The 72089-nt window shown below is 35.8% G+C and overlaps 2 protein-coding genes, 1 non-coding gene and 1 pseudogene across 4 annotated transcripts in view; 3 read left to right on the top strand and 1 right to left on the bottom strand.

The window, feature by feature from the left end:
* The first annotated feature begins 15098 nt into the window (after positions 1-15098).
* Positions 15099-24159, top strand: LOC143551907 (ABC transporter G family member 29-like). The gene is made up of 17 exons (XM_077042250.1): positions 15099-15469; positions 18656-18865; positions 18963-19207; positions 19289-19419; positions 19518-19910; positions 20006-20604; positions 20685-20955; positions 21041-21194; positions 21280-21360; positions 21452-21588; positions 21666-21998; positions 22115-22489; positions 22578-22711; positions 22793-23020; positions 23115-23286; positions 23374-23628; positions 23720-24159. Exons 1-17 carry the CDS (start codon positions 15099-15101, stop codon positions 23990-23992), a joined length of 4362 nt encoding a protein of 1453 aa, XP_076898365.1. The 3' UTR covers positions 23993-24159.
* A 3952-nt stretch (positions 24160-28111) lies between these two features.
* LOC143551902 (ABC transporter G family member 35-like) lies at positions 28112-43900 on the top strand (annotated as a pseudogene). The gene is made up of 16 exons (XR_013138567.1): positions 28112-28410; positions 34177-34386; positions 34483-34727; positions 34820-34950; positions 35027-35419; positions 35781-36379; positions 36448-36718; positions 36803-36956; positions 39780-39860; positions 39958-40094; positions 40174-40977; positions 41056-41189; positions 42671-42898; positions 42971-43142; positions 43232-43479; positions 43550-43900. The product of XR_013138567.1 is annotated as an ABC transporter G family member 35-like (transcript).
* Positions 43901-44438: 538 nt separating this feature from the next.
* TRNAK-CUU (transfer RNA lysine (anticodon CUU)) lies at positions 44439-44511 on the top strand. The gene has a single exon. It is a non-coding gene; the product is annotated as a tRNA-Lys (tRNA).
* A 27149-nt stretch (positions 44512-71660) lies between these two features.
* Positions 71661-72089, bottom strand: part of LOC143551900 (uncharacterized) — a 552-nt gene continuing 123 nt past the window's right edge. Inside the window, exon 1 of the mRNA XM_077042241.1 lies at positions 71661-72089. This exon is cut by the window's right edge and continues 123 nt beyond it. Coding sequence (XP_076898356.1) covers positions 71661-72089 — 429 coding nt within the window.

Here is a 72089-nt window from a genome sequence, read left to right as displayed (position 1 = left end):
GGTTTCTTGGTCGGTTACTGGCCTTTGGACCGGAGTAACGTTAACCATTTCTTCAGAAATTGTGAAAAAACTAAAATAGTTCTAGCTTTTATGCACGGATGGCGCCAATGAAGAAACACTAAGTGAACCCTGGATAGATTATAGATAATCTGGGGTTTAAGTAATGTTTCCCACGGATGAGGTCTAGCTGAGAAGGCTGTTCTTCAGGAGACCTGCAAAACAAACACCGTAAGCTCGTCACTGAGAAGGGGGGGTTCCTCCTTGTGACCACCCTCCGGCGTGAGAATCAGACTAGATTGCTCTGAATATAAGTGTATATTAAGAGATTGCTAGATAACTGGATAGCAGATGATCTTACCATTCCAAGATGTTGGAGTATTTATAGCCGAAGGTAGGTTTCCAAGCAGGTACAGCCGGCTGAATAGTATTCCTGTTCTACCAACAGTGGATTATGCACAGGCCATACTGGTTGGTGGATAAGTTACGGCCAACAGTAACAAAGTCGGCTGCACTATTCCACCAACTGTAGATTATGCACGTCCCACCTACTGTGGATTATACGCAGGCCATGCTGGTTGGTGAATAGGTTACGGCCAACAGTAACACTATTCTACCAACTGTAGGCTACGTACGCCCGTCAGTAAGAGTTGGTGAGTAGGCAGCGGCTAATAGTGACAAACAGTACTAGAGGGTGCTCCTCCTCATACTGTTGTCGGTGAGCTGTCACCCTGTGATTGGCTCATGGGTTGTTCTGGTCAGATCGTCTGTCCTATCCATACCTTGGTAGGTATAGTTCAAAAGATCTTTCAGAATCATACGGACTGGCTCATTTTGGCGGGATTGTTCCCGCCTTGCTCATTCCTTCATGTGACTACTGAAGTAGCTATTGCCTTGTGCGTGTAGCCCTGCTGTCTGCGGGTAGCCTTCCCTGATGGCTTGTATCCGCAACTGCGGGAACAGGCGGGGTACTTCACCATTGGGAGGCTTTCCATGCGTGTACAGCTTGCGTACTGCGCGTAAGATTCTATGAGCATGGTGGGTCCTGCGGGAGCAGAAGGCCTTTGCGCAGACGTCCCTATTCAAGGTGAGTCTTGCGGGACCAACTGGTCTCTGCTGGGACCTACCTCTTCACATTCCGTCTAAAAAACTTATACATCCTAACGTAGTTAAAAAAAAATAAAAAGCTAATAAGAAACATAATAAGAAATCAAAATAAAAAGTAAAGTTTTGTTCTTTATAAGTGTGGTATAAGAGTGACTGTTCTTTATAATATTTTAAATTCTTAGTTTTCGGCTATTTTTATTTTATATGACTACAAATGTAATAAGAAATCAAAATAAAAAGTGAAGTTTTGTTTACATGTTTGATTTTATTGACTTAGTTGCCTACTAGGGAAGTTTCTTTTAGCGGACTATATTTAAGTTTGTACTAGAATCTTTAATCGGTCGAATTGAACAACACAATTCAGGTAGTGTTTAATATACATGAATGAAACAGAAAATGGAATGAGTCACTACTAAAAAATGAAAAAAGAGGTGTTTGGTAGGTCAATGAAATGGAATTAACAATTACACCAGCAATCTCATTCCATTAAATCCATTCATTCACACCATTCTTTTTTTAATTTCGTTCCTTTCCACCTTACTCTCTAAATAACACCACATGACAACCGCCGCCACCATTGCCGTCACCACCACCACCATTGCAATTTTTTTTTTTTTTGAGATATGAGCATTTTTATCATTTTTATTTCATTCATACCATTTTTTTTTACAACAAACAACATAAAATAATAATTCATTATATTTCTATAGGTTAACCAAACATGACAAAGCAACGATAATTAGTCATTTCATTCCATTATCCATTCAATTTCCTCTTCTATTCCGTTCCCCAACATTCCATTTCATTTTCTTTCGTTTTCTACCGAAAAGATCTTGATATAAAGCTGAAAAGTTATGAATACATTTGGTAAGTAAAATAATGATTTAAATGAAGTATGGTGAAAACTTCTTTATTTGAAAAAAAAAAAAAACGAAGTATGGTAAAATAATGAGTTAAGTAAAAAACCATTCATTTCCTTTCTCATGTCATTTAAGTTGAAGCTTATTTAATAAATCAATTGAATAAGTTTATGTTATTTTATTTTATTATATTTAATAGTGTTGGATGCTTTTGTGTAATTATCAATTATGTAACTTTAATCAATTTATTCTTTGATTATGAATGCAAAGCTTAAACACACAATGCAAGATTCCATAATTCTTAAAACATGGTATCTTGCAAAAGAAATTGAAAAACCCCTCATCCTTTCGCAATCTATTTTCTTCTTTTCCCTCCAGCCGTCAGTGCCTACAGCGGCCACGGGCCACCATCTCATTTGCAAATGTTATCTTACCACCCATCCCAAACGATTGCCCATCCTCGAATTAGGGTGCCCGCCAAAACATTGCCGCTAACAGGCAATATGGCAACTCAAGCGTCATCGATGATGGACTTTTCACTAGCGTGTGAAAGCGTGTCCGGCTATTGTTCGTCATGGTCGTTCCACCGTTCCCATCGTATTCTCAGCCCGATCCCAACTGCAATACTCGTTAAATTTCAAACCCGACCCGTTTTAAACTTTCGTATCTTTGTATTAACATAATAATATTATTCTATCTTTACGATTTTAGTCCTAAACTCCATTTTATGTATTTTATAAGTTAATTGCATTTTATTTAAGTCTAGGGGCTGTTTGTGTTATTTAAAATAATAATAACAATAACACACACACACACACACACACATATATATATATGATGGGTATCATTACAGAACTTTTATATTATTTAAAAACTTGAAGAAACTCTTAATAACTAATGTTTTTTTATAAAAAAAAATTTGTATGTTAATGTTATTTGATTGTAGTTTTATAACTTTTTATATCTATATTTACGATTACAATTATAAAAATTAGTTTTTACACATATCTAATTTTTTTTACATATATGTAAGTTTGTTATTACATAAATTTTACACATATGCAAACTTGTGATTTATATATGTAATAAAAAAATTATATATAAAATATGGTAAAACCTCAAACAATGTTAATATATGAAAAAAAAATCAAAAAAATTGTTTGGTTGTTATGAGTTTCTAGAAGTTCTTAACTTTTTTGGAGTTCTGAAATTTTTTTCACCATGCCACGCCACGCGACGGAGTCACCTTCGTGCTCTACGTGGTGTAACACCCCAGCTGAAGCGGAAACGTTTGAGTGTGACGTACAAATTGTCCAAAACACATGTGGCACTATTAAGTGACAATATTAACATTAATTGATTTAAACATCATATACACATGGTTTGTAAATAAAGAATACACGAAAATATAAATACAACTAAACATTTTATCCATTTATTTAAATAACCTAAGTTTAGTGTCTTCTTCAAGTATCATCCTCTAATGCTTGTATCTGTAGCATATGTATAAAATAATGTTAACTATATAAATAGTTGGTTAGTTCCCACAGTTTGATACAAATACATAAAAACCGTACAATATATGAATAAGTTATAAACGAGCAAGTAATGTCCTTTCCAATTGGTATCAACCAACGTACTCGGATAATCAAGCAACTAAGTTCCTTTCCAGTTGGTAACAACCAATGTACTTGGATAACGAGGCCCTTTTCCACTCATAACAAAATGGTCCTTAGTGCAAAGAGGAGCGTACGATCATACTTATTGAGGCTGCTACATGCAAGTAAATTCGAACAAGTAACACACAAGTCCATATAGTGAATGTAGTTGTAAGCGAAATCATAATACTTTGAATTTGTAATAAAATACATATGCTACCCCAAAAGTAATAAAAGCGTTAAAAATTGGGTGTGAGAAACTCACATTGAAATCGAAGATAACTTGAAATATAAACCGAAAGCACAATAGTGAAACCGAAGCAACCGAACATCTCGAGCTGTAAATAAAATAAATATGAAAATTTAAAGACTAGCTAACGGGATAATAGAGGTTAATTATTTGTTGGGAATATGTATTATTTTATGATTATAACTATGTTATTGAATTAACGTTAACGAATTGAGATTAAGGAATTACAAACTAACAAAAGATTTACGGTTGACGAAATATAAGCTAACGAATTTAAAGCTTAACGACTAAAAGTGAACGAATTTATATTAACGGTTTAACGATTTATTAATATTTAATATTATCTTAATTACAAGATTAATACTAAGTTTGAATATAATGTATACGGAATTTTGGTGTTAACGGTATATTTTATTTTGAAAACGAAAGTGTTAACGAATTATAAAGTTTAATGAAATCGAATTATAAGGTTGACGAGAAGAAAACATAATATAATATTATTTAAATGTTATTTCAACTTATAGTTTATTATTGTTAAGTGAATTTTATTATATTTACGAAGCACCGGATTTAACGATATGATTTTATTTCGTAAACAATTACGTTAGTGTGGTATAAATATTAACGGTAAGGTATATAATATGGTTTTTTATTAACGGTTCTTCGTGAAGACTTAACGAATATGAATGTTCGGTTTTAGGTGAAGAAAAAGATAGAATATAATTTATACTTAGCTTTATTTAATTTAAAATAATTTTATTCGAATTTTAATAATTATATAAATTTAGTTTGGTTAATATAATATAAGAAATAGGTTAAAAAAATAACAAGAAAAAATACATAAGCGAGCCAAGTTTGTTTCTGATGAACTAACACTGATGTTAAATAAATTTTAATATAACATTAAGTTCTAAACGACCCGAACAAGTAGAAACTACAAACACGACATACTTGGAAGAAGAACTTAGATAATAAAAGAAGAAGTCTGGAACTTCACGGTTTGACTTCATAAATCAAAGTAGGTGAAATTCACTAAAATGAGAGAATAACAACAATCTTTTATAAATTGAGTTGTGAGAAAATAAGAAGGAATGAAGCTCTATTTATAAGTTAATTGAGCTAGAGGTGTTACAATTGGATTAAATTGGTTAAAATACTTCATGTATCATGAATGTCATTCAAAGTTTATAATTGGTCATAAAAATTAAATTGTAATTTACAAATTATATTCAAACAAATTTATTACTATCATAAAGAATATTTGACCAAAATTTTAATGTAGTAGGAATGCATTTTCCTTCATATTTTAAAACTACGTAAAAAAATGTGTCATAATTAAATAAAAGAAAATGTACTTTGGTTATGCATAAGTAACGTTATTTATGCGACATTTGAATAAAGAAAAATAATGAGTGTTATAAATTTTGTTTATATATATATATATTATATATATATATATATATTAGTAACAGTTAATATATTTAAATAACTTTATGAAAAACTATTACATACGAAATATGTTACATATGATGTATTTATAACTAAATAGATCACATCGACTAATAAAACGGATCAGTTTTCAAAATATATTTACTCTTTAGTTCTTGAACTTTGAGGTGTGATCTAAATGAAATATAATTTATATAACTTGGATATTTTTATATTTTACCCGCATAATTTGCAAATTGTTTTAACTTTAAAACGTTAAACTTTCGTTAATTGCACAAAATGAATTGAAAACGACAAACGATAACCGTAAATCCTCGAAATTCAATACAAATAGAAAAGGAACATACGATAAATGTAAATCATCAGGAATATAATGTTAACGATAAACGATGACAAGAATACATTAAAACAACAAACCGGGTCGGTTTAACAAATGCAAATGCAAATCCAAATACAAACAAAATGATGAATACGTGCAACGAAACTTGTGATACACACACACACATAATATTAATAAAAAACGAAAATTTAAAATGGGTCGGGTTTTCGGGTTTGAAAAGTAACAAATTTCACACGTGGAGTGGCGGCTAAGTTTTCTGGTCCCTGTCTTGTGTCCCCTGTGCGACGCATGGGGAAGAACCATCTTCTCCGCGTGGTGCGGGAGAGGGTTCTGCTACATGTTTTCATATTTGATCTTCCATTAACTCTGTTAGGTATTATACTTTTACTAATACTCTAGCCAAATCAAGCAAAGTAAAACTTATTACTACTCTAAGAGAATAAAAGTAAAATACCACATGCCATCCAATGAAGACTTGTATAGAGAGTTTGTGAAAATATAATACTACAAGTTTGTAAAGGATATAATACTTTAGGAAAATTCCTAAAATAAGCATTTATAAAAACAAATTTTCAGTTTTAGGTATCATTTTCAAGAAATTCTAGAAATAGGTATTATAAACTAGTCGTGACGAGTAGTTTGTATAAACCACTTAGAACTCGCCACTTGTCCTTAAACTAACCGTGACGAGCACATTCTTAATCATTTACTCGTCACGACTAAATAAGTTTCATGCCTCGTAATCAACGCCCACGAGTAATTCATAAGTCCTTTAGTCGCGACGACTAGTTTACCCGGTTACATTCCTTACACGAGTAATTTATTAGTAGTTAACTCGTCACTACTAGTTTAACCTTATAATCTACTCTTCGCGACTAGTTTAACCTTATAATTTACTCATCGCGACTAAAGGACTTATTAATTACTCGTGGGTGTTGATTACGAAACATGAAACTTATTTAGTCGTGACGAGTAAATATTCGTGAACGTGCTCGTTACGGTTAGTTTAAGGGCACGTGGCAAGTTCTAATTGGTTCTACAAACTACTTGTCACGACTAGTTTATAATACATATTTCTGGAATTTTTTGCAAATGATACCTAAAACTAGAAATCTGGTTTCATAAATACTTATTTGGGAATTTTCTCTAATACTTTTACCTTTATTAAGAACGACGAATTTTTTTAATTAGTTTTGTTCATAAAACTTTAATCCAATACCTTTAAACTTAAATGATGAGCTACCAACCACATTTGTCGAAGGTATGATTCTAATATTACAATAATAATAAAAATAATAATAATAAAATTGGTCAAATGGGATTTGGTGGTAAAAAATATAAAAAAAACATAATTCGTATGTCTTTGATACTCTCCAACGTCCAGCCTAAACATTACTATTAACAAATAATAAACATGCTTGATTGGTGATACCTAACTCCCCCATCTAACAGTCTAACAATATTTTTGACAGTTTTTCTATCTTTAAATTTATAATTATAGTAAAAAACATTATATATTTTTTTTCATATATAATTAAATACTATTTTTTTTGAATTTTTATTATTTCGTTCTCCTTCGCTCACAACCATTTTCAAATATATTTAAAAAATAAATGAGGATGAACAACGTTCCTCCAAATTTACTCAAAATTTATTTCTTTAAATTTCCTCTCTCCTTCACTCACAACCACTTAGGCGGTCCACTATAGACGCCCTTGGGGCGTGGAAGGCGCGACACACCACCGAGGGGCACGAAGAAGGGGGCGGCGAGAGGGGGGAGGGGGCTTTGGAACGACCGGCGCCTTCGGGGTTTTCACTCTCTCTATACATATATATGCGTGTGTATATATATATATGTATATATAGGATTTGGTTATTTTCAGAAGTATTTTTAGGGCGAGAAGTGCGAGAAGTGATCAGAACTAATCATAATTTTTCTTCTTATATATTTAATTATTAATTATAAGGGCATGTTAGTCAAGTGAACAATTTTCTTTTTGTGGTAACTATTAATTACTATAAAAAAGAATATTGAAACTTAAATTTTATTTGAATAGCAACCTGTATTTACTTTATTTTGTTTATTAGATGACGCATATATCTTACATGAATTTTTAATAACTATTATAAAATTATCAAAATTATCGTGTATATTCCAATTATATGAAACTCATACGTACGCCACACACTTTATGAATGTATGTATTTACATAATTACATAGGCATGTATATACGTAGGCATGTAGGTACCTACACACGTAGGGGGCGTACGTACATAGGCATGCAGGTATATTCGCACATAGGGACGTAGGTGGTATGCACCTACCTATGTATGTGTGCATATGCGTACTAGGGGCGTACACACGTAGGGACGTTGGTACATACGTACCTATGTATGTATATGTGTACGTACGTACCTATACTTCATATGGATACAAGAGGTTTATACCAGTTTCTTCACTGTACACATGCAAATAACAAGGTATTCATTATCCATAAGATTAGATGAAGCATTTGTAAGCCTTTAAAATGATAGTACACAAAAAATATTAAATTATTTTCAAAAGAGAGATTTAGTTGTGCCTTTAGTGGGAAGATTTAATTGACTAGTTAAGTATTATGAGTTACCCATTTGTTTTTAACGATGATACATAAAAATTACTAACATACCCTTTTTGATACTAAAGTTCATTAAAATGATGAAAATAAATTACAAGAGTGCCATTTTGAGTAATGACCATTGATCAAACAAAATCAATGGATGAGATTCACTTCTCGCACTTCTCGCTGTAATATCACTTCTCGCAAGATCCATCCCCTGTATATATATATATATAGGTTTAGGTTCATTTCAAAAGTATTCTTAGTGCGAGAAGTAATTACAACCAATCATATATTTTCTTTTTAAATTATATATAAGGGTATAATAGTAATATATATTCTCATATTATTTTTGGAAACTATTAATTCAGTACAGTTTCTGAAGAAACACTAAGTGACCCCGGGCAGATTATGGATAATCTGGGGGTTAAGTAATGTTTCCCACGAGGGTTAGGTCCGGCAAAGAAGGATGTTCTTCAGATGACCTGCAAAACAGACACCGTGAGCTCGTCACTGAGAAGGGGGGGGGGGGGTTCCTCCTTGTGACCACCCTCCGGCGTGAGAATCAGACTAGATTGCTCTGAATATAAGTGTATATTGAGAGAAATAGCTAATGAAGGTAAGATACAAGATGATCCTACCGTTCCAAGGTGTTGGAGTATTTATAGCCGAAGGTAGGTTTCCAAGCAGGTGCAGCCAGCTGTATAATATTCCTGTTCTACCAACTATGGGCTACGCACGTGCCATGCTGGTTGGTGGGTAGGCAGCGGCTGATAGTGACAAGGCCGGCTGTGTACTGTTCCGTTTCCACCAACTGCAGGCTTTGTGCGTGCCACGACAAGGGTTGGTGAGTAGGCAGCGGCTAATAGTGACAAACAGTACTAGAGCATGCTTCTCCTCGTACTGTTGTCGGTGAGCTGTCACCCTGTGATTGGTTCATGGGCTGCTTTGGTCAGATCTTGTCTATTTTGTCCATACCTTGGCAGGTATAGTACAAAAGATCTTCCAGAAGCATACGGACTGGCTCATTTGGGCGGGAGTATTCCCGCCTTGCTCATTCCTTCAAGTGACACTGAATTATTGAGTTAGTGCCTTGTGCGTGTAGCCTTGCTATTAGTGCGGGTAGCCTTCCCTGATGGCTTGTATCCGCAGCTGCGGGGACAGGCGGGGTACTTCACCATTGGGAGGCTTTCCCTGCGGGAACAGCTGTCGTACTGCGCGTAAGGTCTTCATCTCTGAGCATGGTGGGTCCTGCGGAACCAGTTGGTCCTTGCGCAGACGTCCCTCTTCAAGGTGAGTCTTGCGGGTCCAACTGGGCTCTGCTGGGACATACCTCTTCAGTTTCAAATATGATTTTATTTTGTGAATATGTTTGTTTATCACAAAATCAGTCGTACAAGAACAATCTTTCCGATCCCAAATTTCTAGCATCGCCATCTTTAAATTGATTTCTATTGCAGGTTACTTATGAATCGAACATGTGTAATTTGATTACAATATTCACCAATCAACTATTCAGCCTAATTTTTTGGCTGCCCTAAATCGAGTTCGATTTTGATGAATTTAATATGCAAATCGTTTTACAACATGAGGATACATCGATTCAGTAGCAGCAAAATCAGGTTTCATTCAATTCCTTTATATCATCTTCAATCTTAAATATTCTTCTGATACATTTATAGGTTTAGCGATTATTTTTTGGGTATATTATTGCACCACCTAATGTGATTTCTAAATGGGATTATCAATTTCAAGACATTTAATGTGTATTAGATTACATTTTCTGGTTGATTTGTTCTAAATTCACAATTCCACTCGTATATTAGTATGCCATTCACTTAAAATAAAATTATTGAAATATCAAATTCATTAATTGTAAAACGCTCAACTGAAAATATTGCTTTAATTGGATTAACATAATTATAAAACTCTTGATTTTACTTCATTCATCAGCCTCACATCTTAGTTTTTCCCTTTATCTTCTACTAAACAGGTAAAACATTATCATTTTATATGTATTCCTGTTAAATTAATGATTACGTGATATACTTTGTTCATATTGTTATGTAAACAAGATCAATGGAAAATGACTCAACTACACATCATTTTATGTAGGTATATCTGTTGTTTGAGATACATGTTTTTTTGTTAATATTGTGTAGTCTTTTTTGCTAATGAGTATAAATTTTTGTTGCTGTTGATAATCATCTTGTTATGTATGTATGTATGTACTTTGACTGCTATTTATCATGAATATTTATTTACTTTATGTTATCTACAAAAATTGTATCAATCAATCAACTCCTTTGTATGAGTTCTTACTACTATGTAAGAAGTTTACTTCTTCAAACCATCCTACTTAACATATTCCATATAGTTTTTTTTTCAAGTGTTATCTCTTAATAAACATGATGTTGTTCCTAATTGTATATACTTTCAAATAATAGTTATTTTATATCAATTTATTATATGTCAAGCTACCTGTAAAATGTTTAGGTACTTCTACTACAGATGTAGGTTTATTAAGAGATGATGGTATTTGCATACTTTTCTAATTAGTCGTGTTTTCCTCTTATATTATGCATCATTTATAATTGTTATTTGATTAATCAATCTATATTTGTTCATATGCACCGTCATTCCTGTGCGTGTGAATACCTTGTTTGCATAGAACAAAAGGATGAAGTAAAGTTGGGTTTGATTTTGGTTTGTTTTCAATACCACAAACTAATAAACTAATAAGGCATAACTGTTAGATGAAATTACATGTATATGTTTATTAATAATGTAATTTTATAGAAAGAAGGGGGATATAGTCTATCTGTAGGTAGTAGTATACTTATATCGTTAATGAAAATATAGCTATTTGTGTAAGATGTTTAATAGAAAGAAGGATACAGATTACATATTGTATATATAGTTTACGTGTTGTGCAGGATACATATTAAAAGTGTATGTCTTTCTGTTATGATATGTGATTATCTGTAGGTAGTAGTATACTTATATCGTTAATGAAAATATAGCTATTTGTGTAAGATGTTTAATAGAAAGAAGGGGGATATAGTCTATCTGCTGGATTTTCTTTCGAACTTGTTGCTTTGAGTATGTTTTTATGTTGTCATGGCAAACTATGTGGGTTGGGCAGACAGGTGACATATCAAACGGGTCGGGTTAAGTTGATGTCAAAACATTTTTTTTTCTTCAAATTTTAGGTGGTTTTATACATTAGTCATGCACTATGACATGTATAAAGTATTTTCTAGTCAGCGAATTACTTTGATTGATTTGCTTGATCCGTTAGAAGATAGATCATAACTTAATTCGACCGGGGGCATTAGTTATTTAGTCGTGATTGCCGCCTCATGTTTTATTTATACATTTTCTGGAAATTCCAATTTTTTTTCATAGGTTTTGTGCAGTGTAGGAAACTCTTATGTGGTGCGTTTGTTGTTTAGGAAAAAGTGTGCAATTAAGAAAATTTGTTAATAGAATTGAGTTAATATCCTAATCATTCGAATCAAGATTTGGATCAAGTATTCTCAGAGAACTAAAGAAACAATTTGTGCTATAATAATTCAAATCAATATGGCCTATTTTAATATTTACTTACTGGTTTATTTATTTTTGTAGTGAATCAACATGTGATTGGCGAGGAAGTTGTAGGTCGTTGGTGTGTTTCTCATCATGCTGGCAATGGCAGTCAAGAAATAGTGTTTTTTGTTAACTTTATTATAATTCGATGTGGTCGTTGTAGTTTGTATTAGGGATGTACGTACGTATGTATGTGGGTATATAGTCATGTAGGTATATATTAATATTTTTTTGAAACATATCATCTTCTTTTTTATACTGGTCTTCATAACACACTTTTTTGATATTTGGTACCTCATTATTATATATCATATAAACAATGTTTTGAGCAAATCTACACATACTAAATAAAACAAAACATACGATATATACATATATATGAATTCTGTCTTACATGAGTTAACAATCTAATCTTTCTTCTTATCCACAAGGAATCAGTCCTCACTAGATTAAGTATAACATAATACATGCCCAAAAAAATCGATGTACATGTAGGCATTTTCAAAAATAATACCAGATAGATAAAAGAGTCTTAAACACTTAACCTAGATCTAGGTATACTCGAAACACAAGGGTTCAACCCAATAGAAAAACGTTTAAAAACACCAAAGCATAATGCCATTTAAGTTGATTTTTAGCCTTCAGAGTCATTTTGAACTTAGAGCATCCATAATGATTGATCTTTTGATGTTTATTTCTGATAGCAAGCTGTTGGTTGTGTATTAGTCCTAAAATTGATATGTATTGTTTCATGTTTTTACAAATCCTCTCCTTGACCACAATCACAAATTATCTTCCCCATGAAGGTCTCCTAGACCACAATCCCAATTTATCATTCCAGGCTGCATAATCATATTCCTTTCCACATTTTATCTATAATCATTTTGGTGTATTAACAAACTCAATGCATCAACCTTTCGGATGACCAAACATTCTTTGTAATTCATAAAATAGCCTCTCTGTACAAAATGCAAAATTTATTTTCAAATTAGTTATATAACAAACAAAATAAACTGCTTACACATATGTAAATTTGGGGGTATTACCGGTTTTGAAACTAATGATGCACAAGTAACAACCTACATTATCGCCTACATATAAGTAAAATCCTCTACAGTAAACAAAACACATGTACATACACAACAATTCACCATACACCAAAACCAACAAAAAACTTCAAATAAGTCTACATAGGCCATCCTAAAAATTTTTACAGCCTAACATCATACAACAACCTTATATCTAACACCAAAACCAGTATAAGCTTACACAAATCATAAGCCCAGGAAACAATCCTTCACAAAATACAATCTGTATGTTACTTAAATAAACATACACAACAAACAAAGCATATATACGAGAAGCTCAGTGAACCTACATTGTAACTAACCTGCATACACAACAACCACAGTCACCCCTACACAAAATACAATCTACACATCACCTAAATAAGCATACCCAATAAAACAAACCACATACACAAGAAGTTGACTAAACCTACACAGTAAACAACCTTCGTACATAACTACAGTCACCCCTACATAACTAACAAATTACCTACACAACAGGCCCATTAACTCTACACATAAAACAAAAAACATATTAACTACTTCAGCATACACAGTTCGCGGTCAACATAATATAGTTATTTCCTACATACTCTACATAATCCCTACACATTTCAAAAATATAATTTACACACCTAATTTATGCCATACACAAGTAAACATAGCTATCTAAATGAACAGATAAGTTATATAGACAATTACATTATGCAAAATCATACTAAAAACATAACATCCTGCATAAACACCTTAGTTACATACACATTGTTAAGTACTACTCAAAACCTTGTCTGACTCATACTCGAAAGGGTTAGATACACATATTATAATTTTATTATACACAATTAATAAGCATCCCTACACAAAATAACAAATATATATAGAATTTCATGGTAGATACACACACACCAAAATAAGTCACTCACCATGGTATTAGTACCTACACAATCCACATAATCTGTATTGTATCCACAAACATACATACAAACCTAATATGTGTTATACACAATAAAAAATAATAGTCTACATCCTCAATTCCTCATCAGGTTATAAACCCTAAAATTAATGAAAACCACAATCAACTTACTTATACACAAAAAAAACATAATTTTTTACCCAGCTTATAGAGGTATTGAATCGATTATGCAATTTTCTACCAGAAAACCTTAATTACTTTAAACGAGCTTCAATTAGTAACTTCATAACATACATCTAATCATATAAAAAACCAACAAACCACCAACACAAAAACAATAAAACCTAAAATTGATGAACGTATAACCTTGTGTAGGGTTCGACTAGCATCCGAGAATCCCCCAATTCCACTTCAAAACCAATTCCATTCAATTGACAGAACACCGATTGCTTCTTATACTCAAGGAATTGGAATCAATCGAGTTTAATTCTGACGATTGAATGTATTAGTTGGATAATTGAAGAAGATTCGTGCCTATATGTAGGAGTTACAGAGTGAAACCAGGGAGCATCATCCGTTCCTTTTTGATAGCTACACAAGATTTACTATTATGCCTTCTCAAGAAATAAAAATCTGGTTACAACTTATTGATATTTACCAAAATGACATGTTGTAACATAACCATTGATCTTTGTAATCAATGGTTGTAATTTACTTCTCGTTATAAGATTACTTCTCGCAAGATCCATCCCCAATATATATATATATATATATTAGGACGCTCAAGGGGCTTTAAACCACAGCGGGGAGTTATGAAAAAGGACTTTAAAGCCCAATTTTCTTATGTGGTGTTATAAAGAAGGGCTTTAAAGCCCCTCCATAATAAACAACTTTATAATCCTCTAAAAATTAGATAACTCTCTTAGAAAAGCTTCTCGGAATGCTTAACACACTCCTCCAAATATTCGATATCCTTCCCCCCTTACGTAAAGCATCACCAACTCAATAAATACACACATAAAAACAAAAATTCTTTTTCATCGCCGAAACCCATATAACCAATTTCGTCCTCACCCACACTCACACTTTGATCGATAAATAACACACAATAATATTTTTTTATTTAACCCGTCCCACTTGATCAAATGAATGGCCTTATCTTGCTTCCGTTGAATTGTAGTAACATATTATAAATAAATGCCGACCACTATTTCTTATTTAAGTAAGTGATAACCCATGACAGATACATTCCTAGTTTCAAAAACATGGAGGAAGAAATAACCAAAGTGAGTATCACTCAAAGTCTGGGAAGAAGCATAAGCAAAGGTCTTCACAGACTATCTCCGGGAGCAGGTGGCAGCCATGTTGGACGGAATATTCCTCACTCGATTGAAGACGAAGAGGCCTTACGATGGGCTGCTTTGGAGAAACTACCCACCTATAACCGCTTACGAACCACCATCTTCAAGTCTTATGATCTTCCAGCAGATCAACAGCAAATATCTAACGAACAGATGTTGTTAGATGTGCGAGACCTCGATTCGCAAGCTCAACAAAGCTTTATCGATAAGTTTTTTAAAGTCGCCGAAGAAGACAACGAGATTTTCTTGAGGAAGTTTAGAGATCGGGTTGACAAGTAAGCTTTCGAGTAAATCATTAGGTCCTGTTCGTTTCAAGGATTTGGATGGAATTCTAAGGAATGAATTGACATGTTCGTTTCATTAAATGAAAGAATGGAAATAGAAACTAAATCCCATTAAATCTCACATTTCATGGGATTTCAACATCCCATCTATTTGAAAGGGTTGTTATGAAAAATAAAAACCTTTTCAAAAAAAATTCAAAAAAATTAATAAAAAAATTATAACTCAAAATATAAATCAAAAACGAAAAATGTAAAAAAACTAAAACGTTTCCTTCGTTGTCCTTGTTCTTCAAAAAAAAAAAAAAACCGAGAGTGAAGAAGATTCCAATTCCAATACATATTAACCAACTAAACACATGAAAGGGATTCTCAAACATTCCATTCCATTCCAATTCCAATTCCAAATCTTTTAAAAAAAGTCCGTGAAACGAACGGGTCCTTAATGAATTTAAATGTTGATATGTGTTTATATGCTACTAGGAACTACTCCACCAGTCACTACTACAATCCTCATAACAAATTATCAGTTAGTTTCTTGATCCTCATACCAAATCATGTTGTGTCTACAAATCCTAAAATTAAGTGGATTTCGTTAAATTAGAGATATATGTGGTAAGAAGCTTCTGTTGAGGGCCGATGCAATTATCTTGAGATCAAAGTTCCCAGTGAAGAAAAGATGTAGGGAAAAGGCTAAACATGTATTTGCAAAAAAAAACAAAAATAGCACTATCTAATTAGGTTGCAATAATTTGATTTGACATAATAGAGGCAGTATTGACTTTGTCAACTCCTAATTACAAATAAACTTATTACTATATAGTCATCACCACTGATATATTATCCACGCACAACACTAAAAAAATATGGCTTTTTTCAGACGGTGAAAAAGCTTGTTTTAGGCGGTTTACGGATCTCCTAAACAGATATCGCTGCCAAAACACCAAGGCTATTCTAGATGGTCTTGGGAACCAGAATATAGACCAAGAATAAACACCAAGAGAACAAACCAAATTTAGCCTAGAAATGCCTAAAAACGACCAAGACAGTTTATACTTTATAGAGGCTGTTTATAACTTTTCTCATATCACACGGGTCATATTAGGTTTTACGGTCATATGATGCATAGAAAATTAAGGACAATAAGGGACCATATATAATAAATAAGGTTTAATACAATCAGTTTCATAAATTAGTTTGAGCATTCCAAGCTCATTTTCTATCCATATGAGAGCATTCTTTTTGGATCCACTGTATATCTCTATAACTATACTAAAAACCATTATATTTTTATTTTCTTTTTAATTAAATAATACTTTTCTTATATCTTTATCATTACATTTTTTCTCTCATTCATTAATTGACACTTTAAAAAAATATACAGAGTGAACAATATTTCTTAAAATTTACTCACGAACAGTAACTTTTTCTCTCTCATCAATTCACAACCATTTCATAAAGTAAAATATAGAGAGCACACTCACATATTTATGGAGGAGTTGTTATGAATGCTCAATTACATTAATAATCACTATATTTTCTTTCTCATTTTCAAGTAGATAATACCTTTTTTACAGCTTTATTATTATTATTATATTTTTTCTCTCCTCTATCCACAACCACTTTTAAAAAATATTAAAAAATTACATGATGTAAACAATATAAACCCAAATTTAACTTTTCAGCATAAAATTTTCTCTCTCCTCCACTAATAATCACACCATATAATTTATAAAACTTACTTACATATTTATAGTGAACATGCTGAGAATGCTCTTAATATGGTTTACAAAAGTTGTATAGCCCGTATAACCTTATACAACGTGTATATTTACAAAATTACTGTGTTGACAGTAGTGTGTCGTGGCGGTGGAATCATGTTGAGCCCAGTGGGGTAGAGGTATACAAAACCCTTTTTTCCCCACGAACTGGTTTGGTCAACGAATGGTCAAAACTAGTTTGATCCAATCCGGTTCGGTTTAGAAACCGGTTTAGGAGTAGAACTTGTTCAAACCTATCAAATTGGTTCGGCTTATAAACCGGTTAACTGGTGAAAACCCGGTTTTAGGTAAAAAGACCGGTTTTTCCTAAATCAGGTCGGGTTTAAAACCGCTTTGGTTATGAAATGTTCGAAGCGCTATACGAATCGATAGTCCGGTTAGGTTTACGGTTCACCGGCTCCAAGAGGTTTTTATGCACATGGGGAGGGGGGGTGTTGGGGTTTAGGGCCCACTCAACTTTAACACAACAGTATAATAGTTTTCAAAAAGTAGGCCCAATAAAAATAGACCCTTTCAAATTTTGTCTTCTCAATCTTTCAATTTTAGTTTTCAAAAAGTAGGCCCAATAAAAATTGGCCCCTTCAAATTTTGTCTTCTCAATCCTGTAGCATCTCAATTATTTTTCGTTTTCTATTGTTTGGTACTTTACTACTTTTTAGCTGGTATCAAATTGATTTTTTATTTGGCATCAAACTAAATTGCAAGTTCTTGAACTATTCACTTAATCATATGTTCTTTTCTGTTTGCAATTTTATTTTGTTAGTAACTATTCAGTCAATTTAGATTGCTAAATTTGCATCTTCTAGTGAAACCATTTGACACCCTCAAACTTATGTGTATTTAAAAAATCTGTTATTGAGATTTGGTTGTCTGCCTAAAGTAGTGTGTCATAATTGTGGGAGTTTCATATCGCTACACTCAATTATAATTTTTGTATCTGACCCGTTATAACTGACATGTACTTCTAACATAATTCATTTGTATTCAAGTGACAAAAGTTTCTGAATCTGTCACTTATGTATTATGTCAAAAGTTATAGAGTTAGTATAATCTTATATGACCCTTTTAAAAGTGGGAGTGGTATATCTATATGAACACCCTTTTAAAAGTGAGGGTGGTGTATTTAAACCTCAAAAACAAGATGCTTCATTCTTTATATAAAAAGATAAAATAAAACTCATTAATTTGAGATAGAGAAATTAGCTATTTTTTTAAACTTTAAAAAGATGACAAAAACTAATAGTAATAGAGTTCCATAACAATAAACGAGGTTCAAAAAATTTAATTTAAAAACAGTAAATATTTTGTTTACATTTTCCTTTTAAACAGTTGACAAAGAGAGCTAACTTTGAGATTGTTTAAGTCAACACCTAATTATTGATAAACAAAATAATTTCAGGGTTGGAATCTCCCTACCAACAGTAGAAGTTCGGTTTCAAAACTTGTCCGTAGAAGCTGATTGTCACGTCGGAGATAGAGCACTTCCGACGCTGATAAATTCTGCTAGAAATATTGTGGAATCCCTTCTAGCTTGTATCGGTATCAGTTTCAGTAAAAAAGCAAAACTTCGCATTCTTAAAGATACATCGGGGATTATTAAACCCGGAAGGTATGCATCATTCTTCGAGATCATATTATTTGCTGTTAACTTTTTCTTTAAGATTTAAACAAAGTTTTATTTTAACATTCAATTTGTAATGTTACAGGATGACACTTCTTTTGGGGCCACCATCTTCGGGTAAGACGACACTTCTATTGGCATTGGCGGGAAGGCTGGATCCCAGTTTAAGAGTTGAAGGAGAAATAACTTACAACGGTCATAAGCTTAATGAATTTGAACCACGAAGGACAGCAGCTTACATCAGCCAGATGGATATTCATGCCGGAGAAATGACCGTCAAGGAGACTCTAGATTTCTCAGCAAGATGCCAAGGAGTTGGAACTCGTTTTGGTAATTAAATGAACTTTCCAAGATCCAATTATTTCTTAAAACAAAAACATATGGGTTATAACTATAAACTTTGGAACACAGAATTACTATCTGAGCTTGCGAGAAGAGAAAAGCAACTAGGGATCATCCCAGAAGCTGAAGTTGACCTTTTCATGAAGGCAACTGCAATTGAAGGAGATCAGAGAAGCTTAATAACTTACTATACTCTAAGAGTAAGCGAGCCTCTTTTCAAGTTTATAGTACATATCTTAGCAAAATCCAAATATGAATATGTTTGCTATTTATCAATTATCATGAAACCTAAAATCAGATTTTGGGGCTTGATATATGCCGGGACACTTTTGTTGGAGATCAAATGAGACGAGGTATCTCTGGAGGCCAAAAGAAGCGTGTGACCACCGGAGAAATGCTTGTCGGACCAGCAAAAACGCTATTTATGGATGAAATATCAACAGGTCTAGATAGCTCAACTACATTTCAGATAGTAAAATGCATGCAACAAATAGCACATCTGACAGACTCAACAATCTTCATGTCCCTACTACAACCTGCCCCCGAGACCTTTGATCTTTTTGATGATATCATCCTACTATCTGAGGGCCAGATTGTGTATCTGGGCCCACGAGAACACGTTGTTGAGTTCTTCGAGAGTTGTGGGTTCAAGTGTCCGGAGAGAAAGGGTACTGCTGACTTCTTACAAGAGGTAATTCAGCACTAAAATTTTCTTTGTTTGATTATGTACTAATGTACTATGAAGTGTATATTAACTTATATCATAATTTTGAATGTTGATGATAGGTGACATCTAAAAAGGACCAAGAGCAATATTGGGCAGATAGAAATACACCATATCAATACATCTCAGTGAGTGAGTTTAGCCAACGGTTCAAAAGTTTTCACGTAGGGGAGAAGCTACAATGCGAGTTATTAATCCCATATGACAAAAGTCAAAGCCACAGGGCTGCTTTAGTGTTTAAGAAGTACTTGGTACCCAAAATAGAGCTCCTCAAGGCATCATGGGACAAAGAAGTGCTTCTGATGAAAAGAAATGCTCCAATATATGTTTTCAGAACTATACAAATCATGTTTATATCATTTATTTGCACAACTCTTTATATAAGGACCTCAATGCACCAAAGGAATGAAATAGATGGATCCCTTTATATAGGTGCACTTTTAGGCAGCATGCTTATCAACATGTTTAATGGGTTTGCTGATTTGGCATTGACTGTCATGAGACTTCCTGTTGTTTACAAACAACGAGACCTCATGTTCCACCCCCCATGGGCTTTCACACTACCAGCTTTTCTACTTCGAATTCCCATATCTATAATTGAAAGTATTATATGGACTGTTCTCCTATATTGGGGTGTTGATCTTGCCCCTGATCCTGGCAGGTAACTAATTATTATTTTTTTCTAATGTATTATAGTAAATATTCAACACTATATGCTAATGGAATATGTTTCATGTTAAGGTTCTTCAAGCATCTCCTCTTGGTTTTTCTGATTCAGAATGTGGCAGCGGGACTGTTCAGGCTGATTGCGGGAGTTTGTAAGACGATGAATATGGCCAACACGGGTGGATCTGTTGTACTTCTGCTTATATTTTTGTTGGCTGGTTTCATTTTACCAAGATCCCAAATTCCGAACTGGTGGGAATGGGCTTATTGGCTATCACCCCTGTCTTATATCTTCAAAGCCATCACCATCAATGAGTTCCTTGACCCCAGATGGACCAGCCAAAGAGTATGTCCCTATTTTTTTCTTATAACTAAAATCTTAGTAATTACTACAACATATACTATATATTTGATATTTCGCTTTTTCATAGAGTACCGACAATACAACGAACTTAGGTTTTGCTATCTTAAAGAATATGGATATCCCAACTTCAGAAAGCTCATATTGGATTGGTGCTGGTGCTCTTCTTGGATTCATATTTCTTTTCAACATCCTTTTCACTGTGTCTCTTATGTATTTACAAGGTAAGTTAGTTGACTGTTTTAAAATTCTTGAGACTAGTATATCTTTTAATAACTAAACTTGGTGATTATCATAATTACTAACTAGCCCCTGGAAAACTACAAGCAATAATCTCCAAGGAAAAAGCTGCAGCCATGGATGGTCGTGATGTTGAAGGAGCCAATTCAAGTAATCGTGTTCCTGAAACTTACTAATATTATACTTTAAGTTTACATGAAAATAACTAATTATAAGTTTTAACTAAAATCAAACTTTGTAGAGGGAAACAAGGAAAAGCACCAGATCCATTCTTCCATTTCCAATGCTAAAAGTGCAAATAAGAAAGGGATGGTTCTTCCATTTACACCGCTTTCCATGGCATTTGATAACGTGAATTATTATGTTGACATGCCTAGCGTAAGCTCATTTCTCTAAAATGCTATTCGTTTAATATATGTATCATAGATTTAGTCTTCTGATTATTGTTGAAACAGGAAATGAAAGAAGAAGGTGTGACAGAAAATAGATTGCAGTTGCTGACTGACGTGACTGGTGCTTTTAGACCTGGAGTCCTAACTGCTTTGATGGGAGTTAGTGGTGCTGGAAAAACTACTTTAATGGACGTCTTAGCAGGAAGAAAAACAGGTGGTTATATTGAAGGAGATATTAGAATATCAGGATTCCCAAAGAAACAAGAGACATTTGCTAGAATATCTGGATATTGTGAACAAAATGATATCCACTCTCCCACAGTAACTATTCATGAATCTTTGATCTACTCAGCTTTCCTTCGCCTCTCCAAAGAAGTTACCAAGGAAGACAAAATGGTAAAATACCATTGGTATTATTAATGAACCAAAAGCATATATTATAATAATAATAATAATAATAATAATAATAATAATAATAATAATAATAATAATACTTTCTTTTATGCTTTCAGATATTTGTGAGTGAAGTGATGGAGCTAGTTGAACTAGACAATATCAAGGATGCAATAGTGGGACTTCCAGGAGTCAGTGGTTTATCAACAGAACAAAGAAAAAGGTTAACAATTGCAGTAGAACTTGTTGCTAATCCTTCAATTATTTTCATGGATGAACCAACTTCAGGGCTTGATGCAAGAGCAGCTGCCATTGTGATGAGAGCCGTAAGAAACACTGTTGATACAGGGCGAACTGTTGTTTGCACCATTCATCAACCTAGCATTGATATATTTGAATCCTTTGATGATTTATTACTTTTAAAAAGAGGAGGGCAAGTGATCTATTCAGGTCCTATTGGCACACATTCTCAACAAATCATCGAGTATTTTGAGGTATGTGCTTTTTTTTTTTTTTACTTCCATGATAACTAAATTAAAAATAATGAAGTCAATAGTAGTTTTGTGTTCTTCATTTAACCAGGCGGTTAAAGGGGTTCCAAAGATACCCGAAAAATACAATCCAGCGGCATGGATGTTAGAAGTGAGCTCGGGTGCTGCAGAGATGCGGCTTGGAATCGATTTTGCCGAATATTTCATGACATCATCTGTTTATCAGTAAATATTTCACATAGTTATATAAATTAAAGTGACATCTGTTTATATAAAGTTAATCATTAACTAATATGGTAATCATAGGAGGAACAAGTCTTTGGTAAAGGAATTAAGTGCACCTCCTCCAGGAGCAGTAGATCTTCACTTTGAAACACAATATGCTCAATCTTCATGGGGACAATTCAAGTCATGTTTATGGAAAATGTGGTGGAGTTATTGGCGAAATCCGGATTATAACCTTGTCCGTTTCTGCTTCACCTTGCTTTGTGCAGTTATGGTTGGGACAGTATTTTGGAAAATTGGCAACAAAAAGTAAAATCTTGCAAGAATATTTATCAATAACTTATAAAATTATAAATGAATTTATAAACAAGATTCATTATTGATGTTAATTAAATCCTTTCAGGTCCAGCAGTAATGATCTGAGCACTGTTATAGGCGCCATGTACGCTGCTATTTTCTTTGTTGGTATTAACAACAGCCAGACCGTGCAACCAGTTGTTGCTACAGAAAGAACGATCTTTTATCGAGAAAGAGCAGCAGGGATGTACTCTTCGTTACCTTATGCCATGGCGCAGGTAGGTTTTATTTCTAAACAAATACTTATATGTTTACATATTTGTTTCAAATTTTATGAAACTTTTTTTGTTGAATTTGTGATTCAGGTGATTGTGGAGATACCATATGTATTACTTCAAACGATATATTACACAGTAATTGTGTATTCTATGGTGTCGTTCGAATGGACAGCTGATAAATTCTTCTGGTTTTTCTTCCTTGACTTCTTTTCATTTCTCTACTTTACATACTTTGGAATGATGACTGTTTCTATCACACCGAATGACCAAATAGCTGCTATATTTGCTGCCGGGTTTTACCTACTTTTCAATGTCTTCTCAGGATTTTATATCCCACAACCCGTAAGAACGAAATTTCAATTTCTTAAGTTTTTTCTTTCCTGGTTTTAGAAAGAATCTAGAGTTGACTAACGTTGACTTATTGAATATTTAGAAAATACCCGGATACTGGATTTGGTACTACTGGATCTGTCCAATGGCTTGGACTGTTTACGGGTGCATTGTTTCACAATATCATGACGCAAATTACGAAATTGTTGTGCCTGGGCAGTCACCTAACCCAACCATGTCAGGTTTTATCAAAGACTACTATGGTTTTGAATTGGATTACATGGGTCCTGTTGCTGCGGTTCTTGTCAGTTTTTGCATCTTCTTTGCACTGCTTTATGCCTTCTTTCTTAGGACACTGAACTTCCAAACGAGATAGAAAGCATGTAACTCGAGTTTGTAATGTTTATATATTGTAATTTAATTCTACTATTGGGTTGTTGGTTGTTAGGTCATTTGTTTTATACCTAAGAAAAAGATGCCTCTGTGCTTGAAATTCTTCATAAATCCAAGATAGTAAGCACTAATTCAAGGTGCCTTTGTGCTTGAATTCCTTCATCCTTTTTAAACTTCAGGTTGTTGAAGTAACCCAGAGAGAAAACATCTTATGTTTCTCCTAGATGGTGTTGCTTAACAAATTCTAATTTGTTAGTTTTTGATAACTTCTCCTAAGTTGTTTTATACCCTTGTGTTTGAAAGTCTTCTTCCATATGGTCCTTGATCTTAAGAGCACACTTCATTCATGTCAGTTGTGACCAAGAGGTAGGTCAGTTGGCTTCTACTTGTGATTACATTCCATTGCACGAAGCTCTTTCTTCCTTGATTTTCTTCATTCCTCACAAGGAGTTGATCCTTGATCCGATAAACTACTTTTATATGGTTGTTTTGTTTTGTAGGTCATGTCTCCACTTGACTGACACCTGTAACCTTCTCCAATGGGATGTTCCCCACCTTCTCTAAGTTCTTCATCTTCTTGATAGAAAATTTTGTTTACAAAACGTGGCGAGTTTTGGGAATTGTTTTTATCAGAAATGTTGTTGTTATCGGGTTATTATAGGGAGTTAAGAGTTTGGTGTAGGATGATTCCTAACTCGGAACCTGTCAGACTTCGAAAGCGAACATCCCTTTTTTTCATGTCATATTCCCAAGAGAAGGTCCTCCAACTTCTCCATAAAAAAGATCATTTCTTTCAGTCAAGTTCCACCATCATCGTTCATCAAAGATCACGTCTCATTGTTAACATAAATTAGATAGTTCAGTAGTCTTGCATATTTATATTGTATTTATTTTCATGTAGCTTGTATTTAATACTTGTATCTATATATTCCAATCCCTTCTTGTTTTTGGGTATTGAGTTCAATAACCTTAATATGGTGTCATTGTGATTTGTGGGGTCTATCCCTTACTATCTTAAACGATAACTATCAATGGTGTGTTATATTTGTTAATGACTTCTCATGGTTTACATGGTTCTACCCTCTAAAAATCAAATCCGGATTCTATAATGTGTTATCAGTGTTTATGAACGTTGTACACACTCAATTTTCAAGAAGATTAATATCTTTCAAAGTGATGGTGGCACTAAATTTTAGAATCACAACATTAAACAGGTATTTGATGACAACTGTTTTAGACCATAATATAATATATGTATATTTTATACCATATCACTTACCTAAACACACTGTACGGAATATTAATATAATCTATAATATATATAAACGAAAACCCAAAAATCATATGTGTCGCGATGTGGTCGCTTCCCTTTTTTATGGAAGCCACCAGATTTATTGATTTTTAAATAGAGGCATCTCATTGATTTAACCCAAATTCATGGGTATGGGTCTTTCCAAAACCAGATAGCTTTTAAACGGGTTATAACATCTCATTAAATTAAAAATTAATCTTACCAATTATTTGATATGAAAATCCTACAAAATAGGAATATACTAAAATTTAATATCCAATTTAAAAAGAAAAAGATATTATTTATAATTAATAAACAATTTTATAGTAAAAAACATAAGCGGGTCATGGGTCGCCAAATCCAGATAGCTTTTAAACGGGTTATAACATATCATTTATTTATGAAACCCTTTCATCATCAAACCCTAAGTATATTATTAACTTTCTTACAATAAAGAAAATTAAAATTCAAAAAATAAATATTAAAAAACGAAAAATGTAAAACAACCATTCACCCAATCCATCAGATTACTTTATTTGTAAATGAAGACTTCTCACGCGTTTGACCCGAATTTACGAGTAAAGGTCTCACCAAACCCTGATAGCTTTTAAACGGATTATAACATCTCATTATATTAAAAAAATAATCTTATCAAATATTTGATATGAAGATCTTATAAAATAGGAATGTACTAAAAAGTAATATCTTATTTTATTTAAAAAAAGATATTATTTATAATTAAGAAACAATTTTATAATAAAGAAAATAAACGGGTAATGGGCATCACCAAACGCAGATAGCTTTTAAACCTGATTATAACATATCATTTATTTGTGAAACCATTTCATCATCAAACCTCAAGTATATTAATTACTAGATTTTATCCCCCGTATTACGAGAGTTATTTTACATTATTCGTTTTTAATATTTATATACGTATATTTGAATTTGAATTTTATTTATTGTAAGAAAGTTAATAATTAATATACTTGAGTTTTGATGATAAAATAGTTTCATAAATAATTATATGTTATAATCCGGTTTAAAAGCTATCTGGGTTTGGTGATACCCATTACCCGTTTATTTTCTTTATTATAAAATTGTTCTTAATTATAAATAATATCTTTTTTTTAAATAAAATAGGATATAATTTTTAGTACATTCCTATTTTATAAGATTTTCATATCAAATATTTTATGAGATTAATTTTTAATATAATGAGATGTTATAACCCGTTTAAGAGCTATCTAGGTTTGGTGAGACCTTTACCTGTGAATTTAGGTCAAATGCGTGAGAAACCTTCATTTACAAATAAAACAATCTGATGGCTTGAGAGAATGGTTGTTTTACATTTTTCGTTTTTTAATATTTATTTTTTGGATTTTAATTTCTTTATTGTAAGAAAGTTAATAATATACTTAGGGTTTGATGATAAAAGGGTTTCATAAATAAATGATATGCTATAACCCGTTTAAAAGCTATCTGGATTTGGTGACCTATGACCCGCTTATTTTTTTTTACTATAAAATTGTTTATTAATTATAATAGTATCTTTTTTTTAAATTGGATATTAAATTTTAGTATATCCCTATTTTATAGGATTTTCATATCAAATAATTGGTAAGATTAATTTTTAACTTAATAAGATGTTATAACCCGCTTAGGAGCTATCTGGTTTTTGTAAGACCCATACCCATGAATTTGGGTTAAATCAATGAGAGACCTCCATTTAAAAATCAAGCAATCTGGTGGCTTCCATAAAAGGAGGGAGCGACTACATCGCGACACGTAGGATTTTAGGGTTTTCGTTTATATATATTATAGATTAACTTTCTTACAATAAATAAAATTAAAATCCAAATATACATATATAAATATTAAAAACGAATAATGTAAAACAACCCCCGTAATACGGAGGATAAAATCTAGTATATTTATATTTTAGACCACATCACTTGCCTAAGCACACACTGTCACCACTATCTCCAATCCTCCCACATCAGGTCACCTTGAACCTACAGCCCCCATACCGGCACATGTTTCCTCCACCCATCCCATGATTACCAGAGCCAAAGCTGGCATATTCAAACCTGAGTATCCAGCCGACTCCTCTCAAACCCACACTCATGGCCTATTCGTTGATCTCTTTTCATCCAAAGAACCTAGAGGTTTCAAGTCCGCATATAAACACCCCAAGTGTCTTACAACCATGAACGAAGAAATGTTGGCTTTTCGGAAAAACAACACTTGGTCTCTTATGTCTAGACCCACCGCTCATAACATTCTTGGTTCAAAATACCCCGAGTGGCTTCCGGCCATGAACGAAGAAATGTCGGCTTTTTGGAAAAACAACTCTTGGTCTCTTGTGTCTAGACCCACAGCTCGTAACATTCTTGGTTCAAAATGGATCTTTCGTACCGAATACCGATCCAATGGTTCGGTTGACCTGAATGAGCTTGTTGTCATGGAACAACCACCTGGTTTCGTTGATCCCCTCTATCCTATTCATGTTTGTCGGCTTAATAAGGCTCTTTATAATGGCCTTAAACAGGCGCCACGGGCTTGGTTTTACCGGCTCAGCTCGTTCCTTGTACTAAATGGCTTTATTTGCAGCAATAGACTTAAAAATATTTATTAATATTTTGAAATGGTCCATGGCTTCAAAGAAATAGAGAAATAAACGCTAACATTTCTTATTTAAGAAAGAAAGAACCATAATGGGGATTGACACGTACACCAAAGCTTCGAAAATGGAGGAACAAACGGAAGATGAGTATCAGTAAGAGTCTGATGTATCAGCAGAGCCTTACGATGTTTGCTACCCGCAGTAACGCTAGTGATGACGGGCGTAATAGTCATCATTCCGTGGAAGACGAAGAGGCCTTGCGATGGGCTGCTTTGGAGAAACTACCTACCTATAATCGATTACGAACCACCATCTTCAAATCTTATATTCAAGCCGATCAACAGCAAACGCCTACTGAACAGATGTTGTTAGATGTGAGGGATCTCAATCCACAGGCTCAACAAAGCTTTATCGATAAAATTTTTAAGGTTGTCGAAGAAGATAACGAAATCTTTTTGAGGAAGTTCAGAGATCGGGTTGACAAGTAAGTTTTCACGTAAACGATACTCGATTTCCTGATTCTCTTTAGTCTTTTCTGTAATGTGTTTCCAACATTTGTCTATATTCTACAAGTCATTTACAATAACTAAAAAAAATATACTTTGTAATTCCATCAATCATGCATTGTCGCCTTATTTACACCCTCAACTGCTCTGAATTACACTAGAACTCCGCCGTTACTTCTTAGTACCCTAAACCATTTTAGTTTTTTTTATACATTATGTTTGAAAATATAAAAAACAGAAAAGTAAATATATATATTCTTTGTTCTTGACCATATCCAGCCCAAAAGAGAAATAGCCACAAACTCTGGTTCTCGCTCAAGTCTAGTTGAGTTTTAGATCATATAGAACACTTAAGCTTAGTTAAACATAGTATTTTACTGTTTTCTTTTACATTGTTTTCAGTTTCTAGATCATATAGGACAAGACTCAATAGTGCCCGAACTTGACTTGCATACCCGAAATATTAAAAATTTGTGAGTCGGGATGGGTATTTAGGTATGGGGCATTTACATATTTTCCCTTCCTAAACATTGAAATTACATATTTCTCCAAACCATACTTAAAGAGCATTGTACATTATGCATTAAAAACTTGTATTTTGGGAAAATATGTAATTTCAAAGGTTTAGGAAGGGAAAATATGTAAAAATCCCTTTAAGTATTAGATTAGTTATAAATTTTCTGTGTATATGAGGTATGGCATTGGTTAACGGATTACCTGAAATATACATATATACCCGCTTACCCAGCCATAGGCTAGCGTAAATATGAGATTTTGTGATCCTTTCTATAATTGTGCTAAAAAAGGTGTTGACAACAAATCTTGAACTTGTGACCTACCACCAAGGTATACAAATGTTTACCACTAGAGCAATAGTTACATATGTTTCTAAACCGCTGATTAAATACATATCTATATATAATGTTTTTTTTATAAATAATTTGAAAGCCTTAATTAAGTGTGGGCCTAAAACGCTATCTTCATTTCGCTGACCCACGGGCCGACCCTTATAACAAACTAATAGGTATACATGATACACGTGATAATTAATCACCTGACACATACATGAAAGGTACTGAACCAGATATGAATACAACTTTATGATCAGTTATGCGACTGTGATTGATATTCCTGACACTCGTTTCAATGAATTTGTCTCATTCTCGTCCTAATTATATTCATTCTAATTATATTATCATCCTATTTAAGTATTTATATTCATTTGACTCATGGGTCGCATTGGCTTCATGAGCATGTACTATGTCTTTGAACGTGAATATTTACGATTTCTATTTTATTTATTACTTCAGTTTTTTACTTAATATTTATTAGTTTTTACGTAATCAGCCAATGAAATGGATAGTAATTTCTTCGACTTAAAGGTACATTACTAAGTGTTACAAATAAACCTTTTTCAAAAGATAAGAACTCAGAATGTTATCCTTACGAGTCATTATAAATAGTAAAAATGTAAGTAGAATAGTTCTTAAACTCGTTATAAATAGTTAAAAAAAAAGTTTAATTGATATAAGTTAATGAATATTGATGTTATTGATGTTTTTAAATCCTTGTAAGTACAATATTAGGTAATATTTAGATATTAAAAAAGGAAAATTCTCAAAACATAAAATGACAAAAGACGTCCTTTACGTTTGACCTGATTTTCATTTGACATCCTTTAATGAAAGAAATAGCAAAAGACATACATCATGTTTTAAATTCCTTTCACGTTACGTCCTTTGACACTAACCAAGTTAATTTTTTTCGTTAAATATAGTCATGTGCAAGACACACGAAGGTAAATTTGACTTTCTACTCATAAAAGACTATTTGTGTAGATTTCTTAAAGTTTGGGGAAAAAATAAAAATTAACAAATATTTAAAATATATATTTATCTCTCATATTCTCTCTCTCTCACACACACACTCTCTCTCTCTCTCCTCCCTCTCTCTCTCTCTCTCTGACACTATGATTCATCAACACCATCCACGGTGGCTGTGGGAGAGGTGGCCGATGGAGAAGCGGATTTGGGGGTAGGTGAACAGTGACCGCACCGGTGGCTGTGGGAGAGGCGGTGCTGGCACCAGCGACGGCTACGGAGACAGTGGTGGTCTTGGTGGGTTTTTTCAACCTTCTTGTGTGGACTTTGTTACCTTCTCACAATTTACTCTTCCCTTTGTTTAATTTACAAGCATCTAACAACCCGGAGGCATACAATCTCGCCAGAAAAAAGCCCCAAATTTCAAACCCTAGTTCCGTTTTAAGGTTTGAATTTTGGCTGGTGCTAATGGCGGAGGCGGGGAAGTTGTGGTGGTTGTGAAGAGCATGTTAATGGTGTTAATGGTGACAATAACTAATTGTAGCAAGTTGTGGTGGCGGAGGGTGTTCGATTGGTTTTTTGGTGGTGGTGGCAGGAACAATCGGCAGCAAGTTGTGGTGGTTGTTTGGTTGGTGGATGGATTGTAGAGAGAGAGATGGTGGTGGTTCAGCAAGGATGAAAAGAAAGAGCCGGTGTGGTTTTGGGGTTGCGTGGAAGAAGAGAAAGAGCCGCAAGGATGAAGCAGTTTTCGAGCAACCTCCCGGAGGTTCAGTTTACCCATCAATTCAAATTGGAATTGGAATTGTATTATTATTAAAATCCGGCAACGGCGTTGTGAGTAGGCCTCATTATCGTGTTCCACCTTCTTCCAATTCTCGTTTTTCTTATATATATATATATATTGTGTGGTATCTGTTATGGTGGCTTCGGGATGGCGATGGGGCGTTGGAGACGATGGCGATGGCCGCCGTGAAATTGAATCCGGTGGTGGTGGCGGCTAGGGAGGGTGAAACGTATGAGAGAGAGAGAGAGAAAGAGAGAGTTTTGTCCTTTATGTATTTTATTATTTGTCACTTTTAATTATAAAATAAATTAAATATAAAATTACAAAAATACCCTCATGTGCAAGGCACATGACTATATTTAACGAAAAAAATTAAATTGGTTAGTGTTAAAGGACGTAACGTGAAAGAAATTTGGAACATGATGTATGCCTTCTACTATTTCTTTCATTAAAGGACGTCTAATGAAAATCAGGTCAAACGTAAAGGACGTCTTTTGCCATTTTGTCTTCTCAAAATAGGCTTTTATGAAAAAGGATTTCAAGTTTTAAACACCTTTTCTATATACAATTCCAAAAATAGGTATTCTAAACTAGTCGGAGCGAGTAGGTTCCTAAACGAAACGAGTAGTTTACAGAATCAATAAAAACACGCCACGTGGCAATAAACTACTCGTGTCGATGTATTTCGCATGCCAAACTACTCGTCGCGATTAAAACACTTATGCAGTAGTCGTGGCCGTTGTAAACAAGGCATGATGGAACGTGCTCGTGGCGACTAAACGAGCATGGAGCTTGCTCGTTTCGGATAGTTTTTGCCACGTGGCGTGTTTTTACTGGTTCTCTAAACTGCTCGTTTCGTTTAAGAACCTATTCGCCCCGACTAGTTTATAATATTTATTTTTGGAATTATATAAAAAGATGTTTAAAACTTGAAATCCTTTTTTATAAATACCTATTTTGAAATTTTTCCACATAAAAAATTGTTGTTAAAAAAAAGTTAAAAGAATTGATAAGTTGATTAGTGTGACCCATGTGTATAATTTCACTTAGGCTGAGGGGTGTGGGGGGCGCGAGAGGGGGCGTGAGTGGGGGCGCGAGCCAATAATATTGTGACGTGTGGCAGAGAGAGAAACTTGATAAGATGGGTGTTGGTAGTGGTGATAGCGCCCCGGGCCATGGTGTGGAGGGGCGCGAGAGGGGGCGCGAGCGGTTTATTTTTTTATTTTTTTATAAATGTATTAAAAAAACGTATTATTAAAAAAACAAGAAATTATTTAAAAAAACACACATTAATTAAAAAAACACATTAATATATAAAAAAAAATTAAAGTACTAAAGAAAAACATTATTCTTATTCTTCGGCTTCGTCTTCTTCGATCAACCTCTTCCGGATACGTTCCTTTTGTTTTTCCATCAGCATTTGGTCGACCGGATTTAGGTGGCTGAAGTCTCTTGCAAGGAAGTCCAAATCTCTCATTCTTTTTTTTTCCTTTTTGTCAATAGAGACCACCTCCATGGTTTTGTTGAATTTATTGAGGGATTCAACAAGATCGTTGATGTTTACGGCTTCCCCCTCAGCCGGTTTTTTCCCCCTGGCGTCCCTTCCCAATGGCCGCCTCCTCGGCGGTGAAGACGTTTCCTCCCACGCAACGTTTAGGTCGAATCTAACCCGGCAATCCGACCCGGCGGAAGTGCTGTACGCTCCAGACGAACTAGTTTTAGTCCGTTTCGGCCCTACTTCCGCATCAAGGTCCGGCGCCACCAGCTCAACCCACTTGGAACACCTTCTCAACCTCTCCCACACCTTTACACCGTCCCACGTCTTCACCGTCCCATACCTCCGCAGGCACTCCTGCCTCCACTCTTCGACAGTGAAATTATAGACCGCCAAATCGTCACTGCCACTTGGTCTCATACGACCGGCGTTCCTGTTGAATAGATTAGTAAACAAGCCGACAAATTTTCTGATTTCGGTCCACCGACCCGAAATCATATCGGGGTTCCGCTCTGTACTCCCAACGAGCGAATAGAACGTCTCCCTAACCTTTGTCCAAAAGACCTTGCTCTTTTGGTAGTCGGCTGCAAAATGCATAAATAAATTTGTAAGTCATTTAACTTTTTTATTTAACTTTTTTTTAAAATCATTTTTAAAAACGTTAAAACAATTACCGCAACGCCGATCCTCAGAAATGGCTATCCAAGCCCGACACAGGGCTTCCTTCTCATCCGATGACCACGGAGTGATTTTCCGTTTCGCCCTTCCGGTCGAAGCCGAACCCGACCCGTCCGTTGCAACTTGTTTTTTCCGGTGGACGCGTCTTCTTTGTCCCGCAGCTTCACGTTCTGGTTCTGGTTCTTGTGTCTCCGGAACTACAAAGTTAGGAGACGGTTGTATGTTGGATGGTTGAAAGCCGGATGGTTGTTGCGACCCCGAATAAAACATCGGTTGGTCCGGTGCCGACCATAAATCGTCGTAACTGTAATCTGATTCTAGGTTTGGGTACCAATTTCCAGCCATGTTTTTAAAAAAAGGTTTGGAAGATGGGGTGATTTTGGGTTTTGGGTGTGGTATGTGATATTGGTGTTTGTTTGGGTTTGATATAGGTTGAAAATCGAGTTTGATTTTGTGTTCCGGATGGTATGTTAATATATAGGGTTTGAAAATTTTTTTTTTTATTAACAAAACCCACCCAACGGCTCTTTTTCACGCATCCCAAGCCACATTCACGCCCCCCCAGCCGCTAGCCCACCCGCGCCTGCCTCTTTTTCCGCGCTCGCGCCCCTCTCGCGCCCCTATAGCGCCTCGGTGGTGTGGTCCTCGCGCCCCGGGGCGCGACCGCCTCGCCACTTGCGCCCTTTCTCGCGCTCCGCACCCCTCAGCCTTATGCCAACCATTATGGTTATGTTGTAATTAACGACAAAATTAAGCGAATTTTGAGATTGCTTAAGTCAACATCTAAGCGCTTTTTTTAACGGCTTAAATAACATACCTTTTTTGTTACTCACGGGAATTGAAATTTTGAATCCTCAGCACACTAAAAGCAAGTTTATCTAACACCTTGATACCGGAAATCCAATGTCCTTTGATGTCAACAATATCTAATTACTAATTAACATCTTATCGACTTGTATAATTTCAGGGTTGGAATCTCCCTTCCAACAGTAGAAGTTCGGTTTCAAAATTTGTCCATAGAAGTTGATTGTTATGTCGGAGACAGAGCACTTCCAACATTGATAAATTCAGCTAAAAATATTGTTGAATCTCTTCTTGCTTCTGTGGGCATAAGTTTCAGTCAGAAAGCAAAACTTCACATTCTTAAAGAAGTATCCGGGATTATCAAACCAGGAAGGTATGCTTATTCTAAAAGATCATGTATTTTGTTAGACTTTTCTTCAAGATTTCTTGAAGAACAAACAAATTTTTACCCGAATTTGTAATGTTACAGAATAGCACTACTTTTGGGGCCACCATCTTGTGGTAAGACAACGCTTCTGTTGGCTTTGGCGGGAAGGTTGGATCCAAGTTTAAGAGTAGATGGAGAGATAACTTACAATGGTCATACGCTTAATGAATTTGAACCTCGAAAAACATCAGCTTACATTAGCCAGATGGATATTCACGTCGGGGAAATGACCGTCAAGGAAACTCTAGATTTCTCAGCGAGATGCCTAGGAGTTGGATCTCGTTTTGGTATAACTTAAATAAACTTCTGAAGATTGCACCTTCGTGTTAATTCTTGCAACAAACACATATGGTTTATTGTTATAAACAATGAAATACAGAAATGTTAACTGAGCTTGCAAGAAGAGAAAAGGAAGCAGGGATATTCCCAGAAGCTGAAATTGACCTTTACATGAAGGCTACCGCCATTGAAGGAGATCAGAGCAGTTTAATTACTTACTACACTCTTAAAGTAAGGACTTTCTTAAGTTTTTAATACCAATCTTTACAAATTCAAAATATTAATAAGTAGCTATACCTAAAATCAGATTTTAGGACTTGATATTTGTCGTGACACCTTTGTTGGAGACCAAATGAGAAGAGGTATCTCCGGAGGCCAAAAGAAACGTGTAACCACCGGAGAAATGCTTGTTGGGCCAGCAAAAACTTTGTTTATGGATGAAATATCAACAGGTTTAGACAGCTCAACAACATTTCAGATAGTAAAATGCATGCAACAAGTAGCACACCTCACAAAATCCACAATATTCATGTCTCTTCTACAACCAGCCCCCGAGACCTTTGATCTGTTTGATGACATCATTTTACTATCCGAGGGCCAGGTCGTGTATCTTGGCCCTAGAGAACACATTATTGATTTCTTTGAGGCTTGTGGATTCAAGTGTCCAGAGAGAAAGGGTACCGCTGACTTCTTACAAGAGGTAAACACTTAATTTTTCTTTATTTGATAATGTAATATGAAGTAATATTGTATTTTTAAGTAAAGTCACTTCACGCGATATAAAGCATAAGTGGTCTTTTATTGATTGCATGCTTAAAGAAAACAACGTATAAAGCTTAGATGCGTATAATAATTAACTTTCAGTACCTAACAAAGAACCCCAGATCTGTTAGCAACTAATTTGACTAACGAACGTATCCTAAAAAAATTAATAAAAAGCTAGCAACCTGCTGATCAACCCGTTGCATAGTTGAGCTATCCTTCCTAAAGTTTGATATACATCAACAAGTAAAATTTAAATCAGATTACAGTTTACTTTAAATTTTAAATGTTTATGATAGGTGACATCTAAAAAGGACCAAGAGCAATACTGGGCAGATAGAAATACCACACATAGATTTATTCCTGTATATGAATTTAGTCAACGGTTCAAAAGTTTTCATGTAGGGGAGAAGCTGCAACGCGAGTTGTCAATCCCATATGACAAAAGCGAAAGCCACAAGGCTGCTTTAGCGTATAAAAAGTACTTGGTACCCAAAATGGAACTCCTTAAAGCGTCATGGGATAAAGAACTAATGTTGATGAAAAGAAACGCTATTGTATATGTTTTCAGAACTATACAAATCGTCTTTATATCGTTTATCTGCACAACTTTGTATCTGAGGACCACAATGCACCAAAGGAATGAAATAGACGGGACCCTTTATATAGGTGCACTTTTAAGTATTATGCTTATTAACATGTTTAATGGGCTTGCTGATCTATCATTCACTGTCATGAGACTTCCGGTTGTTTATAAACAACGAGACCTCATGTTCCACCCTCCATGGGCTTTCACACTACCGGCTTTTCTGCTCCGAATTCCCATATCTATGATCGAAAGTATTGTGTGGACCGTCATTCTATATTGGGGTGTTGGTCTTGCCCCTAATGCTGTCAGGTAACTAAATTTTGTATTATTTTGTTGAATGTTAGTATATATTCTAAAGAATTATGTTTCATGATTAGGTTCTTCAAGCATCTCCTATTGGTTTTTCTTATCCAGATTGTGGCAACATGATTGTTTCGGGTGATTGCAGGAGTTTGTAAGACAATGAATATGGCTAACACGGGTGGATCTGTTATACTTTTGCTTATATTTCTCTTGGGTGGTTTCATTCTTCCTAAAACACAAATTCCAAATTGGTGGGAATGGGGTTATTCGCTATCGCCCTTGTCTTATATCTTCAAAGCCATCACCATCAATGAGTTCCTTGACTCTAGGTGGACCAACCAAAGAGTATGTCCTTAATTTTTCTAACTAAAATCTTTCTAGTTAATACAACAAAGTAATATATGCTTGATATTTTTCTTTTGTTCACAGAGTAGCGACAATACAACAAATTTAGGGTTCTCGATATTAAAGAATATGGACATTCCAACTTCAGAAAGCTCATATTGGATTGGTGTTGGTGCTCTTCTTGGTTTTGCTTGTAGCTTCAATATCTTATTCACATTGTCTCTCATATATTTACAAGGTAAGTTAGTTGACTATTTATAAGTTCTTGTGTAGAGAGAGGATTAAATATAATCTTACTATACTACTATTAAAGCAATACAAGGTTTCTATATGGCATTCAACTAGAAATATCCACATATGCTTCCAACTCATCAATTTTCCATTTATATAAGTTACACATGTTAATTTGAACATTATTTTTAAACGTTAAAATTTCAAAATAAATTGTTATAATAATCATTTATTGAGTAATAAAGACAATTATTTGTTTTTATTGTCATTTTTTAAAAATTTGAGACCTTGTTATTTTATTTTTTGGATTTTGAGAAACTATTTATGAATATTTGGACTAGATGCATGGATGTTTTGATTGAAATGGTGGTTTAAGTCATGAGGTTTGGATTATATTGTTGTTTTATTAAACATGCGATTTAATAAAAATTATAATTATATCTCATTTTTATAGTTATATTTTTAGCATTTTTTATGTTGTGTACTTAAAGGTTTTATAATTTCAATAAAAATAGTTTTTATAACACACAACTTATGTTACAACATCTACTTTACGCTTCATAATTTAAAACATATGACTTCAAGGTAGTGAGTAAAGCTAGGGAGTGTTGAACTTGAAGGTAGTGAGTAAAAATCAAATCTATCTATCTATATATTAAAGCAACACAATATTTTCACTTGTCATTCAATTAGATCCAAGTGTACAAGTTTTTATTTTTACAATTTTTCCTTCATGAATGATAAAATGAAATATATGTTGTTGGTGAGAATTGAACTCAATATCTTACTTTTAAGATGTTTATGGCTTACCAACTCAACTAGGATTAATAGATGTTGGTCTTTCCTTTTTCTTAATTGGTATAAATTCACAACCTTCCATTTTATTACTTTTAAAATGCAAATTATTCTTACTAATCTATGTATTTTAGTAAATTATTTATATATTATTAATCCATAAGATATGTTAATATATGTATTATTAAATTTAAATTTTTTATTTTAGTTTTTAACAACCCGTGTATCACACGGGATCTATCCTAGTATATTTTAAGTTACAAAAGGGTCAAGATAATCTACGGTTATCACTCAGACAAACCAATGGTTAGATGATTGGCAATGCCACCTAGTCATAAGTGGGATGATTTAAATAGTTGAAATAACGATGTAGGAATAGCCATAATTGTTGACTTTCTCTCAAGTTTCACCGGTTTTAAATGAAAACAATTTTTCTATTACTTCATTATTATGTTTTTAAAACTATAATTATTATGATATTGATATATTTTTTTAAAATTGTCAAAGTACTTTTCACTACCATTAAGCCCAAAACGCGTTGATGATTTAAGAGACGGGGCATTTACTTATGAATCAAGGATCTCTCCTGTCCACGACCGATGTGGAATTTGCCTAGGGTGTTACAGGTTATGAGCAAACTCTCTTTCTTTTAACTCTTAATCATGTTTGATCATCGATTGCTGATAACTTTATGATACATTGAGGTTAGTGGTTTTCTTAGAGGTGGTTGGGTATTTTGGATGTAAATTGGTAAGTTAGACATGAAAACTAACAAGTTGCATTTATATAAATAGAAGTAATGTATATGTAAACTAATAAGTTATATATATGTGTGTATCTTAGTGTGTAATTATGTGCGTATGTAAGTTGATAGGTTATATATAATAACTACACCATTAAAATCTCACACGTAGCAAAGCTTTTGATAGGGCTTGTGAAAGATGGGATATAAACAACCCATACCTCTATTAAGAGGATGTAGAGGTTGGTTTCACTAAGACCCTAGCTCTAAAAACCATAAATGAACCTAAAGAACCATACGGAAGGAAGATAATAACACCAACCTAAGACAACGTTATGAGATAACGATATAATAAGCTAAGCTAATAAAGTACATATATTTAAATTGGTTACTTATATATACAAAGTGGATTTAACATGCGAATGGTACAAAGATGCTAGAATGCGACACTTTGCGCGTAAGCGAGAGCAAACTTGTTGCAATAATTATGCTAAAATGTAAATAATTATGAGCAAACGTAAATAACTACATAACATATATAATAATTGCGTAACCTATGTTATAGTTATCTTCATATATAATAATTACACAACATATATAATAATGCATCTATCATTAGAAAGAAAAAAAAGACTATAACAGTATACTCAAATCAAATAAAACAAAATTCTTGATTTTATGATGTAATTCCTCTAGAAAAATGATGTCGTGTAAAGAAGCTTTTTTTTAATTGAGAACTTGAAAATTCTAACCGTTGTAAAATATCCAATTTTACACCTTGAGACCCTCATGCATGATGCATGATAATTGCTTACGTTGATGGTTCCCCTAATCTCAACAATTGATTCGCTAGATCAATGGCTCATAATCCTCCGTACCACAAAACCTATTTTATTTTAATCTATTTTTTATCCCGTCATTAAACCACATAGACACAATCTGCAATATTACTCTTAAAGTATGGAAAAGGACGGGCGCTTCATAGTGTATACAAAATGAATAGCTGGTTTTAGTACTCTTAGTTTTCTTAAAAGCTCTCTTAATCCCCCACACACATGCACATGCGCGCGCGCGCACACACACTTATCCTATATGTGTGTGTATATACTATTCAACTATTATTAACCTTAATGATTATTTAAGGGATATGTTATTCATACACCTTTTGGTTATCCACACACCCTACATACGATCGTATAGGGGCTATACTATCGTATGGCACCTCATGTTATAGGGGGTGTGGATTGGTTAAGGGTGTGTGAATAACCATAGCCTTATTTAATTTCTAACCAGCCCCAGGAAAACCACAAGCAATTTTCTCCAAGGAAGAAGCTACAACCATTGATGGTCATGTTGTTGAAGGAGCCAGTTCAAGTATGAAAACCGGGTTACAGAAACTTACTACTTTTATACTCAACGGTTTATATGAAAATGATAACTAGAAGTTCTAACTCTTAACTACATTTTGTAGAGGGAAATAAGCAAACGTATGATTTTCGTTCTTCCATTTCTGATGCTAATCGTGCATCAAAGTAAGGGATGGTTCTACCATTTACTCCACTAGCCATGACATTTGAAAACATGAATTATTATGTTGATATGCCTAGTGTATGCTCCTTTTGGTAAAATATTATTCATTTAATCTTTATATAATATATCAAATCTTATGACTATATTGTTGAAACAGGAAATGAGAGAACATGGTGTGACAGAAAATAGATTACAGTTACTTTGTGACGTAACTAGTGCTTTTAGACCTGGAGTTCTAACTGCATTGATGGGAGTCAGTGGTGCAGGAAAAACAACTTTGATGGACGTCTTAGCCGGACGAAAAACTGGTGGTTATATTGAAGGAGAAATTAGAATATCAGGTTTCCCAAAGAAACAAGAAACATTCGCTAGAATTTCTGGATATTGTGAACAAAGTGATATCCACTCTCCCACAATAACCGTTCACGAATCTTTGATCTACTCAGCTCTCCTGCGTCTGTCAAACGAAGTTAGCAGTGAAGACAAAATGGTAAAACACCATTGGTATTATTGATTAACTAAAATCATAAGAAATGCGATAATAACAATAATGGGAATATTAATACTACTTTGCTTTTATGCTTTCAGATATTTGAGTGAAGTGATGGAGCTAGTTGAACTAGACAATATCAAGGATGCAATAGTGGGCATTTCAGCAGTTAACGGTTTATCAATAGAACAAAGAAAAAGGCTAACAATCGCAGTAGAACTTGTCACTAATCCTTCAATTATATTCATGGATGAACCAACTTCTGGGCTTGATGCAAGAGCAGCAGCGATTGTTATGAGAGCTGTAAGAAACACTGTTGATACCGGAAGAACTGTTGTTTGCACCATTCATCAACCTAGCATTGATATCTTTGAATCCTTTGATGATTTGTTACTACTAAAAAGAGGAGGCCAAGTTATCTATTCGGGTCCCATTGGCAGACATAATCAACAAATCATCGAGTATTTTGAGGTATGTATTTTACTTCCACAATAACTAAATGAAAATAAAAAATAGTGAAGTCAATAATATTTTTTTTAATATTAATAGGCGACTAATGGGGTTCCCAAGATAGCTGAAAAATACAATCCAGCAACATGGGTGTTGGAAGTGAGCTCTAGCGCTGCAGAGATGCGACTTGGTGTCGATTTTGCTGAACGTTTCACGACATCTTCTATGCATGAGTAATTCATTTACATATAATCAATTTTGAAAGTGAATATCGCTATTGAGTCATTTCAAATAACAAAAAACAACATATCAAAGAAGGAGAATTGGATCACTTTGAATTCCAAAGATTCTTGTCACTTATTAGAATAAGAAAACAATCGCATCTTGTCTACTTACGAGTCTCATTATGCGTCTCATTGTACCCAACAATGGTTGTTGTAATTGTATAGTCAAAGAGCAACGTTAAACCATGTCAAAGAACAATGTTCTGTATAACGGAGTTTCGATATGTATCTTAGGTTAGAGGATAAAAGATAATACAATTTTCAAAACTAGCTTATGGCATCGATCCATGAAGTCATTTTGAGGGCAAAAAAACTAGCTTATGACATCGATCCATGAAGTTGTTTTGAGGGAGAGTCTTGTCCGATGTTTACTCTCCATAAATATCCGTGAACAACTTGCAACTCTTCTTCTATTTTTATATTTACAAAAATCAACTAACAGATATAGAATTGTCTTATCCACAGTGGTGGGTTTCCTTCTTGATGATGTTCCTGGGTGATCGAGTCAGGAGTGTCAAAATCAATATAGATGGTTGACATCCCGTCTCATGAAAGCTCACTCGGATACCGGGGCAGTTCCAAAACATTGTTAAAGAAACAAGTGAAGTGCAAACTAAATGCAATATTTTAATGTATTTTGGAAACTCTCAAATGTGTAATTTCTTGAACATATATTTTTAAGTCACTCTATAAGTCACTCTAACATACAAGGCTTTTTATTAGTATATTGCTTAACATCAGCCAATTCATTCTATTTTTTTTTATATTGGTACCGTTCTTCAATCAAATTTCGTCAAAATCATTCTGAAGTCTTGATCGATCATATTATCGCTTTCTTCAAAGTCAACCCTGTTATTGGACTAAAAGTGAATAGCAAAATTGGATCATTTAAACACCAGAGAACAACATATTGTAAAGAACTTGAGCTGAACTAAACTGATCACAAATAATTAACAACTTTATTAATCAACATTAAGTATAAAGGGCTAATACAAAAACAAGAACATAATATAATTAATCTTCTTAAGATCTAACTACAATTCTCTTCTCACGGTTTGTATACATTTGTTGAACAACCTCAAATTGTTATCACTATTATAAACAAAAAAAAAATTCATACCAACAACGGTGACTCCTAGGAGTTGTAACTATTTGCTACCGATATCTTTTTATTCCATAATGGTCATAAGTACTCCTAAGTGGTAACTTCATTTCACCATCAATTGTGACTTCATCAGTAATAATCATTAGTACTTACTAATGCTAGTTTCCACTAACCACTTGAGTTCTTATTGTGCTTCCATTGTTGTAAGCGTCAACTTTACTAGTTGACTTAATATTATCGATTTAACTATATTCCAACAACCATAAAAACCAGAAGTGCCATCTATAGACAAAGTTAATATTATTCAGTATAAATATAATTGCAGGAGGAACAAGGCTTTGGTGAGGGAATTAAGTGCACCTCACTCAGGAGCCATAGATCTTCACTTTGAAACACGATATGCTCAATCTTCGTGGGGGCAATTCAAGTCTTGTATATGGAAAATGTGGTGGAGTTACTGGAGAAATCCGGATTATAACCTTGTTCGTTTCTTCTTCACCTTGCTTTGTGCAGTCATGGTCGGGACGGTGTTTTGGAAAATTGGCAACAAAGAGTAAAGTCTTGCATGAATCTTGATTTACAATTTTTTAGGATATCAAATCATGTGTTGATTAAATAATTTCAGGTCCAACAGTAATGATCTGAGAACAGTCATTGGAGCCATGTACTCTGCTATATTTTTCGTTGGTATTAACAACTCCCAAACAGTGCAGCCAGTTGTTGCTACAGAAAGAACGGTCTTTTATTGAGAAAGAGCAGCAGGGATGTACTCTTCGTTGCCTTACGCCATGGCACAGGTTAATTGGTTTTTATTTCCAAAACAAATATTTATAGATTTACGTATTCACAAATTCTAATGAAACATGTAATTGAATTTTGGATTTAGGTGATTGTGGAGATACCATATGTATTACTTCAAACGATATATTACTCGTGTATTCCATGGTGTCATTTCAATGGACAACAAAGAAGTTCTTTTGGTCTTTCTTCCTCAACTTCATTTCAATTCTCTACTTCACATACTTTGGAATGATGACTGTTTCAATCACACCAAATGAGCAAATAGCAGCTATATTCACTGCCGCGTTTTACCTACTTTTCAATATCTTCTCTGGATTTTATATCCCACAACCCGTAAGAACTAAACTTCAACTTCCGAAGTGTTTTTTTTCGTTCCAAAAAGGTTCTGACTTTAAATTTTCAGAAAATTCCTGGATACTGGATTTGGTACTACTGGATCTGCCCATTGGCATGGACTGTGTACGGGTGCATTGTTTCTCAATATCACGACGTGAATCATGAGATTGTTGTGCCTGGGCAGTCACCCAACCCAACTTTGGCAGGTTTTATCAAAGACTACTATGGTTTTGAATTGGATTTCATGGGTCCTGTTGCTGCAGTTCTTATCGGTTTTTGTGTCTTCTTTGCATTGCTTTACGCCTACTTTCTTAGGACTTTAAACTTCCAAACCAGATAGAAAGCATGTAGCTCCAAGTTTGTAATGTATAGAGATAGAAAGCATGTAACTCTAAGTTTTTAATGTTTATAGATTATTTTGGTGTTGAAGTAAAATTTGTTTAATTTTGTAACTTGTAAATATAGCTTGTATTATAGTTTCTAAGTTTGAATCATGACAATCCTAAATTTTTATTTGTTGTTCCTTGTTCTAATGTAATTATTGTAGTGCTAAAGCCAATGATTTAGAGTTCACAGCTTATGTAATGCTACTAGTTAGTAAGAATGGTTTATCAAAAGGCCACCGGACCGAATTGTCATATAATCAAGAACTGATAACCGAACTAATACTATGTTAAGCGATCCGGTCTAGACCAGTATATCTCTCGGTCTTAATATCCCATGAGGCCATGACTGTTTCTCGTACCCATAAGGCCGTAACTCTATTTTGAGAAAAAAAAAATTATGGCCGTTTCTAAGTTTGATTACCTGCCTCTCAGTTGTAATTGGACACTTTTGTCTCGAATATTAGTGGAAAAATTGTTTACTTGAGCACGATTATGCAGTTCCGTATTATGAGTTATGAACTTGTTCAGTTTCTATTTGTACATAATGTTAAAATTCACACATCTACAAAAGCCCGTCTAGCTCAGTTGGTAGAGCGCAAGGCTCTTAACCTTGTGGTCGTGGGTTCGAGCCCCACGGTGAGCGTTTTTGATATTTAATGGCCCAATTATTATTATTATTTTTTTGTAAATGCCTGTAACTTGAAAATAAATAAAACAAAAAACAAGATAGCCTACTAAACTTCAATAAGGTTAATGGCCCAAAATACTTTTTTGTATAGGCCTGTTAATGAAAGACACGATAGCCTATTAAACCTTTCAAATAACGTTTCATAGTAAATCCTAGAGGCGGGCATAAAATCCAGTTCCAAACTAGACCCGGTGTATCCGATGTGTGGGTGGGTACGAAGCAGGTTTCAGTTTCTCAAAAAATGTGTATCAATTAACATAATACAACATTATATAATCCTAAAAAGCTAAAACTTTAAGCCAACTTATATAATTCGTTTTAAAAAGATAAAATCGTTTACTGTATTTTAGGTTCGAAGTCTCAAACTGTAATATCTATTTATATAAGTTTGTGATTGATGGCTAATCTTAAAAAATAAGTAGAAAATAAAAATATTCTGACTCAACTAAATTATTTCAATTTGGTGCCAAATATAATTTGATCAAACTCGAATTAAAATTTATAGATAAGTATATGGAATTTAAGGAAAAGAGGAAACACTTTTAAGTACACACAACTTTGAACGTGTGTTTTGTATAGGCCAATTATTTGAGTTGATAAGGACACAACATTAAGCAAAGGGGGTTTCCCTACAAGAGGGTTATTGTTTGTGGGGCCAAATTGAAAAGCATATCTTTCCATTTAGAGCTTAACTTTAAGGACTCAATTGTATTTTTAATAAGTCTAAGGAGGTTACTTGATGCCCTTAAAAAGTATAAGGTTTTGTATAATTTCTTTTTAATTATGATATAGAAATATTTTTTAAAATTTTAAAAGAAAATTTAATATCCTGCAGGTTGACATGAACCTAGCTCATTACTTAAATTTATTTGGAGTTCCACCCGAAGCTGAATCAAATCAAACTCATCTAATCTAGTTCAACCAATAAATTTCAGGTCATATCCACAAACACACATAAACACATGTGTAAAAATTGTAAGAATCGTCATATGGCCGAATCATTTGTACCCGAACCCTTTGTATTTAAACATAGCCTTTGAGACTTTAACCTTAAGTCTTCTTCACACGTGATTTTTCATGATGTAGCATCATTCAAGCTCAGGACTACATAAAGGAACCCAAACCTATATGTCAAGATTCACCCATCGTTTTGATACTTCTGACAGCACACACAATTTATGGAATTGATGAATAAAGCATGATTTAAAATAAAAAAAATAATAATTAAAATAAAAAAACCTCAAGTGCTAGATTTAATATGTGGATAAAGCAATTGCATATCAACCACTTAATTAAAGAAGACAATATAATGTATACAAACCAAAGCAGCTAAGCTTGTAAAGCAAAAGGTAATCCAACTATCTCATTGGCAACATATCTAATACTAGATTTTTTATCCACCATTTTTTTATAGTTAATAACCGTAATAACAATACAAATAAATTCAATAAATTTGTGACCGATCACCATTTTTTTTCCTTCTAAAAAGTGTTTTATTTATTTTTATGATTTTAGTAGTTTATAGCCTTATAGCAGCAGGGAAAAAATCAATTCAAAACATGAGAGCAAAAACGAAATATTAAATTTTATCTTAAAACTTTGAAAATAAATATAATATAAATGTAATGGCTGCTGATTCTCCCTCCATCTACACATAACAGATAAAGATAAACATTACAAAATTAAAACAAAAATCTTGGGCAAATCCTAAAAGGATTTTCCTGAACGTTCCTACCAAAATATTTCTAGATTCCAATATACCCGATACCAGATAGCTGCCAAAGAGCACAATCTGCACTTTGCCACGCCTTTGTAACACCAAATACCATAAAAAGAAAATCATGTTTCAGTGCTTGGTGTTGGTGTCTTGGTTCATAAAATTAAGCATTTTCTAAAGTTATGTTAAGAGGCAGGCCCACAAGAGAGAGAACAATAATTTAGGTTCAATTATATATTACAAAATACAAACCACTCAAATACTCCTTTAGTCCTTTCCACCTCTACCCACTCCCAGTCTCCCACTACAATCGCTATCACAGTTTCGGCCTTTTGCATTACGTGGGCCTGGGCTGTAGCCCAAACTACTGCCTTCTTCTTTTTTTCCCCTTTTTTTTGTATACTAACTTCTTTAAGTTAGATTTTAATAATTTAATCTATAACTCATTTACCATTAATAATACTGGCATTTAACCGTGATACTCATAACTTTTATTTTCGTAGCAAGAGAAATCCACTCACATAACCTCATTGATTTACTCTTGATTTCACTTGATTTTGATCGAGTGAATTATTATAAAAAAGAAAAACATGCATTTCATGTGAGTGAAATCAAGTGAAAGTCAAGTGAATTTCTATAAAAAGTATGTGAATGGGTTTGCCCTTGACAACTAAAATATCGTTCTAATTGTGAGTAAGAACTATTACCGGCACTTAAACTCAACATCTTATTTTCTGTTTTTGTATACTTAAAGATCAAGTACATGTATATATACATAACATGGTATTATATGCCACATCTTGATGAGTGATTGTTATGAAAAGACAAGATTATAATGTGTGCGTGTGACCACTTGAATATACATAAAGAAACCCAACTTTACTAAAAGTAAACATCTTTGTTTAATATACATTTTTAAGTTTTCATATAATGGTATATACTAAATATTATTTATAGTGACATTATATTTTGCTTATGAGTCATAGATTCTATTTTGTCCTTGTTACTACTAGATACCTACCGACCATCCTTTATCAATAATGCCCGTAAATTGTAAGATGTTAGAGCATTCTCATCCAACCTCTCATATTATTTGAGGAGTGTTTTTATAATTTAGAGAGTGATTCAGGGTATTGTGAGTGAAGGGTTTTTATATTTTAGAAAAAGTTGTGAGGGGTGTTTTTCTGTATATTTGAAAAGTTACTGTTCATTCCCTATATTTTTTTAATATATTTTGAAAGTGGTTGTGAGTGAAGGAAAAAAAAAAGGTAATGATAAAAGATATAAAAAGTATTATTTAATTAAAATGGAGAGAGAAAATAAAGTGAGTTTTAGTGTAATTTTTGGTTTGGAGATAGGAAATGGGATGAGAATGCTCTTAGTACCCCTCCCTAAGATAATTTGTAATGGATGGAGCTAGGGATGGTAACGGGTCGGATTCGAGCCGGGTATTGGTAGTCCTATGCCCATACCCGATATAAAATCGTATCCCATACCCGATCCATTACCCATCGGGTATTTGTCGGATAATTACCCGTCAGGTATCGGGTATACTCATTGGGATTTCAAGTACACTTTTTTTTTGTTATTATCGTCTTCCTCTGTTTTTTATTTATTATTATTTTTTTTTGAACTGTATCTTCCTCTGTTCTTAGATGTAAATATGGAATTATTTTTGCATATTAAATATGTATTATTTTTGTGTTATTGGTTGAAAGACTATATTACCCCTTATTTTAACAGTGTTATTGACAGAATGACTCATTTAGGTCACTTTTGGTTTCACAGGTATTCAACCAGTTCAATTTTTTTTCGGAGACTTAATATGACTCCACCATGCAATCACAAGGACTCAAACAATAATTTTCTCTATAGGTATGATAAATAGTACCAAAATTAAATGGAATCACTTTAAGCACCAATAATTGTAATAATTGTTGAACAAATCAACCACCTATTGTAAGAGATTCTTATATATTTTCTCTTCCTAAATTTATGAAATTACATATTTCTTCAAAATACAAGTTTTTAATGCAAAATGTATAATGCTCTTTAAGCATGATTTGGGGAAATATGTAATTTCAAAGTAGGGATGAGCGTTTTCGGTACGAGTACCGATTGGTACCGGTACCGAATTCGGTACCGTCGGTACCAAGTTTTGAGTTTTCGGTATCGGTACGGTTCGGTATGGTACCAGTATTTCCCGAATTTTTCATGAAATACCGGTACCGAACCGATACCGGTACTAACAATTTCCGAAATTCGGGATCGGTACCGGTACCATCCCAATCTCATCCCTATTTCAAAGTTTAGGAAGAAGAAATATATAAATGCCCCTTGAAATAAAAAGGTGGGAAACCTATATTTATCTTAGATAGTAACATGGGTCCCTCATTTTCACCATATTTTACACCTTGGTCTAATATATTACCGAAACTTTTGGCTTTTAATTTCTCGCACCACCAATTGCTTTTCAACCTATATTTATAGTTTGTTTTATATAAATATCCTTAGTAAGACAATAACAGTAAAATCACTGTTAAAAATTTCTATTGTATGATATACGATGCTATAACTTCCATCTGAATTGCAGTCGATCTGTTTTAGTCTCCTTCGTGTAGTCAAGTTGGTTTCAAAGATGGAAAGTTTAAGAAATAACTAGATTCAGTATTCAACATGAACTGGATTTCAAAAAAGTTTTTCATGCATTGTTGAAACTTTAATATGAAAAATCTGGTGAGTGATCATAGAAACAGCTCTTGTGACTTGATGTGAATGATAGGCTTCAATGGCATGCAAAATGCGAATTTTTTTAAAAAATAGGGTATAGTTGAAATTCTTAATCACTTGTGGGGTTGACTTTCTTTTTAATCACAAGTAGGGTAATAGCTTTTAATATTGGCGAATAAAAAATTTAGGCTTAGATGTGTAAGAGAATGTCAGAGAATATAAGAAGTGTGTTAGATCGGATCTCTTACTTGCACTTGGTACTTGCGAATAAGCTTAATAGGTTTTGATAGTGGCGAATAACAGATGACCATTGATATTTGTCATTGATAGTGGCGAATAAGCCTAATATCATTTGATATTGGCGAATAAGGCTACTATTATGCTATATTTGTAATAAAATCATTGTAAATTAACAATTGATACGTACTCCCTGCTTGATTCTCTGGCATATGAAAAAGAAATTCATAACAAAAAAAACAATTCACATGATTAGATTTGTCTCAAGCTTTATAGGCAACCTTGGCAGATAAAATCACAAGCACGTACAAAAATTCACTAATCAAATGAATCTTCAAAAACTCATAAATTTGCATGCTTCCTCATTTTATTGTATTCTCAAGAACCTATTAATAGATCAATAGCATGCAATTTTAAAATCATTCATAAAGCACATAAGGATGATTTAAGCTTGCCACATCAAATAATTTTTTTTAGAATGATGGCTTTCTTGTATTTAGGCTACCGCACTCTTCAAATTTGGAGAGCCCCGATGCCCCACTCTGGCCAAACTATGTTGTCTTAACTGGGCCACGCTGGTTTCAGAGTTTAGCTTGGGCGTTCCCGATGGAAACTATACCGCGGACTGCCACTTGACAATCGTTATGCCACCACAAGAACAAAACTCTTTGACGTAACACACGGTGGGACGAAAATTCGGGTGGGCTCAGGGTTCGAACTGACAACATTTGCACAAGGCATAGCTCAAATCCTTCATTATATACTTGTAATAGTTTATTTTTTAAACAAAATTTTAATTCGTATGTTATAAATTATCTTTTTAACACACATAATTTCAATATATTTTATAAATATTTTTTTTCTTCTGAATTTCTTTCACATGTTAGAGAATCATTATGAAGGGACTTATGTGAACCACGATAGTTAATTTATAACAGTTTTATTCACAATATCATATAACATAAGTTTATTCGTCAATATCAAATGATAATAGGCGTATTCACAACTATCAATGGCAAATAGCATTGGTCACGTGTTATTCGCCACTATCAAAGCTATTAAGCTTATTCCACAATACTAAGTGCAAATAATAGTTCCTGATTTGACATCTCTCTGACAATATCTTACACACCTAAACCTAAATTACTTATTCGTCAATATTAAAAACTATTACTCTACTTGTGATTAAAAAGAAAAGTGAGTCCCCCAGGTGATTAGGAAACTCAAATATACCCTATTTTTAAAAAAAAATCGCAAAATGCTTATAAAAGTTTAGATTAAAAAGGGCGAAATAGTCAAAAACTAAAGGGGCCGGAAAGATATTATAACAATAATCCGGAGATAGATTCCGATGCAGATCTTAATACACCAAATCGTTGAAAAGGTTGTAGGAATTTGGTATCATTCATCAGTTGTCCTAATTTGTACTTGCACATGCATGTACTCCATCAAGAAAAATAATGAACTTTCTGATATGTTCATAATATATTATGTACAAATTTTGTTCTTGATCATCTATACTATATATAATACCTGAGATACTGACAATTAAAACACTTTCTTTTTCTGAGTTTTACAAATCAATCATTATATGTTACAACCTTTAATACATCTAGGAAAGGAGAAAACTTGTCTAATAAGAAAGTCAAATATGATTATTTTAAATAATAGTTATAACATTGGTCCTTAAACTTTGCTCAACTTTTATAAATTTTAAAAATAGCTACAACTATGATTCTTGTTCTTTCACTTATATATGATTTTTATTTTCACTTTTAATCAAACTTCTTCATGATTTTTAAACATTAATAACTTTTCACTACTAGAAAATTGAGCAATTGCTACCAAAATTTGCTACCGAAAAAAAGCGGTAGCAATTTTAGCGACCGATTTAGCATATTTGCTACCGAAATGCATAGTTACTTGACATGATAGCTAAGCGGTCGAAATTTTTGCAACCGTTTATTTTCGGTGGCTAAGCGGTCGGAACTTTTTGCAACCAGGGGTTAGGCGGTCGGAGTTTTTGCAACCGTGACTAGGCGGTCAGAGTTTTTGCAACTGCTTATGTTCGGTTGCTAAGCTGTCGAAGTTTTTGCAACCGCTTATTTTAAGTGGTCGGAGTTTTTGCAATCTGTGACTAAGCGGTCAGAGTTTTTACAACCGATGATTAAACGGTTGGATTTTTGAAGGTAGTTTTGATTTGCAACCATCGTCTTAGCGGTAGCAATAGTTAATTAAATGGATTACGTAAGACTTTGATAATTTTCATTAAAACTTAAATTTCAACAAAACTTAAAAAAACCATAAAATCCAAAGTTAATTCTGTAGCTGTAACAACTTCTAAAAGCAAATTACGCCCCAAGCATCTGAAACCCTAATTTTATCATATCTGCTTCTCCGATGATCACCGGCACCTCTAAAACCGCCACTGCTTCCGTCCGCCATGAAGCATCACTCGGCACCTCTGAAACCGCCACTGCTGCCGTACGCCGTGAAGCATCATTCGGCACCTCTCGCTCCGCCGGTTATTTCTTCCGGTATGTTTCATTTCTCAATCACTCACACATATATGTTAACTGTCACTTGGTTAATTCGTCCGGTACTATTCGATTTCGTAATTAATTAGTTGCCACGGATTTTGAACGATTGTTAGTATTAGCGGTTAGATCACCAATATAGATTAAGCGTCTGGTACACTTTGCATTATTTGTATGCTGTATGCATCAAATAAGTTAGGTTTTAGCTGTGAAATTGTACTATTGAATCACATAGGGTTAGGTTTTAGTGAACACGTTTAGTATCCGTGAATGTTGATCTGTACGCATTAAATAAGTTTTATAATAAATTAGGGTTGTATTTGGACTTTTAGTGTCAAAATGTGGAAAGTTTGTTCAGGATTTGTGATTTTGTAGTCATTTTAGATGATTGTGGACATGAGTATAGCACATACCAGTTTTGGAATCCTTCACTCACCTAACTTGATAAGAAAAGTTAGTTTCATATTAAAGTGAACTATTTGTTACTTATGAAATATGATATCACCCTTGGCAAGGATTTCAGGCTATTTTTCATGGTTTGTAATCTTAACTTCATAAAATTTATTATTAGTGCACTAAATATTAAACTGATCAACTGACCTTTAAAAATCAGTTAATCATAAGCTACATCTGTTTATTCAAACATTAAAACTGATTGTTGTCAGTTCAACTCACGGATAATCAATCTCAAAAACAAAATTATATCCAAACTCTCTATGAATGTTAATTGCGTGTTGACTTTCTCTTAGTTAGCATGAAAGAGATTATCTGTTAAGACTTTTTTTAGTTCTATCAAACACACAGGTAGTGGGATTACTATGGTTGTTATCTTCCCTTGGTAGTTTAATCTCTTTCTTCACACTTGCATATATAGGTAGAATATTAATCTTCAATGGTCTATGGTCTGATTCTCATATTTCATTGAACATTTTTGTGCTCTGCATTAATTATTGTTTATGCCACTGATGCACACATTCATATATGCTATCCATATGGTATCTGCAGTAGGGCTTCCCCAACAAAGAAGCTGATCTGTCACCTACTCACCCTAGCAGGTTGGGTTTGGCTTTGAACTTCTCTGTGTTTTATTATGAGATCATGAAATCTCCTGAAATTTGATTTTCTGAACTCTTATAACTATTTCAGTGCTTATGTTCATGAATTCACAAGGACTTCAATGGTACAGAAGATTAGGCGGTTATACGCGTGTCCGGGATCAAATCAGTAAACAACTTCTGGTGCAGGTTTACTGTAATGAGTGAGTATTAACATCCAAAAGTAATTTTGACAATATTAGCTTTGAGGTCGAAATAGCTAATGATGAAACTGAAAGGGTGGATATGGAGCTTGCAGTTTATGGGACCTACCGGGCAGATATTGCATTCTCATATCATAGGTAGTAAGATGTGTAGGGTCGATTTTACTCTTTTAAACTGGTTGGGTCACTTAACAGGCCAAAACTGGTAGGGTCGGCTATGAACATAACGGGTCAGAATGTTTGAGTCAGCAATGGCACATGAACAATAAGTCCAATTATTTGTTTTTTTTTGAATTAGCCTTTTTTCTTTCTATTATTGAGTCTTTAATTACTGACCGTTTGAGGAAAAGAAGGTCTAGGATATGCTTTATCATGATTTTGGATATTCTGGCCAAAGTTGGCTTTTTGGTCAAATATGTTTATATTTTTTAGTTTAATATTTGTGCTTTGCTAATAATATATCCTGTGTTTTGCTAAAGATTTATGGCCTTGTTATTCATTTGTTTAATGATGTAGGCCTGCAAGTTTTTTTTATGGCAAATGGTGCTTCAAGTTCTTTGTGATTATTGCTCAGAAAAACTGTCACACCAAATTCTTCAAGCCCGGGTCCACTAATAATGTTCCACCAGGTAATTGAATCATAAAATTATGAATTCATGACTGCTATTTGAAGTCCTGCTAATTTTGATTAGCATTACAAATTGATTTTAATAGAATGCAAGGACTGTCAAAACTTATAGAAACTTGTAATTGAACACTTTAGAGAAATATAATATGATGTTTTAAAGTTTTATGTGGCCCGTTTTGCTAAAAACTTTTCATCACTCCATTTGGCTAAAAAGTTAGATTTGGCCCGTTTGAATTAAAATTTCAAAACACATCCTAAATCATCCTAAATCGAAACAGTTGATAATAAAGATGAACCTATAAAAAAAGTCTGGTTTTCAGTTTCAATGGGTCGATTCAATTATAAAAGTTGTTTCGATTTTTCCTGGTCGGTTCACTTTTTTTCTGTTTTTGGTACATTCAAAAATGAAACCGGACAGGAAATTGTAAGTGTGCGCACTAAGAATCATTCTGCATTTAATGGAAGAATAGAAAATTTTATACTTATGAATCAAGAACAAAAATGTATCTATAGCACTTGGAGCACCACCAAACACATCCTTTGAAGCTGATGTGCAAACTTTGTGGCAAACTGCTGATATGTGAAAGTTTGTTTAGTGTGTAAGTGATTTATGTGAACTACACTTTTCTGATATAACAAACTGCTGTTGTATATCTGGTTTATGTTAATACAGGTTTCAACTCTACAGCTTAATGATTACTAGCAGGAGTCGACTCCCTAATGATAAGTGGTACTTTTTCTGTATTTACCAAGTTTGTAAGCGAACCGAATGAACACGAATGGAGCATGTTCATGTTCATTCATGTAACTTTAACTGAGCAAACAACTGAACATGAACGAAACATTTTTGTTCATATCCGCTCATTGATAAAATGAACATGTTTGTGTTATGTCCGTTTCGTTTATACATTTATAAACAAATGGTTCAGGAATGTGAGTGAACGAACATAGCTAAGACTTGTTAAAAGTAATGTGAAGAACAATGTGTTGGGACTGACTGGTAAAAGAACTTTCATGTGTATATTAACGAACATAAACAAACTTAAGCAAACGTAAACTAACGAACACAAAAGAACGAGCATAAACGATTTTAAATGAATGAACGTTTGGGAACATAAACCACCATTTGGGAATATGCACTTTATTTGATCACCGGGTTGTTTTATGAACGATGATGCAGGGGCATTGGCGAAGTCAAGGTTTGCGGAAACGTTACTACTTGGATCAATGTTTGACATATGTTTTAATTATATAGAAAAGGCAGGTTTGTTCTATTGTTCATCTGCTTTCAGATTTTGTCATATGCGTGAGTGTATTCTTGATTGATATTGTTAAATTTGGATTATTGTTGCAGGTTTCGGTGCATGTGATGTTAATCGGTTTAAATTTTGATTTGAGTTTGAAATTGGTAGAGGGTACGGTTTAGTTAAAGGAGATGAAGGTGAAGGTGAAGGTGAAGGTGTGAAGGTGATTAAGCAAAAGCCCGTTGTTGGCCAGGTATTTATCTGATGTTACTATGTTACAGTTATTTGTTACTGCTATTATCATTATTAAGTGCACAAAATATATTTGTGTTCATGCTAAATGGGCCCGACTAGTCTCGAGCTTAGCTCGTGAGTCATTTTTTAATGCTCTGGCTCGATAATTAAACGCGATTTATTTGAGGCACATTTGAACCCTATTGCTAACAAAAACAAACAGACAAATGTTTGAATGGAGGTTCAAGTGGTATATTATTTGGACTTCTATATGATTTTGAGATTTTGTAATTCATTTAAATGGCTTAAGTGGTATATTATTTGAACTTCTATATGATTTTGAGATTTTGTAATTCATTTAAATGGCTTAAGTGGTATATTATTTGAACTTCTATATGATTTTGAGATTTTGTAATTCATTTAAATGGCTTTCTTTATGATTTATATATTACATTGATGCAGATGATGCAACATCTCTAGTGGTACCGGATGCTTCATTAGGGTCTCTGGGCTATTTTTTGGATGATGAAAAAACTGGCGCGCACGTGTTTAATATCAGTTGATGATGCTTTTGCAGTCATTGAAACAGTCAAACCTGAGGCTCCACATGAGATATTTATTTATTTTTATGTTAACATTGAACATTTTTGATAGAGTTTCTAGGTTGATTTGTGTTTGCATCTACATTTTATGATTTTATAAATATTTTCATTTATAAATAAAGTTTTCAATATTTTTATGCAAAGAAATTGCGACGGGCTGCGACAAAAAAACGCATTACATATTTGTCAAACCAGCCGGTGGTCGCAAATATTGGTAGTCGCAAAATTTGCTACCGCAGCAGCGGTCGGAATATTTGCAACTGAATCAGTGGTCGGTATAACTGCGACTGCATCAGCGGTCGGAATATTTGCGATGGAATGGTGGTTGCAATCTAAAGGCGGTTGCAAAATCGTCGTAACAAGGCAATAGTGACCTGTGTTTTTCCGACCGCATTTTCGGTCGTAAAGCGGTTGCAACAGGGCAATTTTGACTGTTTTGCAACCGAAAATGCGGTAGCAAATGCCTAGTTTTCTAGTAGTGTTTTCATATGCTAATATTTTTTTAAAAGAAATTGCACCATAAAAACGAGCATATTTTTCTCTTTAATTTGATATGATATTGTTATAGTTTTTTTCAGTTAAAAAAATAACATTTTACATAGGGGCGTTTGCAGTCTGGTTTTAATGGTTTTTAAATTAAACCGTGAGCCAAACCGTTAGTAACGGGTTTTCTCTCGTCAAAAACTGAAACCAAGCCTTTGGAAATTGAAAACGACCGGCCAAAAGTTAATGAAAAAAATCAACAGCGAAATCAAGCCAAAATTTACCAGTTTAAACAGTTTTACGGTTTCAAATCAAACAACAAAAAACACCCATAAATTTGTTACATAATTACAAAGGTATGTGTTTCCCGCTGTATTACGTAGGCAACCGTCTAATTTTATTAAAACTTAAAAGGTGAACATGTATACATGACTCACTTTTTCACCAAAAACAAAATCTTTGGGGGAAAGTAACGCAATTTCTAAATGCTTAAACATAACATCAAATCCCATTTAATAGGCCGGTTCTAAATTCAACATGTAATGCCACAACTTTAAAAATTGAAATTAATAGACTAAAAATCAAATTAGACGTGAAAGATCTTTTAAGTAAAATCATGACTATCTTGAAAGAATTGATGTTCGGCATGTTTAGATGTTTTCGCTCTCACCTTATTGTTCCCGTAACTCTAATCATATCATACAAGAAATGTCTGTTTTAAATTAAATATACAAGTCTATTAACTCTTAACTATATCACCAATCCGTATCATACGTAAAACAAAAAAATAGATATGCTAAAGAAATGGACATGGAGACACAACAAAAACTTCATGCATATATATAGTATTATTCGAATTTAAAAGCCAAAAACAATCCATATATAAAACCAACCAAAAAAATACATGCTTCAAAGTATTAGTTATACATTTATTTGTGTAATAAAAACAAACTAAAGTATATATATATAGTCCACAATTTTAAGAGAAGCTTCATACACCAGCTGAGATACATATATATAGTGCATATTCGATCCCCTATAAATTTAAGATTTACATTTTACACCCAACATTTAACTCTGCCGTCTCAAATCGTTATAAAACTTGATAATAAACTTTTCAGCAGCCTCATCCACGTAACTATCCTCCTCCCCATTAGTTAACGGAAATGGCGAGTCCGTTATCCTCAACTGTCTAACCACCGGACTTTTTACAATCCCATGGACCGCCGGAGATGCCATCAACATCTCTAGTGCCTTTAACACCGCGGGGTCAACGAATATCTCATCATGGTCTCGGTTAAGGGTACTGGACATCTTCTGTATATTCTTTTTGAATTGGTAGTCTTCGGTTGGTGGGTGGTGGTGGAGTATGAGGTTTTGTTGGGTTTTTGGGGCCGTTTTGGCACGTTTAATCATGAGGTTAAGATCGAGCAGTAGTTTTGTTTTGGACATGTTTTTTGTGACCATGAAGAGTATCATGCGTACTGAGCTCCATACTTTGTTTGAGGCTACCGGTTGATTATGTTCCATTTTTGTTTAGCGTAGGGTTTAGATTTAGGTGGAGAAATAGATTTATAAAGGTGGTGGTTGCAGTGAAAAGAGGAGGGGCTGGTTGGGTATTTAAAGGCAGAAATTTAAGGACGGTGGTTTAACGTTTAAGTAGTGTATATTTAATTTTACTTCATACACTAGGTTAAGTTTAAACTTGAAAGTGACAAGTTCCTTCCCCCACCACCTTTTTTAATTATTTTTATTATTTTCCATTCACGTAACATTATACTATATATTAAATTAATATATATTAAAGAAGAAACACTGTTATAGTGTTTCCTTTAATATATAGTATAACTTTGCACTTTAATTCTTAAATTTTAGATTGTTTCAATTTAGTTCTTTCAAATTTTAAATTGTTTTATTTTTGATTCATGACATTTTTTTTTCAAACTTTGTTTACTTTTTACTTTAGCATTCTCTAAATTTTTCATGATTTTAGTATGTACCTTAACATGTGTTTTCCTTCCCATATAATTTTTTGTTATTACTTATACATTTAAGTTATTAATTCTTTGGTAATCTTTAGCATACGATATTTTAAAAACTTTAGTATGCCGTTACGACATGCTCATATTTTTATATGTCATGCCGTTAAAACGAAGTTGTATTCCCAACAAGTTATGTAAGTTCCGATGAAAACATAGCTTTTTTCGCAATAAAATATTTTTTTTGTATTGCAACCACGTACCGAGTGTCGGTACCATATCAATTCCGTAATGAGCCGAACCAATACCAATAAAGTCCTTTTGATAGTTAGATAAACTTTTATTTTGTTGTGCCGAAGTGATATTCGTTACGACATGTTTGCGTATTCGCGTTTTAATATGCGGGTCCGTTGTCGAGTTCCCCGCGCAAAGCGCTTCGGGAACACTCTAGTGTATTTAGATTTTAGACCGCCCTCAAAGAAATGACCAGCATAATATTATAAATTATAAATATGCCATGATTAATTGACCAATAAAATTTTGTATTTGAAATTCATTTCGAAGTTAATAATATGCAATAGTCATGTAATTTCATAAGATATTGAAGAGGTAGGTCCCAGCAGAGCCCAGTTGGACCCGCAAGACTCACCTTAAAGAGGAACGTCTGCGCAGTTGAACCCGCAAGACTCACCTTCAACAGAGACGTCTGCGCAAAGGCTAAACTCGCAAGACTCACCTTGAAGAGAGACGTCTGCGCAGAAACCAACTGGATCCGCAGGACCCACCATGCTCAGAGACGTGACGTCCTTACGCGCAGTACGCTAGCTGTTCCCGCAGGAAAAGCCTCCCAATGGTCGACGTACTCTGCCTGTTCCCGCAGCAACGGATACTAGCCATCAGGGAAGGCTACCCGCGCAGCAAGGCTACACGCACAAGGCACTTAACTCTTAAATAATTCAGTAATTTCACCTGAAGAAGGAGTGAGCAAGCCGGGAATACTCCCGCACAAAGCCGGGAAAACTCCCGCCCAAATAAGCCAGTCCGTACGCTACTGGAGGATCTTTTGTACTGTACCTGACGAGGTATGGACAAAAGATCTGACCAAAGCTGCGACAGCTCACTGACAACAGTACAACGAGCAGCATGCTCTATTACTTAATGTCACTATCAGCCGCTGCCTACTCACCAACCTGTCGTAGCACGTGCATAGCCTGCAGTTGGTGGAAAAGGAATAGTACACAGCCGGCCTGGTCACTATCAGCCGCTGCCTACCCACCAACCACCAGCATGGCATGTGCGTAGCCCATAGTTGGCAGTATAGGAATACTATTCAGCCGGCTGTACCTTCTTGGGAACCTACCTTCGGCTATAAATACTCCAACACCTTGGAATGGTATGGACATTATCTTACATTATCTGATATCTCATTATCTTATCTTCTCTAGCAATATCTTAATATACACTTATATTCAAGAGCAATCTAGTCTGATTCTCACGCCGGAGGGTGGTCACAAGGAGGTACCCCCCCTTCTCAGTGACGAGCTCATGGTGTCTGTTTTGCAGGTCATCAGAAGAACCATCTTTGCTGGACCTAACCCCTCGTGGGAAACATCTATTTAACCCCCAGATTATCCGTAATCTGCTCGGGGTCAATTAGTGTTTCTTCATTGGCGCCATCCGTGCATAAAAGCTAGAACTAATTCTCTCAGTTTTTTCAAAACCTCCGAAAAGATGGTTAACGTTACTCCGGTCCCCAGGCCAGGGAGTAACCAAGAAACCCCGGTAACCACAACCCCAGCTACTGGGGGGAACGCGAATACACACATTTTACGAACACTACCCCGGTTACCCAAGCCGGGGCAAGTGCAGTAAATTTTACGAACACTACCCCGGTTACCCGAGCCGGGGCAAGTGCAGTAAATAATCCTCCCCTGGGATTCATTGATACCCAGGTGGAAAGACAACAGACGAGGCCCCCGCCAAACACTTGAACAAGTTAAAGCGTGGGCGGAAAAACGTAAAAAGGAATTCCAAGCTGAGTTGGATGAACGCTTACGTTCACTCCAACAGGCTGACGAATTCGGAAGCACTCGACAACAGCTCAACATGAGCAATGAGTGCGAGTACTTGGACGATGATTCGGAGGAATCCGACACCGACGTAAACCCTCGCCATAAGGCGAAAGGGAAGCGTAAGGAAACGGACTTCCAACCAAGAAGGAATTTTGGAGAAACCTTCAAACCAAAAAACGCTGGTGGAAACCCACATGACTTCTCTAAAACCTTCAGACCAACCGATGCAAATGCGGGAACCTCCAAGTTTGCAAGGGACATTGCGGAAGCAATCGCCCCAAGAAGTGCCAAACAGATGTCCAACATCGGCACCTATGATGGTATATCCGACCCAGACGATCATTTGAACAGATTCATAGTGGGGGCAACCGTCAGCAATTGGACGGAACCCACATGGTGTTATATGTTCCAGATGACGTTGGTTGGAGCAGCCAGAGCGTGGTTCGACCGTCTACCGGTCCACCACATCTACGATTGGGCAGACTTCCAACAGAAGTTCAACCAACACTTCAGTCAACAAAGAAAGTACACTGAAGAGCAATGGACAATCCTCAACTACATCCGAGAGGAAGATGAGTCTTTACTAGACTTCATCACGCGCTTCAATTCAAAGAAGCTAAGTCTGGGCAGTATTAGCGAAGATCTTGTTCGCGCTGCTTTCATCCAGGGCGCGAAAGACCCAGAGCTCATCCGCACCTTAACGGGTAAAGATGGCATGCCATCCACATGGGATGCCATCATGACAGCAGCTAAACGCTTCGCGGAAATGGAAAAGCAACTGGGTAGAGATCTTCCCCAAAGCACAAACCTCTACACCCAGAAAACAAGAGAAAATAACGTCCTTAGCGCCCGACTAAACAAAAAGAGGAAGCTAGGTATTTGGCAGTCAAGGGTAAACTTCGACACCTCATCCGGCTCGCACCCTCGGTTAGGCGGAAAGGACAACAGGCAGTCGTCGAACCGGAACCCCCAGTGGACGCCGCTCACCAAAAGCGTCACCGAGATTTTTGACACCGAGAGGCTCCCATGGCCAAAGGCTCCAATAATCCGAGAGCGTCACAAAGCTGATCAGAGCAAATTCTGTTACTTCCACAGGACAAGAGGCCAGAACACCGACGAATGCATAGACTTGAAAGACATCATCGAGAATTCGTCAGAGATGGAGAACTCGCACACCTCGTGGCGTAAAGGATGCTGAGCAGGCCAACGCGTGTAGAACCCCAGTTGGGAAAAACACGAAACTACAGCTACAATGTTGGAGACTACATACTGCGTAAACAACGAGATTCCGAACCAAGTGCATATCGGCTCGATGGCACTCCCATCCAAACAACATGGAAGGGAGCTCAATTACACAGTGCATGTAGATCAATTCCAAACTTGTAAAAGAAAAGGCCAGAGCCACTTCTAATGGAAATGATTCTCCTTATCACATTGACGCTGATAATCTTACATTTATACTTATGAACTTTCCACACTGATATGCCGGTCTTCACCGCATACATAAGTGGGTAAGTAAGTCATTGCGTGTGGAATGCGGCAAAACCCGCATAAACACAAAAAACGGCCAACCTTCACGCATGTCAGTTATAGGTAAAGTTGGGTCATCCCACTAAATGAAAGTGCCGGTCCTACCCGCACAAATCATGATAGAGGAAACCGAACTAACCTATTGACAACCGCGCGTCGAACGGTTAATTTATTCAAAACACTGATATGCCGGTCTTCACCGCATAAATAAGTGTGAAGAAGTCGTTGCGTGTGAAAGGCGGCAAAACCCGCATAAACACAAAAAACGGCAAACCTTCACGCAGGTCAGTCATAGGTGAAGTTCGGTCATCCCACTAAATGAAAGTGCCGGTCCTACCCGCACAATCATCATAGAGGAAACTGAACGTTAACCTATTGACAACCGTGCGTCGAACGGTTAACTTATCAAAACACTGATATGCCGGTATTCACCGCATAAATAAGTGTGAAAATAAGTCGTTGCGTGTGGAAGGCGGCAAAACCCGCATAAACACAAAAAACGGCAAGAATTTCTAAGGAAAAGATGATGAAAACCTTCACGCAGGTCAGTCATAGGTAAAGTTTGGTCATCCTACTAAATGCAAGTGACGGTCTTACCCGCACAATCATGATAGAGGAAACTGAACATTAACCTATTGACAACCGCGCGTCGAAAGGTTAACTTATTCAGAACACTTAGAAAATCTCTTAAGGAAAAAATGAGGAAAACCTCCACGCAGGTCAGATATAGGTAAAGTTTAGCCATCCTACTAAGTGAAAGTGACGGTCTTACCCGCACAATCACGAAAGAGGAAGCAAAACTTTAACCTATTATCTGCCACGTTGAAAGGTTAACTTATCCAAAGTACTTAAGAAATTGCTAAGTTAAACTAAAGTATGCACAAGCGAATCATATATTGTTTATGCGGCAAAACAAGTGCCAAATTAAACTATAATATGCATGAGCAAGTCGTATAACGTTTATAAAGCAAGAGTGACGGTCCTACCCGCACAAAAGATTTATATTCCATAAAAATTCAACTGTTACAAGAATGGCCGGGTATCTACCCGCCTACAAGAATATAAATCTATACAAAGACGTAAATCTATCCTAACAGTGGGAAATGATTTAAAAGATCAAGCTTCAGGGCCACTCCCTCCAAACCCACTTGTACCCGCACCATCAGTTGGCTGTGGCGGTTCAAGGAAGGTCTTGAGAATGATTAGCCCATCATCAGCAGCAACAACTTCGTTCACCTTCTCCACCACCGGGTGCGGGAAGGCGGCATACTGGTTCACTGCTTGGTCATATACAGCTTCAGTATCCACATCATATAAAGGGAAGTTGGAAGGCGGGATGCCCTTCTCAACGAACCCTAGACCAAGCAGGAAGCCAGCCTTTTCCCCATCCTCATGAGTAGCGTTGAGGGCTGCGCTCATGGCATCGTCATATGATGTGTCCGTGAAGACCCGATGCACAGCCTACAAAACAAAAATACAAGTATCAAAACCTTTTCTAAGTACAAAGAAAAGCGTAAAGATATTATGAAGCTATGCATACCTGCGACAACGCTTCTCGTAGAAGCCATTCCTTGGTAACCAGAGCCTCCTGGAGGGCAGGTTGAGCTTCATTACGGGCGCGTTCGGCTTCGTTCTTTGTAAGGTTGGCAAGCAACACATCTTTGGCTGCAGCCTCTTCGACGCCCTTTAGCTTACGCTCAGTGTGGTCAGGCACCCCCCTCTGGTCCAAGATCTCTTGGAGCTTCTTGGCATCTTCCATGGCCAAGGCATCATGAGCCTGCTGGAGCCTGCTAATTTGGCTTTGAGCTCCTCATTCTCAGTGCGTAGAGGCTCAGCAACAGCTTCAGCCTTGGTGGCCCTCTCAGTTGCGTTCCGTGCAGTTTCCTTAGCCAACCGAAGCTGTTCATTAACAGCTTGGGTAGCCTTGGAACGGGCCTCGAGACGGGCCTGAACTTCAACCTCGAGGGCCTTGAAGGCCTTCTCCTTCTCCGCAGCAACGGCGGAGAGTCTCCTGTTCTCCTCCCGGATAGCCCGCGCCTGAGCTACTTCTTGGATACGAGCCGCCTTTAACTTGTCGTTTTCACGATAAAGCAGCTCGACGCGCGGCTGCATCCGGGCAAGGAGAATCGAAGCTCGTTTGTCAGCCTACCCTTTTGGTAGCTCGACATAGCTTCTCCCAGTGCACCACTGGGGGCGGCGTGGCGCGCCCACTCGACGCAATCCACAGCCGTCCGAAGGGTGGTTCCTCGGCGGATATTCCACCGCGGAACAAACACCTCATTCGAATCCGACACTGCAAAAACAAAATGCAGTTAGGAAAAGATGATAAAAAACAAAAATATATATAAAAAGGCCAAAATAACCCTACGCACCTGTAGGGTCGACAGTAGGCCGGTAGCCGCCAAACCCATCACCCGAACCTAACGGATATCCATCCAAGAGGTCAGGCAGATGGGAAGGAGGCAGAGATTGGCTTGAAGCCCCGAACATACCTGCTGAACCGGCCGGGGACGAGGTAGTCGCCGGCGCCGGAGGCACGGTCGAAGCCGCTGCAGTAGAGACCATCGGAGGTGAACTCACAACCGTGGCCGCCGCTGCGGAAGAACCCGCAGAAAATATCACAGCCGGCGGGGATGATGTTACAGTTGGAACAGTTGCCTCAACCGAGTGAGCAACTGAACCAACACTTGAAGCAGGCGCAGTCGCCTGGGTCATCGCCTCGGGTAGGTTGACCAAACCTACCGTCATGGGTCCAGAGGTGCTCCTCCCCGCTCCACCCTGGAATGCAGTTGCATCCACGCCTGCATGAAGACAAGATAGTTAAATATAATGGCGGAAGGATATGCAGTTAAAGTAAATGAAAATTATACTTACGAGTTCTCTTCAGCTTGAAGGTTCTGATAGGCGGGGACGAACCCGATGGAGCCGGCCTCTTTACGCCGCTCACCGTCGTACTAGGCTGCCCGGAGGTGACAGCTGTCTCAACCTCCGGAACAGTGGTCTCGTCACCACCAGGGTTCCCCGCCACCTCTTCACTCTCGGTCTCTGACTCTGACCGATTCCCCTGATTGGCAGTAGAGGCAACCTTCGCCTTACCCTTCCCGCCAGCAGCCTTCTTCTTCCGCGTGAAGAAAGGACCATCTGCGGATTCCTCATCAGAAGATGACAAAATTAGAGGAATTCCAGCAGAGGTTTGAGCATTGACAGGGCGAGGGTTAAATAACTCCTTACCTGGCCGCGTGGCGCTCAGAATCGGGTGGCCCGGCGGGTAGACCTCCACAAACCGATCCGCCGTTTGCTCCAAGATGGGCAACTCGTTCTCATCAAGAGCACGGGTACCCATCCGAGCGGGACCACCAGCCTCCCGCGGATGCAGGAGCGATTGTAGGTCGTTTCCCTCTGAAAACAAAAGAAACAGTTAGAAGAAAACTTTAAATCAGCAAAGAAGATGAAGTATACCGTAAGGGATAGAGTTCAAACCGTATTCAAGGACGATGAGAACCTGTGGCGCCTCCGCCCTAGCATCTTTCCACACCCGGCTCATCCCGAGCATTACCATCCCGGACTACGCAAAGCGGTAAACCGGAGACTGGACCCGGGAAATCTTGGAGAACCATTCCGCCTCCTCATACTTGAAGGCGTGAAGGTTCGGGAGAGCTCTAGAAGAACTCCCGCTTCCAAGACCGAAGACTGCGCTCGTTAGCGCATATCTTCAAACCCTTGATCCGAGTGACCAAGGTATACCACCCCTGGATGCACCTCCAGGAATAGAAGGTCATCAGGCGATCGACATGGGGCTCCACGCCCAGAATGAGGCACACCCATTCAAAATGGCGAATCTTGGCGATCGTCATTGGGTGTACCTCCGTCAGATGTACACCGTGTCTCTCTAAAACACGGTACACAAACTTCGTCAATGGGAACCTGAGATTCCCATAAACGAAGAATGCGGCATACACCCCTATCTTGCCCTTGGGGGCATCGTACACCGTCTGATGAGGCTTAGGAAACTCAGGCTCGAAAGGCTCGAGCATGAACTTCCTAACAATGTACTGGTACAGGTCGACGGTAAGAGCACACTGGCACTCACCAGCAGTACTCTTATCGTCCTTATCAGAAGTAGACGACGGATTCTCGGCATACACGTCAGACTCCTCGGCGGTAGCCTCAAGATCATGAACAGAAGACATGTTTTGAATGAAAAGAACGATTTCAGGAGAATGCTAGACAGAAAAGTTAGAGTATTCGCCGGAAATCGTTTAGAAGAAGAAGAGAGGTGAAACTGTGAGTTGAGATGCAACCTCTCCTCCCTTTATATACTCATCGCAATGAATGCGATGAATTTAATGAGGAAGAGAGAGGAAAACACAGGTGCAATGAAACTATGACACGTGGAATATGCAAGCTGGCAACAACTGTTGACAGGACGCGTGCCGTAAACTTCGCGGCCACGCGCCCGAAAACTCGCGCCCACGCGCCTGAAAAAGCGTCTGGAATGACCATATACTGTCACGTCGCCATAACTTCCTGCACGTCCTGAAACTGTCAGAAGAAACCGTCGGACGACGTTTCAACAGTCTGGACTGTTCTTATCCTTTCACCAACTCTTCAAATTTCCAAAAGATTCAAAAAGATTCAAAAGTAAGCGGGACTATACCCCTTACCTTGGCAACCAAGTAACTATAAGACAGGTGCGAGTACAGTGTTAAGGCAAAACCCTTCACATACTTAGCACCTGCAGGGAATTGAAGCCAAGAATACCTCGGCAACCAAGTAACTATAAGACGGGTACGGGTACAGTGTCAAGGCAAAACCCTTCACATACTTAGCACCCGCAGGGAATTGAAGCCAGGAATACCTTGGAAGTAAAGTAACTATAAGACGAGTTCGGGTACAGTGTCAAGGCGAAACCCTTCACATACCTAGCACTCCGCAGGGAATTGAAACCAAGAAGGATCTTCTGGGCCATGCTTGCGGAAACGGGAATAACATCCCCGCATAGCGGGAACGTCGAGAACTAGATTGTTGGAAGCTCCAAGATGGAATTGGTTGTTTTAACATAATTGATCACTATGTTCAAAACTACGAAAACCTCACGGAGAATCTACACAAGTGAAACTCAACGCTCCTGACTTGCGAGGAGGTTACAGACCTACCCGCATCATACCCAAAGATCAAGCAGAAAAGTCGGGAATTTCTGCACGTGACATTAGGACTTCCGCGGGAAGAATCCCCATGGAAAACCTTAAAACTAAACCCTTTTCAAAACCCTTTGCTTAAGTCCAAAAGTTCACCTCAATTATTAACAATTCATGAGAAGAACATTGGACTGGGGGGACTTGAAGAGGTAGGTCCTAGCAGAGCCCAGTTGGACCCACAAGACTCACCTTAAAGAGGGACGTCTGCGCAGTTGAACCCGCAAGACTCACCTTCAACAGGGACGTTTGCGCAAAGGCTAAACTCGCAAGACTCACCTTGAAGAGAGACGTCTGCGCAGAAACCAACTGGATCCGCAGGACCCACCATGCTCAGAGACGTGACGTCCTTACGCGTAGTACGCAAGCTGTTCCCGCAGGAAAAGCCTCCCAATGGTCGACGTACTCCGCCTGTTCCAGCAGCAACGGATACTAGCCATCAGGGAAGACTACCCGCGCAGCAAGCCTACACGCACAAGGCACTTAACTCTTAAATAATTCAGTAATGTCACCTGAAGAAGGAGTGAGCAAGCCGGGAATACTCCCGCACAAAGCCGGGAAAACTCCCTCCCAAATAAGCCAGTCCGTACGCTACTGGAGGATCTTTTGTACTGTACCTGACGAGGTATGGACAAAAGATCTGACCAAAGCTGCGACAGCTCACTGACAACAGTACAACGAGCAGCATGCTCTATTACTTAATGTCACTATCAGCCGCTGCCTACTCACCAACCTGTCGTAGCACGTGCATAGCCTGCAGTTGGTGGAAAAGGAATAGTACACAGCCGGCCTGGTCACTATCAGCCGCTGCCTACCCACCAACCACCAGCATGGCATGTGCGTAGCCCACAGTTGGCAGAACAGGAATACTATTCAGCCGGCTGTACCTTCTTGGAAACCTACCTTCGGCTATAAATACTCCAACACCTTGGAATGGTATGGACATTATCTTACATTATCTGATATCTCATTATCTTATCTTCTCTAGCAATATCTTAATATACACTTATATTCAAGAGCAATCTAGTCTGATTCTCACGCCGGAGGGTGGTCACAAGGAGGTACCCCCCTTCTCAGTGACGAGCTCACGGTGTCTGTTTTGCAGGTCATCAGAAGAACCATCTTTGCCGGACCTAACCCCTCGTGGGAAACATCTATTTAACCCCCAGATTATCCGTAATCTGCCCGGGGTCAATTAGTGTTTCTTCAGATACAAATTAATAAGATTATCTACAGCGTTAGAGGTACGCATCATTTGATCGGCTGCATTAGCTGCATCTCCTTCTCGAACTCCATGCTCTTCTACAACGCCTGATCTCGGAAAGGGGGGGGGGGGGATTGGGGATCGGGGGCATGCATTACGTGTGCTCAAAATCCATCCGAAGAATTGATTTATCTGTTCAGTTAGTGATTTGTAATAAAAAGAATTTATTAATTATATCGTTAGCTAATTGAATAAGAATATTGGAAACTCATTATGCCAAAAGATTAATATGGGGTGGAGAGGGCATTTTGGAAAGTTTTAAAGACCACGTCTAGCTTGAGGCAAAAATGGACCCGTGGACGTGATCAATAGACAACCTAAACGAAAATCAGGCAAAAATGGACCGGTGGACGTGATCAATAGACAACTAAACGAAAATCAGCCAGTAGCACAAAAAGAAATCAATCGTGATTTCAATTCATATCGTTCTCTTTTTTGAAAAGAATATCGACATTAATTCAATTCATACATGTATAAATTTAAGTTATTTTTAGAAAAATAATATGAAATATCATTCATAAAGAACCCTAAGCCAAATTAAACTTTGTTCAAGACTCTCAACTCTCAAGTTTTAACTTTTAAGTGGGGCTGGCTTGGAGGTGGGGAAAGGATGGGCCACCACTTAGAGCTCATTATGTTAAGGGCCCAAAAATTTTTTTTTTTTTTTCAAATATAAGTTTATAAAAAATTAAAACAATAATATTAAAATAAGTTAACACATTTAAGTTTTTAACCAACACATATATATTTAGCCCAAACAATACACTTTTTTTAATTCCAATTTTCACCTAAAAATTTCTTATCTTACACTTACAAGGATTTAATCTCACCACCTCTTATCTTTTGAAGGGAAAAATAACACATGGGTTCAAACAATACACATCTAACCAATTTTTAGCCCAAGAAATATAATTTCCAACAACTAAAACCTAACAGATAATCAACAAGTTGGGTCTGGTCTAGAAATCTAACATTTGAATCGCTGTTTACCTGATTGTTGAACACATCTCTTGATCTGAATATATCAGGCCATTCAGACTTTATGAACTATCTAAGGAAGCCTTATTCATAATTGATCGAATAACCTGTCATGAAAAATTAGTAAATAACCACCATAAATCTTAAGAAGACACAATTTGGTGGTGTTTTTTCTTGTTTTAGAAAGCAACAAGTGAGTTACTTTTTGCTAGTGGTTATTGCTTTAGTTGTTGGCTATATAATTAAATATTAATTTACTGAACAAATCCACAACCACTTGCTGCAACATATTGTTAATTGTTTCGCACAAGCAACCTATTAACCTAATTTAAAACTCAGAAACATTGTCACTACTTTAAGGACCAAAAGCATAGATGCACATCAAATAAATCTCAACAGATATATTAAACCATCCACAATTAAAAGAAAACTAAAAAATGTCCAAAAATGCGATATTGTATATTTAAAAAAGTGATCTTTTAAAAACATCCAAGACCGTCGGAAAAAAAAAAAGAAAAACCCAAAAAATTTATAGCATAATCAGTTAATCACCACACCTTTTGTAACTATTCATTTTTCTCCCTTTATTACATTTTATATACGAAATGTCCAATAACCCCACCTCAATCCGATTTTTCTGGTTTTGGCTAAAAAGTAAAACCTATACTTCAAAACCAAGCGCCAGTAGCAACATCCTCCATAATAAAACCAGATGATGTGGCTTTTTTATGAGATTAAAATCGATTTATTGAACTAAAATGTCTGTTTTATTAATCAAAATAAATAATTTATCCATCTAAGCCGGGTCAAGCCAACCAGCCTACTTAATAATTATTACTCGACTAAATTTTTCAACAACTAGGTTAAGCCACATATCAATATTCTGTTGAGACAGCCAGATTTTTTGAAAACAATTGTCAAATTTTTTAGGCGTCCCTGTGAGATTTATCTCGTCTTCTAACAAGATTCTTTTAGCTTTCGGCGATATTTATTTAAGTTCTACTAAGATTTTTTAATTCTGTTGAAAATCTTTTGACATCTATAAAAATTTCATTGACGTATGATAGAATCTTATTGATCGAAGATCTCATTATATAATAATTATTATAGGTGGCAATATGAGTGGGTTGGGTTGGATTTGAGTGATGGGTTAGGATGGGTTTGGGTCAGGATGGGTATGGGTCGGGATGGATTTTTAAAATAGTGGGTTAGAATGAGTATGGGTCAAGATGGGTAAAGTTAATCCATCTTGACTCAAGTAAAGGTTAAAATGCAAAAGGTTTCAAAAACCCCTTAAAAAAATATTCAAAAAATTTAATAAAAAATTAATAACTTAATATATAAATCAAAAACACAAAATGTAAAATAACAAAAATGTCTCGCCGTTGTCCTCGATTCATAAAAAAAAAAAAAAAAGACTCGGTATTGTCTAGGTTTAGGCTCGGTTTTTTTTCGGTTCATTTTTGCTTTTTTTTCGTTTTGGTATCTATTCGGTTTCAATGTTTTCGGTTGTTGTTCGGTTTCGATTTTTCGGTTTATGATGGATATAGGTCAAGATGGGTAAAGTTAACCCCTATTGAACTAAGTAAAGGTTAAAATACAAAGGATTCAAAAAACCCCTCAAAAATATTCAAAAATATTAATAAAAAAATAATAACTCAAAATATAAATCGAAAACACAAAAAGTAAAATAACTAAAATGTTTCTCCCGTTTTCTTCGTTCATTAAAAAAAAAACCTCGGTTTTGTCTCGGTTCAGGTTCGGTTTTTTCAGTTTTTTTTTCGTTTCGGTTTTGCTTTTTTTCATTTCGGTCAGTTTCGGTATATGTTTGGTTTCGACGATTTCGGTTTCGACTTCTCGGTTTCTATTCGGTTCCGTGGGTTTTGTTTGAAATAAAATTGGATAAAACTTGCTTTAGCCCATTCTAACCCATAAACAAACCCATTTTAACCTATAACCAAAAGTCACTAGCATTTTCCTAACCCATCTTGACCTTTTTGCAAAATTCTTTTGATCCATCCGAACCCATCTCAATTTTAAAAGTTATCCAAATTGACGTAAAACAACTCAAATGGGTTTGTTTTGACACCCTTAATAATTATTATGTAGACGGATCATTTGAATCTGCGGCAGACATTTTACGAAGAAAAAAAAACTAGTGAAATAAACCGTGTTTACTTTGACCAGTTTATTAAAATGGACATTTTTTTCATCTTCCCTATTGATCTCCCACTTATTGAAAGTTAGAATCTCTTACACAAATAACCATAGCTTAAACTTTATTTATTTTTCATTTTTGTAAACCTATGCAATAATTACAAGATTGAAATGTACACCCCTCAATCTCTTACAAACACAACTTATAAATAACTCGTAAACAAACCGAACATGTTGTTCTTGTTCGGTTACCAACTTATCAAACACACATTCCCCCTGAACCAATCCCCCCCTTAGTATTCTGTCGTCGCAAATCGTTATAAAACCGGCTTATAAACTGCTCAGCCGCCTCATCCACGTGGCAGTCCTCATCAACACCACCCACCGGAAACGGAGAGTCAGTCACCCTCAGTTGCCTAACCATCGGACTCCTCCCAAACCCGGGCAGCACCGGTGAAGCCGTCTCACTGTGAATCATCATCTCCATGGCTTTCATCACCGCCGCATTAATAGCCATTACATCAACATGATCCTCAACATGTTGCTTCTTGTTAGATGAGAATATAGCGAATGGATGGTTATTATTAGAAGGGGTGTTACTGCAGCTGAACTCGTATTCTCCTGGCGGTGGGTTGTGGTGGTGGTGGAACATGAGGTTTTGTAAGGCTTTTCGGACGATCTTGCCGCG

This window comes from Bidens hawaiensis, unplaced genomic scaffold, assembly GCF_021521415.1.
Source record: "Bidens hawaiensis isolate Kalapana, Puna unplaced genomic scaffold, B.hawaiensis_p1.1 tig00016743_1, whole genome shotgun sequence".
Lineage (NCBI taxonomy): Eukaryota > Viridiplantae > Streptophyta > Magnoliopsida > Asterales > Asteraceae > Bidens > Bidens hawaiensis.
This window is presented reverse-complemented; position numbering and strand designations above follow the sequence as displayed.

Excerpts from the sequence above, each read along its gene's own strand:
- LOC143551907 (XM_077042250.1), top strand. The coding sequence starts at position 15,099 with ATGGAGGAAGAAATAACCAAAGTGAGTATCACTCAAAGTCTGGGAAGA. Across the intron at positions 19,420-19,517 it reads TAACTTACTATACTCTAAGA|ATTTTGGGGCTTGATATATG; the intron begins GTAAGCGAGCCT and ends ACCTAAAATCAG. Across the intron at positions 23,287-23,373 it reads TACCTTATGCCATGGCGCAG|GTGATTGTGGAGATACCATA; the intron begins GTAGGTTTTATT and ends TTTGTGATTCAG.